Source organism: Terrapene carolina, unplaced genomic scaffold, assembly GCF_002925995.2.
Source record: "Terrapene carolina triunguis isolate 2854851 unplaced genomic scaffold, T_m_triunguis-2.0 Scaffold26, whole genome shotgun sequence".
NCBI lineage: Eukaryota > Metazoa > Chordata > Testudines > Emydidae > Terrapene > Terrapene triunguis.
The window spans coordinates 4,664,673-4,732,634 of NW_020664377.1; the positions used below are offsets into that span (position 1 = coordinate 4,664,673).

General features: G+C 43.9%; 1 protein-coding gene across 1 annotated transcript; it reads left to right on the plus strand.

Moving 5' to 3' along the window:
- Positions 1 to 25,503: 25,503 nt before the first annotated feature.
- On the plus strand, positions 25,504 to 45,688 carry LOC113406361 (DNA (cytosine-5)-methyltransferase 3-like). The gene is made up of 11 exons (XM_029911299.1): positions 25,504 to 25,634; positions 26,467 to 26,565; positions 26,965 to 27,009; positions 28,171 to 28,250; positions 29,765 to 29,877; positions 32,592 to 32,763; positions 37,808 to 37,892; positions 38,763 to 38,851; positions 41,925 to 42,000; positions 43,483 to 43,622; positions 45,599 to 45,688. The coding sequence occupies exons 1-11, from the start codon at positions 25,547 to 25,549 to the stop codon at positions 45,686 to 45,688; spliced, it is 1,077 nt and encodes a 358-aa protein (XP_029767159.1). The 5' UTR covers positions 25,504 to 25,546.
- The last annotated feature ends 22,274 nt before the right edge of the window (positions 45,689 to 67,962 follow it).

Here is a 67,962-nt window from a genome sequence, read left to right on the forward strand (position 1 = left end):
AAAATAGAAATGTCAAACATTAAACTAGGAAATACCCCAACAAGTACTTGCGTCTGGTTTACCCGGTCAGTTAACTGGGCTCTGTCTCCCCTGATCTGCTAGTAACCATAAAGGCCTTTTCCTAAACTGCTTGTCTGGCACTGCAATGGATGAATCCTGTTGGAAGCATCATATCCTGCCTTTGATCTATCGATTCAGGTGACCCAGAGAAAATCTTGAAAGCATAAAAAAAAATAAAAAAGCATCCTGTGAGTCTCTTTTAAAACACAGTCTGATCAGGAAGGCAAGACTAGAGAAGATATCATCCAGAATCATTCAGCAGATGTCATCTGGAAGGAAAGCCGTTCAATCCAGGCCAAAGACTCCTGACTGAAATTAGTTTGACACCCAATTCTAAAGGGTAAAACAAATGGCAAAGTCTTCTCATCCTTTGGTGCCTGGGTGTGAGACGTGTGATGTGTCTAGTCAGTCAACAGAAGTATTCCGCCTCTCAGTTATGAAAAAACAGTCCTGGACATAGATGAGAAAGAGAATAAGTAGCGGCGCCTTTAAACATTAATTTTGTGGTTCCAACAAGCACCAAGCAGCAGGAAAGGAGGATTAGTATCAACTCCTCAAAGGCAGAGTGTAGTGACTCACTATTTCAGGACCTTGTGAGTCACTTTTACAATATTACCAACAAGTCTGACAAAACATTGCCTTTGTATTAGATATTATGGGCAAACCCCAAAGCCAGACACCATTGAGTTCAGAGGCTGTTTGAAGTCCAGATCCAAGTTTTTCAGCATATGCTCCTCTCTACTTCCTATCATGATAATAATCAAGCTGGTTACCTATTTTTGTAGGCTTGGTCCTAGACCCGTTGAAGGGGCCCTATGGAATTAGTTCTGAGTTTTCACCTATGTTACTGAGTTCAGTTGCTACTTTCCAAAATGTCTCATGCCATTTACCAAAGCTCCTTACCTGCACTAGTGTCCGAGTAGAGAATTTTTGTTAGCCACAGTTCCACTGTACACAACGCTGCCCCCTTTTCCAAGGCTTTATAATTTGACCATGAGTGAATTCTGAGGCTAAAAACAGACATAACAGCTCAGCCCCCCTCTCCAAGTTTAAAACAGAATTTTAACTTGTAACAAGTTATATAGATATAAAAAAGTAAAAAGAAACTGTTTCCACTAACAAAGTGAAAGGGGACATGCAATTAGGAAAAAGTTCACCTCACATAAAACCTAATTTACCGAAGAAACTAAGCATGAGAGGTGGAAAATGAAATTCATTTCACCAGCTCATGGTCAGACAGCTGGGATCTGGAATGGTGGCCACAACCCTTCCCAATCCAGTACGATTTTACTTATGTTAATAGTCCCACTGGGCCTGTTCCTGCAGCCTTACACAAGCAGTCATTCATACAGTCACACTGAAGTCATCAGAACGACTTGCATGAGTAAGGATTTGCAATGTTGGGCTCCTACTCCTCCTTCACGAGAGATGTGTGTGCCTGTATAAATACATTTTCCTTCACTCTCTCTCTCCACCCTCCTAACAAAATAATAGTTCAGTGATGCCCTGGCTTTTCACTCATTTTCTATGACTCAATGTGAAGAACAGGCAGTCTCAATTTCATAGACTGGCCGAATTCCAAAGGGCATAAACATCACCTGAAACAGAGTGGAGTTTTCCCACACACAACCCCCGGTACCCTCCCCAGAATAATCCTTACTTTCACAAAACACTAGTAAATACTTGTTCTTGCATAATCCAAGTTTTAAAATACAAAATGGCCGGGCAGGAGCTGCTGCCTTCTATCTACCCATATTTACATATCCCGGATAAACAGTTAGGATCTCACCCAGCGCCAAGCTGATTGGAGAGTCAAAAATTCACCCCTCCTCGGCTTTAGCGACTAAAAGGTAAATCCGAAGTAACACAACATAAATCCTACTCTAAACCAGCACCCTGGGCAGTGCTGCTCCTAGGGTTCCCTCCCTCAGAACCAACCAATGTGGGTATCCCAGACCCTAGCTCCCACTCCTCCTTATTCAGAGTGGAGGCTAGTGAGCCACACCTGCCCAGGAAAATCAGCCACAGGTAGCCTGCAGCTCTCTGCAGGTTTCCAAAATCTACTACATGGGTGAGGCAACCACTGACTCCTGCCTCTCCCTTAAATCCCCCAGCCCTGTAATGTCTGAGACCTTCTGCCACAGGAGTGTACACCTTTCTGAGGCATTTGTGTGTCTTGACAAGGAAACAGCTCTTGGATTAAAATAAATCACGGCACATGTTGCGGCACATCATTCAGTACCTAGCATAATAGAACTCAGCATAACCTGTTGCAGTTAGATGGAAACTGGAACACTTCCTCACTGTACCATACCATCTGATTACAAACACTGCACATAATGGTGCAAAATCTTAGTTTATATTTTTAGAGCCTATGAAAAACTGTGAGGGCAATGAACTCCTCCTCCTAATGGCAAATTTTCCTGGACGAGGCTATCCGGATATTTAGAGATGCTTCGATTTCTACACTCTGTTGGCCACATCTCTTAAAGTCATACTCTCCAGGGAAGCAGAAGGAAATGCTTGCATGCAAGAAAAATATAACTCAGTACCAACAACTACAAAACAAAGGTTTGAATTCAGAGTGTCCACATGAGCTGGATTTTCCAGCTGTGCCTTTCAGTTTATTGCTGCCAGACAGTCACAATCCTTTGACTCCACTTCTGAAATTATTTTTAAATATGGAGTTTAAGGAGATAACAAAGCAAAGAGCAGGATGGTAAAAGCATTCTTCTTTCCAATATGGAACATAATAGTTCACAGAAAGTGGTATCCAAGCAACAGGTGTGAAAGGGGCAAGATATTAAAAGACTTGTTCAGTCAATTATCTCAGCCTGAACATGCTGCTAACTAATGTAATTGCACCCGCTGCAGAACACAGCTTTTTCTTACAGTTAAAAATAATCACAGTATGTCAAAAAGCCATGTTAAGAACACAACCTCTAATGAAGCCTGAAATCTTCTAGATTCTCTTCCTCATCTCCAACACACATGCGCGCTCTCGCTCTCTCTCTCTCTCACACACACACACACACACACACACACACACACACACTGTACAAGGGTTTGCCGGGGCTCGACCCTATCCGGGGCGGTGGGGAGCCACACCGGCTCACTACACACCGTTGGGTTGGGGGGGTTCGTCCGGCCATGGGGGTCTCCCTCGGCAGCCCTTGCTGTAACCAGAAGAAACACGGTAAGCCCGGCCCTGGCTCAGGGCGGGGCAACAATGCTAAGTCAGGGCTCTGGCCCTCAGTCAGGGCTGAGCAAATAGCGGTACAAACCGTAGCTAGCCCAGGCCCTAGGTCAGGGCGGGGCAACAAACGCTGAGTCAGGAGCTCGGGCCCTCAGTCAAGGCTGAGCAATACCAATAGGTCCCAGCCTCCTCAGGCCAGGGAGAGGGGGAGACTGCCACCCACGAGTTGGGTGGCAGAGGGGACGCAGGCCCTCCCACTCTACTGCGTCCCAGCCCGGGGCCCTAGCAGCGGCAGAAGACCCGCTGCGGTCAGTGGGGATCCTGGCTGCAACACACCGACATAGGCTCTGGCAGTGCTGCAGCCAGACTGGGGTCGGCTGCCCCCGGGCTACTTCCACACTCCCCCTCGGGGCCTACCTGGGTCCTGGTGTTGGCCTCTGGGGGATCCAGGACCATGGGTTCTCCGGGGCAGGGGTTGATCGGCTGGCCCGGCAACTCCTCCAGATAGCGGGCGCAGGGCAGGCCCGGCAACTCCTCCGGATAGCGGGCACAGGGCAGGCCCGGCAAGTCTGGGCGGCCGCCTTGGGCCGCGGGGGTTTCCCAGTCGCGGGCTAGGCTAGAGACGTCTGGTCTCTCCGGCGGCTGGGCCTCTACTGAGCTCTGAGGCAAGCCTTTATACTTTCGGGTCGCCGCCTGACCCTCTGAGGGGAGGGCTCAGAGCTCCCTAGCTCCGCCCACTCCGGCCTCCGGACGGACTCTTTCCCCTCCGGGGCGGCGGGGAGCCACACCGCCTCACTACACACACACACACACACACACACACACAGAGGAATAACTGAATGCTGTCACCTTCAGGTAGTACATCATTTTGCTCTTCAGTTCTCATAACCAGAGAAGTGGCTATGTAAAAATGGCACCATCTTACTCAACAAATCTGCTTTCTGTACACCATATACTCCACATCACATCCACCTGCTTCTAATGACAAAAATAAGTATTTGTTACTCTCGCAAGCCATTTTTACAAAGTTGGGCCTGGATCCTTCAAAGACTCAGGCATGTACTTGACTTACTCGCATGTCTAAAGTTATGTAGGCACAAAAGTCTTTGCAGAATTGGGCTTTTGGTTTAAGAGTCTAACTGCACCTTACAATATTATGATTAATGGTCTCCAGAGCAGAAGCACTGTGTTTTTCTCCATCAAAACAAGTAATGACAAAGGTGTGAAATCATAGTCTTGACCATACAACATTAAATGCCATACAGGCTTCCACCAGACTTCATTATGACATGGTGAGAATTATTATTTCCCTGCATGACATCTGCATTCTAACTCAAGCGTAGAGGCGATCTGCTGGAATATCGGGTGTGGGGAGAGAAGCGTCAGAAAAAAGATATGCCTCGCCCTCATCCAATCAGCAATCATTCCCTACTGCAAAGTGAGTCAGGCAGTGGCTGAGCCTTAACCTCAATAGGCTCAATTGCTGTTCAGACAGAACGTATGGAAGTAGCAAAATAACTGACAAATGGAACCCATGGAAATAATTTACTAGGATTATAAATTGACTTTTGATATGGTATCGAAAGACTAAGTAAATGCTTTAGAACATGAACAAGCGCAACTGTCAGATACGTGTGTCTTTATTATTATTTTTTTAGCTATACAAAGGGCCACATTGTCAAATAGGAACGTATAAGTTGCACCCACAAAACATGTGCATACATCCATTGAAGGCGTAAAATGAGTGACCACACGCAAATAGGAATGCCAGGGTAATTACATGTCACATGCACACAATGGGTATGTACACATAATGTATAGGCACAACCTCAGTGCCCATGTTTGAAAATGCATCCTGAAAAGTTAATTTAATTCTTCATATTACTCTCTTTATATATGGGGCACGCTTCCATTGTTACTTTGCTTTACTGTGCGCTTTAACATATAATTTTGCAGTGGGGTAGCTGGTTTACTAAGTGCTCTTAGGTGCAATTCTGCTGTGTCGAAGCACTAGCTTATTTGAAATCCTCAGGAGTCAAATCTTTCACTTTAATGCTGTGTACTTCGTTGAGCCTTAAACTTCCATGCCTCTTGATATAGTGCTGGAAACAAATTTAGCATAAGCAGCACTGCAGCTTCAGTGCTCAAGATTGGCTCTGTAAATAAAGCACTGGACTAATAGGTCTCTCTTAGGCCACGAATGCGGTTGGCAGGGACTATTTAAGCTTCCCACACACACAATTTAAGAGTGCATTATAGGTATCTGATTTGCATCTAAGCTGATTTGCATCAAAGCTCTAAACTTACCCTGGGCTTTGAGGTTTAGGGCCAGATTTTCAAAAGCACTCAGCTCCCATTTGGCTGCTTGTTTTGGTGTCCAAGCAGGGGTTAATCTCTTTTAGAAAACCTGACCTTAATGTACTCACAAACCCCAGCTTTTGTTCACAAAAGCTCAGCAAATATGGGCTGAGCTTATTCGCCCAGCTGGGGAGGCAGCCCAAGCTTTCCACCCTAAAGAGAAGAATGATGCTCTGGTGATTTGGGCTGCAGCCTGGGAGTTAGGAAATGTGGGTACAATTCCCTGCTCTGCTACAGACTGCCTGTGTGACCTTGAACAAGTCGCTTAGTCTCTCTGTGCCTCAGTTCTCCATCTCTAAAATAGGGATAATAGCACTGCTCTCCCTCACAGGGGTGTCGTGAGGCTAAATGAATACCTTAAAAATTGTGAGGTGTTCAGATACTATGCTAATGGGGGTGATATACGTACCAGAGATGAATAAACTGACCTTCTGTAAAGCACCTCTCCCCCACAGCTTCCTCATTTCAACATAGAACACTCTCCTTCTTTCTTACTTTAGATTAGGGCTGTCAAGCAATTAAAAAAATTAATCGCGATTAATCACGCTGTTAAACAATAATAGAATACCACTGATTTAAATATTTTTGGAGGTTTTCTACATTTTCAAATATATTGATTTCAATTACAACACAGAATACAAAGTGCACAGTGCTCACTTTATATTTATTTTTGATTACAAGTATTTGCATTGTAAAAAAACAACCAAAATGGTATTTTTCAATTCACCTAATACAAGTACTGTAGTGCAATCTCTTTATCATGAAAGTTGTACTTATAAATGTAGAATTATGTACAAAAAACTGCATTCAAAAATAAAACAATGTAAAATTTTAGAGCCTGCAAGTCCACTCAGTCTTACTTCTTGTTCAGCCAATCGCTCAGACAAACAAGTTTGTTTACATTTGCAGGAGATAATACTGCCCACCTCTTGTTTACAATGTCACCTGAAAGCGAGAACAGGCATGTTTAGCTGATGGACTCCTTTCAACAAAACCCCCAGACCACCCCTTGACACTAATGGAAGCAGGATTGGGCCCCAAATTATGAACAACAAAAATCTTATATAACTTTGCTTAGTTACCAACTATTTCCTTCAAATTTAGCCAATGCACAAGTTTTCAAAGAGATTTAACGGTCATGAACAAGTCATCTTTGAGCTAGAGGGAATTGTGGAATGTCCTGTAACTTGGAATCTATTTGACAATTTTGTTTGTACTTTACAGAAAATGTTCCCCTTTTGCGGCAGAGAAAAACAGGAAATTTCAATGCAAAGTTATAGGCTTGCTTAAATAAAACACTAGGAGCCAATCCTTCAGCTCTTTACTCTCATGGGTAGTCTTTTTCCTCATGCAGACATTCCCATTTCCTTGAATAGGAATTACTCTCTGAGTAAAGGTTACTTATGAGAAGTAGCTTTGACAGGAATGAGCACTTAGAATGGAAGCTGATGGCAAATGTAACTAAAAAGGGGCTACTGCCTCTCCATAATACAAACTGATATATTGTGCATATCATTTAAGCTCTCAATAGTGTTTTATATATATGGATTATAAAATACAGTGGAACCCCGCTATAACGCGATCATTGGGGTCCAAAAAATTCAATCGCGGTAAATGCGGGGTCGCATTATTGCGGGGTTCCCCTGTATGAATGAATTCTGTATGTATAATTTTGGACTGGCAGCTCATAGGACCCTTGTACTATCAAGAGAAGTTAAAAAAAATTTATTGATCTAAATTCATGGAGCACCAAGAAGAAACTACCTTTACTAAAGAAATCACATTATTATAGTAATGTATTCCTGCCTTCAGGGAAGAATATCTACCATTAAAATGTCAATAATTTCTTCCCTAATTGAATCTCCTTTCAGGTGAAATTCTCCTCATTATAACGATATTGCTTTGCTTCCAGGGTACAACTGTCTGTAATCAAATGATGATCTCCTCATTACACCAACCTAAACCAGGGTAACATTCTTAGTAAATATTTTACAGATTTGCCTTAAAGGCAAGAATAGTTCATTGCATTTTACTACAAACCACTGAAATCTTGAATATTGTAATAGAAATATTGTGAAAGATCTGGGAGCTTGGATCTAACTGTGCATTTCTCACTGTCACTAGATGGTGCAAAAGAGAGGCCTCATTTTTGTTCATAACTAAACCCTTTGATAATAGTTTATTAATTATATTATCTGCCAGTGTTAGATTATCTATTACAATAGATTTCATTTGTCATATGACAATTTTATATGGCTATATCATTCTAATTTGGTGGGGTTCTTTACCTCCAACAGTTTCTCAGTGATCATGTCTGTTACAGAGGTGCTTCTTCACCTAAAAATAGGTTTCTGTGAATTCCAGACACATCTCTTTCAAAGTGAAAGGCAGAACCTTGGACCTGGTCAATAATAAGCATTTGTGTTTGCTTCTTTGCCCTCTCATGTCCTGTCTGTTCCTAACTTATGTAGTAAAAATGTCTAAGTAAAAACAAAAACAAAACAGGGTGGTTGAGATATTAAATACATTAAAGATTGTGCTGCACTTTGAGATCTGTTGATGAAAAATGCTAGCTAAGAGCTAGGTATTACTATTGTTAATTCTTCTCACTTTGATGCAGAAAATATCAGCTAATCTACACTACATAAACTAAAATGTATAGTTTATTGTTAAATTATTTAATACATGGAATATGGAGCACTTCATTTCTAGGTCATTGGTTTGGATTCAAGGTCAACTTTAACTAGGGATGTCAAACAATTAACAGAATTAATCACGATTAATTGTGAGATTTTAAAAGTTAACCACAATTAATCGCAATTTTAATCACACTGTTAAACAATAATAGAATACCAATTTAAATGTATTATAAATATTTTTGGATGTTTTTCTACATTTCCAAATATATTGATTTCAATTACAATGCAGAATACAAAGTGTAGAGTGCTACTTTATATTCTTTTTTATTACAAACATTTGCACTGTAAAAAAAAGATAAAGAAAAGTGCAATCTACAAGTCGAAACATGAAGGGGCATACGAATGTTTAGCACATCTGGCACATACCTTGCAACACTGACTACAACAGTGCCATGAGAATGCCTGTTCTCACTTTTAGGTGACATTGTAAATAAGAAGCGGGTAACATTCTCTCCCGAAAATGTAAACAAACTCATTTGTCTTAGCATTTGGCTGCACAAGAAGTAGGACTGAGTGAACTTGTAGTAGGCTCTAAAGTTTCACATTGTTTTGTTTTTAAGTGCAGTCATGTAAAAAAAAATTGTTTGTAAATTGCACTTTCATGATCAAGATATTGCACTACAGTATTTGAATGAGGTGAATTGAAAAATACTATTTCTTTTGTTTACCTTTTTACAGTGCAAATATTTGTAATAAAAAATAATATGAAGTGAGCATTGTGCACTTTGTATTCTATGTTGTAATTGAAATCAATATATTTGAAAATGCAGAAAAACATCCTAAACTGCAATTAATCACGATTAATTTTTTAATCAAGTTAATTTATTTTGAGTTAATCGCTTGAGTTAACTGCGATTAATTGACAGCACTAATTTTAAGTAAAATATTTTATCATCAGATGTCTGTCTGTGGATCATGTGAATCGAGTTATTGATCTCAGTCCAGTTCATTGTGTCCACAGCACAATATCCATTACCCCAGTTGGTACGGAGCTCAAAGACATATAAGACCATCAGAGCCCATGCTTGAATACATGATTTCTGTCTCTCAGTTTGCCCATCCAGCATATTTAATCAGCACTAGATTGTCTAAAAACATCTTGTGTGTGTGATTTTTCTCTTCTGTGTAATCAAATGGAGCGTTCTTTTCCTGTCCATTTTATGACACATATTTGGCCAATTTTGTGGAGCATGAATGAATTTGTGTGAATGGATTTTCCCCTGCACATTCTAATATCAAAGTCATTCTCCGGCTATTATACATTTCCTAGAGCAGCGGTTCTCAAACTTTAGCAACTCCAGGACCCCCATTTTGATTTTAAATTTTTCAGGGACCCCTAAGCTACACAATAGAATGGGAATTTAGAAGCAAATTAGCAAGGTCTTGCTCAGACAGTGCACAAAAATGTGTCATTGATTTGCTGTCTAGCTGCCTTTGAACCCTGCTAAAGTGAGTGAGAATTTTATGCCCTTGAGCTCCTATATCCCCATCAAACCAATGAGACAGCTGATCCACCTTTCCTTATGTAATCCTTATTTAAAAAGACCAGCCATGGGCTAAAAATGTAAGAAACCATTTTCCTGTAACAACAACTATATAAATGGGGATACCAGGCCAAGACACTTATTTCAGTGATCCAGTACTCTGGTCTATTTCAGAGATTTGGGGTTAATTCTCCACTGTGCCCAAGTGGAAAGATCCCCCAAGGACCTTAAGCCAGTTGAGAACTGGGTATATCAGAGCCTAGCTCTGCCTCCTCCCCTTCCCTCACATGCTCTGTCTCCGAGAAGCCTTTGCTTTCCCTTATGCCACACAGTGGGTTCTGGCACAGTAGATGGCAGATGCAGAAGGCAGCAGAAGAACCATCACTGCCACTGGGGAGATTCCTTTGGCTCAAGTTCACTCTGTGCTGCAGAGAGCTGTCCCTTAAGTCTGTAATACCAGGGATGGATACTGGTGTGATCATCTTACACCAAGTTTATCTCCCGTCACCACTGACCTACTTCTTTCTGTTTGGCTTTGGGAGCAGAGCAGATCTATTGCATCTCTCCACCAGACACCAGGTTCTCCTTAGCAGCCCAGCTTTTGGTAACTACAGTACAATCTCGCTAATCCACACTTTGCTCACTGCCATAAAAAAAAAAAAAAAAAAGATTTCTCCCCGCTTTTAGCAGACATCTCACTGTTGCATGCTCTCATCTCACTGCTTTTAAAGCCTTTTACTATGCACACTACAAAACACTACTGTACTAGGAACTTATTATTATAATTAAAATTACACTTGGCAAATAAATGAATAAAGTAAATTTTGTCAGGCGCTACTCATGCTTGTTTATTATGATTATTGTGTTGGTTCACTAATTTGCTAAACGAAGTGATTCAGTGATTTGTCCCACTCCATGTCTGTTACCACAGCTCGTTCTGCTGCCTGTTGCACTCCTATGAACAAGCTGCTATCTGGCTAAAGGGCCATGTTATTTATTATGAGGATTATTTATTAGGGTTTTTTGCATTGTTTTTTCATAACACTCATCAATGATAGATTGCTCAATCGCTGACTATCTGCCAGGGTACCATTTGGTGCAATTAAATGACACCCACTATATATATTTTTAATATATACCTTTGTATTTTACCTTCTCAAGAGACACATTCGAAATGTGCTTTGCGAAGGTTAGGACAGCATGTGCTCAGTTCCAATAGGACACCTATTGCGTTGCTCAGTCACTTCAGTTATACATTTGACCTGCTGGCTTTATGGCTTAAGCCTTAAATTTCTTTTTTCATTTTAGATTTTGGTTACACTAAAGTGCAGGGAACAAACAATAACTAACTAAGGCCTGGTCTACACTACGACTTTAATTCGGATTTAGCGGCGTTAATCCGAATTAACCCTTCACCCGTCCACACTACAGAGCCAGTTAATTCGAATTAAAGGGCACTTAAAATCGATTTCTGTACTCCACCTCGACGAGCGGAGTAGCGCCTAAATCGATTTTGTTAATTCGAATTAGGGTTAGTGTGGCCGCACACCACCGAATTACTGTGGTTAAATTAATGGGGTAGTGTGGCCGCACACCACCGAATTAATGTGGTTAAAAACCGAATTAATGTGCTTAGTGTGGCCACGCACAATCGAATTTATACAACCTGTTTCCCAAATTTGAATTATCTAAATTCGGATTAATCCCGTAGTGTAGACATACCCTAAGTTTGCTGAGGATTTCTGGAACAGTGCAAGGCATAAGATATTTTTGCAGCAGTACAGAAAATGAATTAAATCTACTAGGCCAATTTTACCCCTGGTAAACAGATTAATTATACCCCTAGCTTTCAAAGTGCAACAATGTGCCATATCTTTCAATACCTCACTGTATACAATACAGTATAGCATACCTTCCAATACCCCACTGTACACAATATACCATACCTTCCAACCCACCACCGTATACATTACAGCATCCTTTCTAACACCTCACTCTGTATACAGTATTTTCAGAGCTTGTAACTTATAAACTGAGGTATCCACGTATTGTAATAGAAATAATCTTGAAGTATGTATCCATATAACACTCAGCCACTGCAGGGATGGGTGCAGTAAGGTGACACTCAGGATCACTGCACACCTGTTGTGTACTTTGCACCTGGTGGGAGAGAGCAGCTAACAACACTTTGTCCTTATCCTTTCTTGGCAAACGCTTTGCAGTGACAACATTGCCATCAATGCTACTTTCTGTATTTCCAATGTGAGCTGGAAGTGGCTCTCTTGTTACATAGCACGACCACCAAAATGCTACTATGGGAATAGGGCGCATACGCTGTAGACCTACAGTAAACCAATCTAATGAGGTGCCACCTCAGAATGTGCTGCTAAAGGCATAGCGTGAAAGGAGTCCATCAGCTAAACATGCTGTACAGCTCTTCCAGCGTTAGATACAAATCACACTCCCAGAAAAACAGGAGAGGGGTTTGTGGCTCTCTGAGGAGCCTACAGTCCGCAACTGCTTCTGTCTCAAGGCTATGAGAGAGGGTGAATAATGAAAACCAAAAGACACATTACTGGAAAACACACCCTCAGCCCTGCTTACTATACAATAGAGCAATTTCCCTCTTTAAAGCCTATATCTGAGGGAAGAATGGAATGTGGGGATATGACATTGACCCACACTGTCTAGACTAGGAAATAGCTTGTATTGAAATAGATTGTAGTTCAAGCATGTTTGCAAACACGTTTTTAAACACTGCCTATTTTCCCAGTTTAGACCCGCCCATTCAGAAAAGGGGCAAGGAAACAAGGGGCACTGGGCATGTTAGGAAGTCCCAATTCAAACCACATGAGCATCCAACTAGAGAGCTCAAGCAGTTACACCCCAGCCCAGAGAACTCAGCTGGCCTTGAACTGCTCTTGTCAACCCCAATAGTAGGGGCCTTAGCAAGGTGAAGTTCACTTGTCTGCAGACACAATGGCATGAACAGAAAATCCCTGGGAATTGTGGTCCTAGGGGATTCATCATGTGAGGAAAGAAATCCAGGGTATTTTAATTCTGACCTGGGATTCTGGGAGGGCAATGGAGTGAGTGAGCATTCACCCCTGGGCTACCACTACATACACAGACTCTGCCCCACTCTTCTCCTACAAGCCAGAGAGGTGCTCAGTGCTTCTCTTTGTTTCAATCTTTTAAAAAAACAACAACAGTGAATTTAGTGCAGGCAAGAAGTGCCAGACTCACTGACCTAGAGGCCAAATCGTGTACAGCCCTGAAGGGCTTGGAAATCCTCACCCCTGTGCCTTGATGATGCCTCCCCCAGTCTCCCACAGAAATCCCCCATTCCCCATGGGTTGATTTCTCCCCCAAACATCCCCACCATCACTAGCCCCTGGCTCTGCTGCTCCCCCCATGCTCCCCCCCAGACGCCCATTCAGGCCACATGGCTCTTCTCTTTCTTGCTGCAGCCACCCCCCAAACAGACTACCAGCCCTGGCCTATGCTGCCTCCCCCCATGATCCCCATGATGATCATCCCCGGTGTCCCTGGCAGCCCCCCTTCCTTCCTGCTCCCTCCCTTCCTCCCTCCCCTGAGCCTTCCCATTTTGCCCTGTAACTGCAAGAAATAAGTGCCCCTTTTTGCTCACTGGGCAGGCAGTGGCAAGCAGAGTGACTCCAGTGAGCTCCTCTCCTTGGCAGATACCTGAGCACAGCTGTAACTGGGTGGGTGGGTGGGACAGGAGAGGGACAGCTTCCCCTCTCCCCCTCTGGAATGTGCCCCCTTCAGGGTGTCTGGAGAGGGGCATGTGACTATTCCTGCCCCTCCCTAGCATCGCGCCAGGGGGGAGGAGTTGATCAGTGGGGTCCGCGGAACCCCTGGAGCTCCCTCGGGGACCCCCAGGGTCCGCAGACCCCAGTTTGAGAAACGCCATCCTAGAGCTTTCTTATATTATCTGGGTAGCTTTTAGGTAGGAGTGATTCCCAGCTCACATAGATGCCCTGAACTAGCTAAAAATAGCAGGGTAGCCAGGGTAACATGGGCAGCGGCTTGGGCTAGCTGACAGAGTACCTCAGGGGTCCAGGCAGGTATGTACTCCAGTACCTAGCCAAGCTGCGGCCCATGCTACCCTCTCTACACTCCCATTTTGAGCACAGAAGCTCGAGCAGAACTAGCACAGGTATGTCTACATCAGGTGGGAATCACATGTCCCAGCTCAAATGTAGATGGAGCCAGAAAAAGGAGAAGGACCCCTGCTGCTTCAAACAGAAGGGGAGGCTGTGTCAGGGTATGTCTAAACCTTATAACCTCAAATTACTTTAATCTGGTCCCAGCCTCAACTCTTTGAACCACCCTCAGGAAGCTGATACTAGACCATCAGGCAACTAAAATAAAGTATCAACCTTGGATACCATATTTATTATGTGTGTTACAGCTGCGTAAGGCCCCACCCTGATCTCGAGGTGATTAAAATATAAAACCAACAGATAGGGAGTAAAGAGCTTACAGCTCTGCACACATTCTGTGTTTACCCCACTGCTCTTTGTCAGACGTCCCAAAATATAATAAAGCTAACACGTTGATACTCAACTCTAAATAGGCTGAGATCCTGGCCCCCTGGCACGGTCATTATTTTGATGTAATTCTGGCACGTTACAGTGATCCATGCATGACAAATACATTAGAGAGTTTATTCAGATGATGGTGCCATAAACTTCTACTCACAGTGTATTCTTGTCACACATGTTAAGCGTGGTCAGCTCTTTTTATGTCATTTCTAAAAAACTTCCAGGCAGGAAGTTATCCAAAGCTTTCCCTCTGCTTATTATTAGATAGTTTATTACATTCCCTTTTATATTTACTGTAGTAGAACTCCTTAGCTTAGGCAAACAACTTTTAATGATATTAAATACACAGGGTCCTATCATGCCATCTGTTTTTAAGCAGGACTCCTTTTTGAAGTCAATGTGGGGGCATTTTAAAAGGCTGAGGGCAGGATATGGCCCCTGGGTATTTGGGTATTCACATGCAGTAGCTGAAGTAGAGCAGAATGGGAGGGGGAGCTCACCACTTTTGCTGGTGGTTGTATTGAGTGTATGGTGATATGAAGTGGGAAGAGAATGCGGACAAGAGAAAAAGTGTGTTTGAAATGAACTCTTGTCCCCAAGGACACTACTAGCCAACTAAGTACAGTGTGTGTGCAGGTGTGAAAGCAACGTGTGGGGCTGTGGAAGAGCAAACCCCTGATGCTCCGATCCCTGTAAATGCTGTCATTGAAATTTGGTCAGGCTGGAGAAGCTGAATGGACATAGTAGTGTAATAAAAAGAAATAAATAAAAGACAGTGTTTTATGTGAAAATTGAAGCTTGTGAGCCCCTTGGAGTAGGGCCTGTCTTTTTGTTCTGTGTTTTTTATAATGCCTAGCACAGAAGGGTCTGGGCCCATAATTGATGCTACAGTAATACAAATAATAAATAAGAACCATACATATACTGAGCTGGGTGAAACCACGCTCTGGGTTGAGTTAACATCCGATTGAGAGGTGTGAACTCGCCCTTCAGTTAATATAACTGTAAGCATAAGCCCCCCCCAAGACAAAACATGTATGGGAACCCAGGTCGAGTATCATTTTGGGAAGAAGGAAGTGTGTATGGGGGGTGGGAGGAAGAGAGAACATATAGAAACTAAGAACAAAGAGAGCAAAAGAGGCAAGAAAGCCAAGTAGGAGCCTGTACGCAGAGTATGACCCTGGAAAAAGCCAGAGGGCTTTTGGGTCTGGTATTGCTAAAGAGGTTTGGGGGCTGTAAGCTAAGAAACTGCTCCTTTTGTTCTTGGTTCCTTCTGCATTCAGAGAAGCAGGGCTTTGTACATTCTTTGTAAATAAACAAGATTGCATCAAAGAGAAGACCAGTCTTCATCCATTTCTAATTCCAACCGGAACACGCCCAGGGCCCTGGGTCAAAAAGATGCAACGCTTTGTGGCAGGGACGATCTTTCTGTTCTATGTTTGTACAGCAGCTAGCACAGTGGAGTCCTGGCCTATGATTAGCTCCTAGGTGCTACAGTAATACAAATAATAAATGATCATATATTTTGATTGTGTTCCTTTCCCCCACCTTTCAGGTGTCGTTTGTTGTCTTAGACTGTGAGCTCTTTGGGTAATGGAGGTATTTGGTGTGGACGCATTCATTTTTAAAATCGACCTAACGTGGCTAAATTCGACCTAACTCGTAGTGTAGACCAGGCCTAATTCTTAAGTTTCAGAGTGGTAGCTGTGTTAGTCTGTATAAGCAAAAACAATGAGGAGTCCTTTTGGCACCTTAGAGATTAACACATTTATCTGGGCATAAGCTTTCGTGGGCTAAAACCCACTTCATCAGATGCATGAAGTGAAAAATACAGGAGCAGGTACAAATACATGAAAGATGGAGGTTGCTTTACCAAGTGTGAGGTCAGTCTAACGAGAAATCAATTAACAGCAGGATACCAAGGGAGGAAAAATAACTTTTGAAGTGGCAAGAGAGTGGCCCATTACAAACAGTTGACAAGGTGTGAGTAACAGTAGCCAAACCAGACAGTCTCTATGCAAAAGAATAAATGGACACAAATCTGACATCAGGAATCATAACATTCAAAAACCAGTAGGAGAACACTTCAATCTCTCTGGTCATTCAGTAACAGACCTAAAAGTGGCAATTCTTCAACAACAAAACTTTTAAAACAGACCCCAATGTGAAGCTACAGAACTGGAATTAATTTGCAGACTGGATACCATCAGATTAGGCCTGAATAAAGACTGGGAGTGGTTGGATCATTACAAAACCTAAACTTAATTTCCCCAATACTAATTTCTCCTTACTGTTACTCACACCTTCTTGTCAATTGTCTGTAATGGGCCACTCTCTTACCACTTCAAAAGAGATTTTTCCTTGGTAAAGCAACCCCCATCCTTTCATGTATTTATACCTACTCCTGTATTTTTCACTGCATGCATCTGATGAAGTGGGTTCTAGCCCACGAAAGCTTATGCCCAGATAAATGTGTTAATCTCTAAGGTGCCACAGGGACTCATTGTTGTTTTTGCTGATACAGACTAACACAGCTACCACTCTGAAACTTAAGAATTAGGCCTGGTCTACACTATGGGGTTAGGTCGAATTTAGCCACGTTAGGTTGATTTAAAAATGAATGCGTCCACACAACCAACCCCGTTCTGTTGACCTAAAGGGCTCTTAAAATCGACTTCTGTACTCCTCCCCCGCAAGGGGAGTAGCGCTAAAATTGACTTTGCTGGGTCAAAATTGGGGTAGGGTGGACGCAAATCGACGGTATTGGCCTCCGGGAGCTATCCCAGAGTGCTCCATTGTGACCACTCTGGATAGCACTTTGAACTCTGATGCACTAGCCAGGTACATAGGAAAAGCCCCAGGAACTTTTGAATTTCATTTCCTATTTGGTCAGCGTGGTGAACTCAGCAGCACAGGTGACCATGCAGTCCCCCCAGAATCATAGAGCATAGAATGTTTCTACGCTCCCCCTATCATCTCCGTCCCTGAGGTTATCGCAGATTAGAAGGCAAAAAAACCACACTCACGATGACATGTTTTCCGAGCTCATGCAGTCCTCCCACACTGATAATGCCTCCATGCATTAAGCTGTACCCTCAGTGGCAGAGGCCAGGAAAGAATTAAGTGGGCGTGAAGTGCGGAGGCAGGACGTGATGCTGAGGCTAATGAGGGAGCAAATGAACATGATGAAGCGTCTGTTGGGGCTGCAGGAAAGCCAACAAAAGCACAGACCCCCACTGCATCCACTGTATAACCGCCTGCCCTCCTCCCCATGTTCCATAGCCTCCTCACCCAGACACCCAAGAATGTGGTGGGGAGGCTCCGGGCGCCCAGCCACTCCAGAGGATGGCCCAAGCAACAGAAGGCTATCATTCAAACAGTTTGATTTTTAGTGTGGCTACAATAAGCAATGTGGCCTAGTCCTTCCCTCCTCCCCCACCCCATCCAGGCTACCTTGTCCGTTATCTCTTTTTTTTTAATTAATAAAGAAAGAATGCATGGTTTCAAAACAATAGTTACTTTATTTCAAAGGGGGGAGGGTGGTTGGCTTACAGTGAATTAATCAACAAAGGGGGCGGGTTTGCATCAAGGAGAAACACACACAACTGTCACTCTGAAGCCTGAGCTCATCGCTGGGGAGCAGGAGAGCAGTTTCAGCGGAAGCGGTGGATGATGACGGTTAGCAGTCCTACTGCAATGTCTGCTGCCAACAGCACCCAGGAGGACCAGTATGGATGACTGTTAGCAGTCCTACTGCACCGTCTGCTGCAAAGGCAAGGAGCTGCTGCTGTGTAGCAATGCCAGCTGCTGCAGGTGCTTCTGTGTCGAATGCTTGGAGGTCCAGGTAGGGCAAGGTACCTTGGCCAAGGCAAAAGAGCAAGAGCCCTGGAGCTGTTACATGTGTCAACCACAGAAGTGCTATGGGGTGTTATAGCGCCAACCGGACTGGAATGTATGACTGCAAGACTTCTTCACCAGCGACAAAGGACAGGAATATGATGCACCTAAAATCTAAAAAGGCCTGTACATTTCCCAGAGTAACTATCCTTGATAACAGAATGTCAATGATTGTATTGGCTACTTGGATCACAGCAGCTCCCACAGTAGACTTGCCCACAACAGCAGTGGTGACGGTGAGCTGAGCGGGCTCCATGCTTGCTGTGGTATGGTGTCTGCACGGGTAATCCAGGAAAAAAGGTGCGAAACCATTGTCTGCCGTTGCTTTCACAGAGGGAGGGGCGACTGACGACATGTACCCAAAACCACCCACAACAATGTTTTTGCCTCATCAGGCATTGGGAGCGTAACCCAGAATTCCAATGGGAGGTGGAGACTGTGGGAACTGTGGGACAGCTACCCACTGTGCATCGCTACGTAAGTCGATGCTAGCCACAATAGTGAGGACGCACTCCGCCGACTTAATGAGCTTAGTGTGGACATACGCAATCGACTGTATAAAATTGATTTCTAAAAATCGACTTCTATAAAATCAACCTAATTTTGTAGTGAATCAAAATACTTGATTGGCTAAACCTTCTAATTAGAGATGGGGCTTCTAAAGCCTTAGGCCTGGTCTACACTAGGCGTTTGTCCAATTTAGCGCCGTTACATCGAATAAACCCTGCACCCGTCCACACCACGAAGCTATTTAGTTCGACATAGAGGTCTCTTAAATTCGACTTCTGTACTCCTCCCTAACGAGGGGAGTAGCGCTAAATTCGACATGGCCATATCGAATTAGGCTAGGTGTGGATGGAAATCGACGGTAATAGCTCCGGGAGCTATCCCACAGTGCACCACTCTGTTGACGCTCTGGACAGCAGTCCGAGCTCGGATGCTCTGACCAGCCACACAGGAAAAGCCCTGGGAAAATTTGAATTCCTTTTCCTGTCTGGGCAGTTTGAATCTCATTTCCTGTTTGGACATCGTGGCGAGCTCAGCAGCACTGGCAACGATGCAGAGCTCTCCAGCAGAGATGGCCGTGCAATCTCAGACTAGAAAGAGGGCCCCAGCATGGACTGATCGGGAAGTCTTGGATCTCATCGCTGTGTGGGAAGATGAGTCCGTGCTTTCCGAGCTGCGCTCCAAAAGACGGAATGCAAAGATCTATGAGAAGATCTCTAAAGCCATGGCAGAGAGAGGATACAGCCGAGATGCAACGCAGTGCCGCGTGAAAATCAAGGAGCTGAGACAAGGCTACCAGAAGACCAAAGAGGCAAACGGACGCTCCGGAGCCCAGCCCCACACATCCCGTTTCTACGAGGCACTGCATTCCATCCTAGGTGCTGCCGCCACCACTACCCCACCAGTGACCGTGGACTCTGAGGATGGGATATTGTCCACTGCCGGTTCCTCGGACATGTTAGCGGACGGGGAAGATGAGGAAGGAGATGAGGAGGACGAGGCAGTCGACAGCACTTGCAACGCTGATTTCCCCGACAGCCAGGATCTCTTCATCACCCTCACAGAGATCCCCCTACCAACCGTCCCCAGCCGTTAACCCGGACAGAGAATCAGGGGAAGGATCATCCAGTAAGTGTTTTAAACATCTAAACATTTATTTAACAGAACAGGAATGTTAACAATACCAACAATGGGTTTCTCATGATTAGTTTGCCCTAGGCGCTTAACGTTTCAGTCCCGGGCAGTGCAACTATTAAAAAAAAAAAAATCTAACAATGTCCGGTTTTGCATGATTGTTCTGCCCAAGCCGCTCTACTGTTTAGTCCCTGCCAGTGCAGCTACAGTAAAATGCGGTCTACGTGTCCGGGGATAGAGCAGAAATCCTCCTGGGACATCTCGACGAAGCTCTCCTGGAGGTAATGGGAAAGCCTTTGCATCAGGTTCCTGGGGAGAGCGGCCTTATTGGGTCCTCCGTGGTATGAAACGTTTCCGCGCCAGGAGACAATCAAGTACTCTGGGATCATTGCCCTACAGAGCATGGCGGCATACGGCCCTGGTCTTTGCAGGCTTTCCCGAAGCATTCTCTCTTTATCACTGTCAGAGATCCTCATCAGGGTGATGTCGCTCATGGTGACCTGCTTTGAATTAGGTAGGGGAATGTTAGTATTGGGACTGCTTGCCCGTTCCTTTACAGAACTGTAACCGCCGGTTTACAGCCAGGCGGTTGAGGCGGGAGAGGGGCGGCATACAGGGATCTTTCCCTGGGACAGCGGCGAGGGGGTGGGACAGGGGCAGAGTTGATGCTTGCCGGATTGCTGGCGGCAGGGACTGGCATTGCTTTCAATGTGAAAGGAGACCAGTGCTACTATTAAAGTTTTAAGCAGCCACAAGTCTACGGCTTACCATGTCTGCCTGCTACACAAATTCCGGTGTCCTGCCCCGCTTCTCAGATTGGCAGTGCAAGACCCCAGGCACTGAATGCGAGGGCCGAAAATTCGACCTTGTCCTGAGTGCGCATGTGATAGGTGCTGTGCATGGTCTTGTTCACAGAGAAAGACTATGTTCTTTGTTCACAACTACATTTATCTTTCTGAAGAATTCACTCCCTTTTTCCCATTCCCACAGCCACATCTGCGACTGTCTCCCAACCCAGCCTGGCATCACACTCCCAGAGGCTAGCGCAGATTAGGCGGAGGAAGAAGAGGACGCGGGAGGACATGTTCTCGGAACTAATGGGCTGCTCCCGAGCCCAGGCAGCACAGCAGACCCAGTGGAGGGAGAACTTGTCCCAAATGCACCGGTCACACATGGAACGGGAGGAGAGGTGGCAGCAGGAAGACCAGCAGGCGACTCAAACCCTGCTTGGACTAATGAGGGAGCAAACGGACACGCTCCGGCGCCTTGTGGATGTTCTGCAGGAACGGAGGCAGGAGGACAGAGCCCCGCTGCAGTCTATCTGTAACCGCCCTCCCCCGCCACCAAGTCCCATACCCCCCTCACCCAAAGTCCAAAGAAGGAGGGGCGGCAGAGTCCGTGAAACCTCTCACTCCACCTCTGCAGACTGCTCTACTACTAGAAGGCTCTCATTCCCCAAAATTTGCGAAGTCCTTTCCTTCCCGCCTCACCCAAGCCCCCGTCCAAGTTTCACCCCCCAGTTTCATGTGTAGTTGATAATAAAATATACGTTTCTGTTAATTACTGTTTCCATCATGTTCTTTTGGAGGAGAGTCTGTCTGAAGGGGCAGAAGGGGGTTGGTAATTGGACAGGACAGTCACCTTTAGCAGGGTACAGAGGCGGGGGCAGGTCCAGCAGCAGGGCACATACACAGTGCAGTGACTAGTTAACCTGGTCAGTCTGGGAGGTGGTTTTCATGTTCTGGGGGGGGGGGGGCGGGGGTTGCTCTGTGACTTTGTGGCGGGGGAGGGCAGTTACAGATCTTATGCAGCGGTCCTTATCCTGGATCACAGAGCCACGCAGCAGGGGATCTGTAACCCTCCTCCCCCTGCCACAAAGTCACATAGCCCCCATATACACGCAGTCCCGATCAGGACGGCTGGCAGGCTCCGTTGAAACAACCAGTCCACCACTGCGGAGCCTGTCGTTCCTGCAGTTTTGAAGCATCATTTGCATCAGTACACTACACCCGCTCCCTCCACAGTCTGCGTCCCCGGTTTAAAACATTCCTGCGAAAACAGTAATAAAGAAAACGGTGTCCATTAACAAAATAGAAGTCATTTTATTTTTAAACGTGTGTTGGAAGGGGGTATGTAACTGGAGATGATAGTCAGCATTAACTGGGTAAAGAAATGGGGTCAGGTTCAGCTTCTCTGTACACAAACTGAAAAGTCACAGGTTACCTGCTCACTCAGGAAACTAGCTTTCAGAGCCTCCCGGATGCACAGCGCGTCCCGCTGGGCTCTTCTAATCGCCCGGCTGTCTGGCTGTGCGTAATCAGAAGCCAGGCTATTTGCCTCAACCTCCCACCCCGCCATAAAGGTCTCCCCCTTGCTCTCAGAGATTGTGGAGCACACAGCAAGCTGCAATAACAATGGGGATATTGGTTTCGCTGAGATCACAGCGAGTCAGTAAGCTTCTCCATCTCCCCTTGAGACGGCCAAAAGCACACTCCACCACCATTCTGCACTTGCTCAGCCAGTAGGTGAAGAGTTCTTTTTCTGTGTCCAGGGCGCCAGTATAGGGCTTCATGAGCCAGGGCAGTAGCGGGTAGGCTGGGTCCCCGAGGATCACTGTAGGCATCTCCACATCCCCAAGAGTTATTTTGTGGTCCGGGAAGTAAATACCTTCCTGCAGCCGTCTAAACAGACCAGAGTTCCTGAAAACGCGAGCGTCATGAACCTTGCCCGGCCATCCAACGTTGATGTTTGTAAAATGTCCCCGATGGTCCACCAGTGCTTGCAGCACCATTGAAAAGTAGCCCTTTCTGTTAATGTACTGGCTGGCCTGGTGGTCCGGTCCCAGGATAGGGATGTGAGTTCCATCCATAGCCCCACCGCAGTTTGGGAATCCCATCGCGGCGAAGCCATCTATGATGGCCTGCACGTTTCCCAGGGTCACTACCTTTGACAGCAGTACCTCAACGATTGCGTTGGCTACTTGCATGACAACAACCCCCACGGTAGATTTGCCCACACCAAAGTGGTTCGTGACTGACCACTGTCAGTCTGGCGTTGCAAGCTTCCAGAGGGCTATGGCCACTCACTTCTGGACAGTCAGGGCTGCTCACATCCGGGTGTCATTGCGCTTCAGGGCAGGGGACAGCAACTCACAAAGTTCCATGAAAGTCCCCTTCCGCATGCGAAAGTTTCGCAGCCACTGGGATTCATCCCAGACCTGCAGCACTATGCCGTCCCACCAGTCCGTGCTTGTTTCCCGGGCCCAGAATTGCCGTTCCACAACATCCACATGACCCATTGTCACCGTGATGTCCTCGGCACTTTGGTGGGTGGGGAAAGATACCGCTTCTGCTTCAGATTCCTCCTGCAAATTATTTAGTTCCTGGGGGCATTAAACTAGCAGGTATTTTTCTCTTTATTGTTTTATAATTGAAATTACGTAAAGTAAACCAATGCAACAAAACTCAAGCCCATTGATAACTAAAGGTTATTGATATTGTATTTCAACTGAACCAACAGGAATATAAATTAATTCACATTAACAGTAAAACAATACATTTTGATAGTTCAGCACAAATTAATGTTTTGATTCTTCCAGTGCCTAATTTGGATGGAAAAGTGGGAGAGGAGGCTGAGATATTTTAAATGAAAATAAAAGTAAGATCTCATTTATTTTAAGTGTGTGACCTTACTTACAGATTGGGCCAAGTTCTGCCATCATCAAGCAAGACTCCCACTGACATCAGCGGGAGCTTTGATCAATTAAAAAACAATAAAATCCAGGTCTTGTATGTCTTCAATAGAGTGTTCTGTGCTTCTTGTCTGTACCCAGGGCCGGTGCTACTATTAAGGCGAACTAGGCGGTTGCCTAGGGCGCCAAGATTTGGGGGTGCCAAAAAGCAGTGCCCCCAATTTGTTTTTTACAGCGTTCCTCCCCGAGTGCGCGGTCGCCACTCCACTTCTCCCGCCTCCCAGGCTTGCAGCGGCAATCAGCTGTTTGGCACTGCAAGCCTGGGAGGAGAATTAGAGAGAGGGCGGCGTGATCGGGGACGTGCAGAGGTGAGCTGGGGTGGGGAGCTGCTGCACGGCTCCCCGGGGGGGAGCTGCCGTGGGGGAGGCACCTCGGAGGGGGGGCAGGGAGCAGCCACAGGGCTTGGTGGGGGGGGGGGGGGCAAGGGGGGAGGTTCGGCCTAGGGGGGGAACCTTCCTTGCACTGGCCCTGTCTGTACCACGTATCTGTCTAATTCGTCCTTAAATTTTTTGCTTCAAGAAAATACAGAATCCTCCTACATTAATAAATTAAACATGTTAAACCATTTCCACCATCCCCATCATTAAGCATCTTCACGTTTTTCTATTATGATAGCAGCTAATGAAAAGAAAAACTAACAATAACAAAACCAGAACATTCACTATCCCAGCATAAGTTAAATCAGTTAGCTGGCAATTAATTTAGACAGAGTTGCTGAGTAAGGATGGTGATGTGGATTTTAGATGCATCTATTTGCAGCTTTAGTGTTACAGGATATGTTTTATCCTCATGCACAATCCTTAGTTTTTACCTATAGCAGGGATGTGTCTGCCCTTTCTACTGAAATTTTTTATCTTTATCTTTTTTCTAGTTCTGTGAAGAAAGGGCATTCAGTATCCAGTATCACTACTGGTGGTTTACTAAGGCAAAACTTACACTAAAACCTTTCATCAAAAAAAACCTCACTTAGCAATAACTTAATTCAATTAGAAAAAGGGTATAGTTATGTACACAAATGCAACAAGGTTTCTTTTCATCAGCTAAGACCCTTGTACTGTTATCTTTAAAAAAAGTTGTGCCTCCATAAGCAAAAATCTCCCAATATATTTATTTATGTGGAATAATCATAATACCAGACTAACAGCAAAGTTCATTTGGTTGTCAGTATTTTATAAACTATATATATATAAAACTTTTGAAAATACCTGTTTTGTGGAGTTTTGAAAATAAATTATTTAATTTTATAACAGGTTTGTAACACTGATAGATACATACATGAGATATACAAACACAACGTTGGATATATACTTCTGTGTTATATATATGCATGCAGACAGTACTGTGCACCAGCTATAGTACTGTGTGTATATAAAGCAAGATATGATAGACCGCAGCCTGTGCATAGCACATGTGATACAGTACAGGATAATTATAATACAGACATTTCTTTTAAAAGCTGCTTCTTTTGTTTTCAGTCTGTAAATGAAATTGACAACAGGTTGGAAAACTAAAGACCGTTGCTGCTCTTCTGGCATGAACTTAACTCTAAAACGGGGAGGCTGGGCTTGATGCAGCCAGCATTGCAAAACACACACACACACACACCCCTTAGGTGCTGGATAGTTCATATAATCTCTACGAACTCTCAGGGCTGGAATTTCCTTGGCAGATTAATTTCAAAAACGCTTCCCCCCGCGCCCAAAACCTCTCCCTGGAGCGTCCACCAGAGACCCCTGCAGGAGACACACTCACCACGCCCCCTGTGCGGCGAGCCCCGCCCAGCACACCGCCTGGTAGCGCTGGACAAGCTTGTCCTTCGCCGGCCCGGACGGCACACCCACGTGCGATTACTGCTGCCGGGCGGTCCTGCGTATGGTCCATATAGACACAGCATGGCCCAGGGAGAGCCGGTGCTGGTCCTGTCGGACACAGACAGCGCAGAGGACGTGGAGGAGGTGGAGCCCAGCTTCTCTGGAATAAGTGAGCAAAGGAAATGACTGGATCCAGTCTGGGGCTGCAATGCCTTTGTAACCAGAGGGTTGTCAATGACACGGTTCAGGCGATGGTAGGGGTTGGATTGGAAGCAGCGGGGGCTGCCCAGTCCCTGAATGCCTGATGCTCTCATGACTTCTGGAGAGTTAAACGATGAACTTTAAACTTCCTCCCCTCTTGGGAAAATTGGAAGGGACGCTCAGTACCAGCCTGTGGGCATAGGAGAGAATGTGTCTGATTTAAAGTTAGTTCAGCCCTGGGAAACGTGAGCGTGCTGCCATGGGTTACAACAGACACGTCAATCCATAGGAGGGAGGGTTGGGCCACTCTGCATATTAGAATAATAAATAATCTTTCCCCCACTTCAGCTAACTGTGCATGGATCAGCTATATACATACATGACTTCTCAGCTGTTTGAAGAATCCAGTGAATGTGGGTGGGCTAGACTGGTGTTTCCAAAAGTATGGAAATAGAAATCGCAAAAGTTCAGTGATGTAACCTGGCTATAGTGACAGGTTTCAGAGTAGCAGCCATGTTAGTCTGTATCTGCAAAAAGAACAGGAGTACTTGTGGCACCTTAAAGACTAACAAATTTATTTGAGCATAAGCTTTCGTGGGCTACATCTTGCATCCGAAGAAGTGGGCTGTAGCCCACGAAAGCTTATGCTCAAATAAATTTGCTAGTCTCTAAGGTGCCACAAGTACTCCTGTCCTTTTTGCTGGCTATAGTGGTGTTTCTTGCTTAGAAAATCTCAGTACTGCTAAAAGTGGAGTTACTGTCCAAGAAACTGATGGTCGCTTGATTTTTTTCCCCTCAAGCGATAGAGCTGCAAGATGAAGAAAGCACTTCTTCTGATGTGATATCTCTTGACTCTCTTGAAGAAATAATGCCTGCTACACACTCAAACCCCAACAGAGGTATCAGTGTTTTCAGAAGGAATTCACAGTATGTTGACACGTTTACTCTAGACTTTCTTTAAAACATTGCAGCAACTTGACCTGCAGAGTGTGTGTCTACTAAAGCAGCATACAATTTTACACTTGTGTGCACGAGTCAGTGAAGTTATTTGATCTACAAAAAGGAAACACTAGAGCAAAACTATAGGACTGATCCTCAAAGCCAGCTGTAGGCAGAACTCACATGGATTCGAATGGGAGTTCTTCATGGGGAGGGCTTGAAGGATTGGCTCATAAATTTCTCAGGGAACTCTTTTGTTTGTCTAGCAGAAAATACAGGGTGTGCCAACTCTTAAGGATTGTTGCTCTTCAAGTTTTTGAAGAAATAAACAATTAGTATTATATTTTGTTTTCCCCCAGATCTTATTGCACATGAAGTAAATGAAAACCAAAGGAGTATTGAAGGTGAGTAATCAAATTAAATTACTGAAAACCAATAGGCCATTTAGCCATGTGGCTAAATTTCCATGTCACACTGCATATTAACCAATATGACCAAAAAAATCAAGTGTCCAACTTAAAAGCAATATCCAAAAATATCGGGTAATCAAACAAACATACATTAAGAAGAATTTGGCATACAATGGCTGCCCTAAAGGATTGGGATTACAGCCACCCTCACGTCTGTTTCACTAATTTAAATCTGCCCCAGGTTGGTAGTTCCTGAAAGACATTAACATTTGGTGGTTTGCTGGCCTATAGGAAATGATTTGGTGGACTTACACCAGCATCTAATGGACTCATCACAAGAACTATCAGCAAAATTGACATGAACTGGCAGTTTTGAAAAAGAAAATGAAAGCTGAACGGGCACAGAGACTGCACTGCCTTGTCGCTGCTAGTGGTGGCCCTTCAAGGATCATTTGTGGGTGTGTTAGGCCAGCCCTCAGATAGAACAGAGGCTGGCATGATGCTGAATAGATCGGAAGCAAGACGAAATTGTCTGGCTTCGTCTGCATCCGACGAAGTGGGTATTCACCCACGAAAGCTCATGCTCCAATACGTCTGTTAGTCTATAAGGTGCCACAGGACTCTTTGCTGGCTAAAAGAGATGCACGTGTTTTTCTTTAGATCAGAAAGCCTCATTGAAAAATCTAGCCCTTAAGAACAAATCCTGTGATTTGGAAGTGTTGGCAGGTCTCTAGCAGGCGACCTTGACAGAAATGGCTCACAGGCAATGTCCACAGGAGCGGTGTGAAAATTATCTCAGGTGGAAGTGGATCCTTGCATTGACAGTGTTTTAAATAGTCTGTATTAAAAACACAATGTCCCTTTGGCTTTATTAGTAACATTGAACTTTTTCCTATCCTTTCTGCTGTGCAGATGAGGACCATAGTCTTAAAACTCTTCTTTAGAAAGCATTAAAGAATATTTGTCACTGTTTTTCATTTCTAACTGGTGTGCTGAACATGTAATAATAAGAGTTACTAATCTGGGAATGTCTAGCCTCTCAGTTTTCAGAATAATGTCTAGAGAATTCTGCATCTTGTCCAGAAGAAATAAGTGAGAGAGGCTGAAATTAAACAATACTAGATTTTGAGAGAGGACATTCTTTGTGTTTTATAGAAATCTGCATCTGCTGTGGCAGTTTCCAGATTCATACCCAGCATCCCTTGTTTCACGGAGGAATTTGTACTCCATGTACGGTTAGTAGTCCATATGGCTCAATAAGGCAGCCCCCCTGCCTATTATCTCAGCTGGAAGTGGATCCCCTGAAGCAGGGGCGGCTCTGGCTTTTTTGCCGCCCCAGGCAAAAAAGCCTCCGGCCACCCCCCCACCCCGCAAGGGGGGGGGAGGCGGCCGGAGCCCTGGGAGGAGGGCGGCAAGCCCCGGCCGGGGCTCGGCTCTCCCCCCCGGCGGCCAGAGCGCAGGGCGGCGAGCCCCGGCTGGGGGGGAGGGCAGCTAGAGCACCGGGGGGAGGGCGGCGAGCCCGGCCGTGGCCCCGCTCTCCCCGGCGGCCGGAGCGCCACGCCGCCCCCCCTCCAGGTGCCGCCCCAAGCATAAGCTTGGTGGGCTGGTGCCTGGAGCCGGCCCTGCCCTGAAGTCAATGAGACACTTCAGAAACATCGTCTATTTAATTTATCCAAGAGACGGTCAGAGGTGACTTGATCATAGTCTGTAAGTACCTACATGGCAAAAGATTTCTGATTGTAGATGACTCTTTAATCTAGCAGAAAAAGGGATAATGACATCCAATGGTTCAGAGGTGCTGGAACAATTTGTATAGTGGGGGTGCTGAGAGACATTGAACCAAACTGTAAACCCTTATATAATGGAAACCACTTCAAGCCAGGGGGTGTGGCAGTACCACCACACACATCCCAGCCCAACACCCCTAGTTCCAGCACCCATCCACTGGTTGGAAGCTGAAGATAGACAAATTCAAACTAGAAATACGGTGGACATTTTGAACAGTGAAGGTAATTAACCATTGGAACAACTTACCTAAGGATGTGGTGGGTTCTCCATCATGTGAAGGCTTTAAATCTAGATGGCACAACTTTTAAAAAGATGTTCTGTAGCTCACACAGAAGCTATGGGCTTGATGCAGAAATGATTGGGTGAGCTTCTAAATCCTAGGGGATCAGAATGGTCCCATTCTGGCCTAAATATATAAGAAAGTATCACTAACCAGCAACACACATGCCTCAACTCAGTGTCCTCTAATGGGAGCCAAATTAAAGTTTACACGCACCAAGAATACTACTTTATAAAAATTAGAACTGATATATTATTGTGTTGCCCATTGGGTGACCTTAGGAAAGAGACTTCCCTTTCTGTGCCTCAGTTTCCCCATCTGTAAAATGAGGATAATGATATTTGCGTCCCTTTGAGATCTACTGATGAGGAGCACCATGTAAGACTTAGGTATTATAATTATATGGCTAAAATTATATAATATATCAGGTTGCTTTCATGTTACCTCCTATTCACCACCTTTGTCAGTATTGAGTCTACATTCAATTGTACATTCAGCTTCCTGGGGCAGGAAACTTATGATCTGTTTGCAAAGCACCATGCACGTTAATGGTGCTACATAAAAAAAATTATTAACACAAGAGGGAAGCTCACGTGCAAAGCAAACACAGCTCAGGATGATTGTTACATTTTATCAACTAAATCTATTTTTGCAACTAACTACAGTTTGCTGTTTTATAAGGAGAACTTTCTGGAAACATTTTTCCTGTATGATGACGATGGCCTTCAGGCCTACTGCACAATATGCTGCTCAGGGAAGACTCTGCTTATGTGCGATGATCCAACTTGTAATAGGTAAAGACTACGGGTAGGCCTGAGGGTCCGGTTAGATTGCAATGACAGCATGTGATTGCAGCTCGAGCGGACATACTCCAGCTAGCTTTAATCTAGCTAATTTGGGTACCAGAACGGTGCAGCTGCACGTGTCAGCATAGGCAGTAAAAACTGGCCTCGAACCCTGGGTAATTACTTGTGGGACTGGCCCATGCTGAAGTGCATGCTGTCACAGCTTCACTGCTCTGGGGCCTCAGCTAGATAAATTAAAGCTAGCTCAGTATGGCTACACCCAATGACTGCAGCATAGACATGCCCTAAGCTAAAAGGATCAAATCCAGTTCCAAACGTCCGCAAAGTTTGAAGGGGCAGGTTTGCATGCAGGGTTCTGGTTCAGCTCATTGAGGTTGGAGCTAGCTACAAGGTTCCAATAAGCTTGGGGTGCTGGGATGTCAGATTTAAATCAGGACCTGCACTGTGCTCACCTCCTATCATTGTTCTACCTTATATTTTTGGGTTGTGCAGGTTTTGACATGCCCAGCACTCTCATACACATTTAAATCACCTGTAGTTCCCCAAGTAATTCAACACAAATTATCCACAGAATAGCAGCAGGATAGGGATTAAAGAAAAACTCATCACTTAAAACTCTCAGTTATAAATGTGAATAAAGAAATGGAATTCTACAAACAAACATGTCAAGGAAACAAGATTATTCAAGATACTTGGCCATAATATTTGTCTGCACATGTATGTATTACATTCCAGTCCAGAAAGAAAACACCTTGTTTGAACATGGCTGTAGAGGGTCCGGACTCACCCCTGCGGCACCTCCTGCTGGTCATCCAGGGAATTAGCTCACCAGCCTCTGGAGCACCCTCTGCAGGCCAGTGATCCGCCTTTCCTCTTCTCTGGCCCCAGTGTCCCTCCCAGGACCCCAGTGCCCCTTGCTCTGGGTGCTGCCCCCTGGCAATACCCACACATGCTAGGTCTCCCCTCCCAGGGGAACCCCCACCCACTAACCCCACCTCACCTCAGGATAAGGCCACTGCCAGTCACCAGCTAGCCCCCACTCTCTGGGGCAGACTGCAGTATAGGCCACTCATCATCGGCAAGGTTGGGTTTGGACCTGCTGCCTTGGCCTAGCCCTGGGCTGCCCTCTGCAACCCCCAGTACCCCCTTGGCCTATTACCAGGCCGCAGCCTGGGGCTATCCAGGCTGGAGCTCCCCAGCTCCTCAGCCTTTCCCCAGCCCTGCTCCACTACACGTACCCTGTCTAGCTCCCTGCAGCCAGGCCCTTCTCTCTCTGAAGGCAGAGAGAGACTCTTGTGCTCCTGGCTCCCAGCCTCTTATATAGGCCAGCTGAAGCCTGATTAGGGTGTGGCCCAGCTGCAGCCACTTCCCCCAATCAGCCAGGGTTTTACCTTGCCCTGCCCAAACCCTCTGCTGCGCTTTTCCAAAGCCTCAGGGCAGGAGCGGGTGTCCACCCCACTACAATGGCTAACTGGGGAAGGGAGGGAGAAGAGGGACAACAGTAGCACCTTACAAATCACCAGCTATACACACGGGTGAATCCTGCCCACAGTGGGTACCTCTACACTAAAAAAAGCGAGTCTCAGAACCCAGGTCTACAGACCCAGGCTCATGCTACAGTACTAAAAATAGCAACCTAGACATTCCTGCTCGGGCTGGAGTTTGGGCTCTGAGACTCAGCAAAGGGGGGGGGGGGGGCTGTTTTTAGCACCATAGCTCAAGCCTGAGTCTGTAGACCTGAGCTCTGAGACTTGCTGCCGCAGGGGTTTTATTGCACTCTAGATGTACCCGGTGAAATCAGTGGCAAAACTCCTATTACTTCCCTCGGGCTAAGATTTTACCCTATAACATTTTTGCCAAGCTCATCAGCACCCAAAGTTAAGGTTACCCTCTGGCACGTCCATCGCCACCCGAAGATGGAGGTTGTACTTCTACAAGTGATGATTCAGCAGAGTGAAGAACAGCTCAATGCTCTGTGCACAGCTAGCAGGGGAAATAGCCAAATACTTGCCCTTCTCACTAACTGACAGCTGACCCGTTTTGAGATTACTTTAATCTTCAAGGTTCTCCTGGCTTGGATGTCCCCTTTTTCCCCACCCTGCAAAAACACCCCTTATCTCATTCCTAAAGCTGATTCCCTAGTTGTCGTGCCCCACATAAACAGGAGCTTCCTTGTAATGCATTCAGGCCCCAACGAATTCCCATATTAGTCAAGCGGGGGAGGGAGGTAGGGGGGTTGTCTTTCCATTGAGTTCAATGGGAGCTTGATTTGCTCTTTAGACTTGGTATAAAAATAAAAAGCATGTGGGTTTTTACTGGACATATCTAGTATGGGTGGTCATTTGATTGAAAACAAACTACGGTACATTCCCAGTGCTTCCAGTCTCACCGTACCCTGAGTTTTGCATAAAAACTGGGATTGTTCCTTTGAATCTACCTCAACGTTGACTGTTTTAAAGGTGTGGCCAGGAACACAGAAGGGGATCATTCATGGACATTACACTGCTAAAGTGCTTTATCATATAGCTGACAATGTACCAGCATCTTCAGTGAAACATTTCTGAGGAAAAAAATAATTATCTTGAATATGATTTTAAACATCAGAAAAGAACCAAACCAGTTAAACTGATCCTCTGGCTAGCATAGAATGTGTGGAAAGACCTGTTTAAACACTGAATTGACTTATTATTTAATTTGTGTAGATGCTATTGCCTGGAGTGTCTGGATGTCCTTGTAAGTCCTGGTACTGCAGAGAAATGTAAAGCAATGAATACATGGCTGTGTTTCATGTGCCTCCCCTTGAGTTCAAATGGTTTGCTGAAGAGGAAGAAGAGATGGCGTGCGAAACTGAAGTGCTTCTACGATCAGGAATCTGTAAGGAGCATCTCCATTAACTTTTAATATAAAATTAAAGGGATGGAGGAGTCAAGGCTGACACAGACCCAATCATTGACCTATCTTTCTTCCAGTATCTCTTAATAATGAGCTCCAACATGTGCTTATGTTTTCAGAACAAATGCTTGAATCCTCTTTCTTATAAAAAAGTAAATCAATACCCAGCAGCCCTGCATTTTAAATTAACATTGGACTCTGATTCTGCAAATATGTATATGTGTGTGACTTTACGTACATCAGCAAAATTACACAGATTGCTACATGTTTGCAGGATCTGGGCCTTAGTGTGTATGTGGGACTGAAGAAGAAACACTTTCGTAAGGAAGCAGCTTCCAAAAAGGTTATGGAGAAAAATTACGTAAAATACCTTGACAATCCTTTCTTTTTTTTAGGTTTTAAAAGTTAGAGAGGAAAAAATAAGATATGTTCATGGTGATCCATCATATATATTTTCCTTCTTGACCATTAAATGTATGTGGCTTTTTTTTTTCAGGACACAGGTGCTATCAAAATAGGCCAAAAGAATGATCATTTTAGTTCAGATAGAACCATTAAAGATCAATTCGATTTCTGATATAGAATTCATGCAAAGTATTCAGAGCTAGGTTCACGTATGATAGCGGGACTCTTTTTCTTTGTACTAAAACAAATAAAATATATTAACTGCATCAGGCTCCTGTCACAACCAAAATACAGATTAGAATTTAACAGCTTTGGAATTTTTAAAGTGTATTATTTATTCTTCTGTGCCAGTTGAGAGTGGTGGCTGGAATTCTCTTCTTGCAGCCAGCTGGAGACACAAAAAACTGACCTTAGATATCTATCGCCTCTGCAAGAGGAAACAGTCAGCATACCCGTCAGATATGTTCTGCCTCCAGCAGGTGGAAGCAGAGCCCCATCAGCTGTACTGTTAGAAGGGATGTGAGGCTGTCATTTGCAAAAATAAAAATATTTGGGAACAAATACTGACGAAAATCTGAAATCTTCCTACCATAGGTTTTAATAAGGTGTCGATCACCATGGTATCTAATTACCACCTTAAATACTGAAAGAACTGAGTTCTGCAGCAGTCGACAATCACCACAGACATCTTAGACCAGAGGTTCTCAAACAGTGGTCCGTGAGCTCCATTCAGGTGGTCCGCGGATAGTTCCATCTAAGGTGCGCGCCTGGGCGGCCACACACGAGAGAATGAAGGGCCACCCACCTAATTAATGGAGCCACGCAGACATGGCTCCACTAATTAGGTGCCTGGACCCTGGAGAAGACACACATGTAAGGTGAGGTGGTGGCCTTGAAGGGGAATACGGGGTAGGTGGGAGGGGCAGTGGGGTGAGACGAGGGGGTGGGGGGAATTTGGGATGTGCAGGGCTGTGGCGGCCAGAGAAAGGCGACTTTCCCCAGCTCAGAGCTGCAGCTGCAGCTGCCAGGGAGAGACCCCCCTCCTTCCCAGCCCCAGCTCGGGGGCTGCTGCAGTGGGGGAGAGAGGGCACATCCATCGCATTAGAAAGGTAAGGCTACTGATATTAAAATATGAGTTGTGCGCTTTTATAGTAGAACAAAAAAAATGTTAATTACACTGGTCTACAATTTTTGAGAAGTCGTCTGCTTCAGAGATAAAATGTGCTATTTATTATGTATTTTGATGTGCTGAATTCAAATATGACAATTAAAACAACTGATTGGCTACTGTTTCTAAGATATTTAAGTTTTTACATTTTAGGTCTATGTATATTGTGTAGATAGTAGAGTTTTAATCATAAATTGTAAACCTAGGTCTTTTCATGTGTTTATGGTTGCTTTACGTGATAATATTTCACCTGTCCTGTTTATGTAACACTTTAAAAATCAGCAAAAAGGTTATATAAATAAAATTTATTATGAAACAAAAGGCAAAAAACTATTATGTACGTAGTTTAGTCCTATTCAGTGTCTACTCGGCGCTTCTTGGCTTGTCTCTTGTATTCATTAAAAGGAGCATCTCTTGTCACTGTCCAGCAATAGTCTGCAAGCATTGATGGGCTCCATTTGCCCTGATAGCGTTTCTCCATTGTTGCAATGTCCTGGTGAAATTGCTCGCCGTGCTCGTCGCTCACTGCTCCGCAGTTTGGTGGAAAAAAATCTAGATGAGAGTGCAAAAAAAGTATCTTTAGTGACATGTTGCAACCAAGGCTTTTGTATGCCTTGAGGAGGTTTTCCACCAACAACCTGTAGTTGTCTGCCTTGTTGTTTCCGAGAAAATTTATTGCCACTAACTGGAAGGCTTTCCATGCCGTCTTTTCCTTGCCACGCAGTGCATGGTCAAATGCATCATCTCGAAGAAGTTCACGAATCTGAGGACCAACAAAGACACCTTCCTTTCTCTTAGCTTCACTTAACCTTGGAAATTTTCCACGGAGGTACTTGAAAGCTGCTTGTGTTTTGTCAATGGCCTTGACAAAGTTCTTCATCAGACCCAGCTTGATGTGTAAGGGTGGTAACAAAATCTTCCTTCATTCAACAAGTGGTGGATGCTGAACACTTTTCCTCCCAGGCTCCAATGACTGTTGGAGTGGCCAATCTTTCTTGATGTAGTGGGAATCTCTTGCACGACTGTCCCATTCGCAGAGAAAACAGCAGTACTTTGTGTATCCAGTCTGCAGACCAAGCAAGAGAGCAACAACCTTCAAATCGCCACAAAGCTGCCACTGATGTTGGTCATAGTTTATGCACCTCAAAAGTTGTTTCATGTTGTCATAGGTTTCCTTCATACGGACTGCATGACCAACTGGAATTGATGGCAAAACATTGCCATTATGCAGTAAAACAGCTTTAAGACTCGTCTTTGATGAATCAATGAACAGTCTCCACTCATCTGGATCGTGAACGATGTTGAGGGCTGCCATCACACCATCGATGTTGTTGCAGGCTACAAGATCACCTTCCATGAAGAAGAATGGGACAAGATCCTTTTGACGGTCACGGAACATGGAAACCCTAACATCACCTGCCAGGAGATTCCACTGCTGTAGTCTGGAGCCCAACAGCTCTGCCTTACTCTTGGGTAGTTCCAAATCCCTGACAAGGTCATTCAGTTCACCTTGTGTTATGAGGTGTGGTTCAGAGGAGGAGGATGGGAGAAAATGTGGGTCCTGTGACATTGATGGTTCAGGACCAGAAGTTTCATCCTCTTCCTCTTCCTCGTCTGACTCAAGTGAGAATGATTCTGGTGCATCAGGAACCGGCAGTCCTTCTCCGTGGGGTACTGGGCGTATAGCTGATGGAATGTTTGGATAATGCACAGTCCACTTTCTCTTCTTTGACACACCTTTCCCAACTGGAGGCACCATGCAGAAGTAACAATTGCTGGTATGATCTGTTGGCTCTCTCCAAATCATTGGCACTGCAAAAGGCATAGATTTCCTTTTCCTGTTCAACCACTGGCGAAGATTTGTTGCACAAGTGTTGCAGCATATGTGTGGGGCCCACCTCTTGTCCTGATCTCCAATTTTGCAGCCAAAATAAAAGTGATAGGCTTTCTTAACCATAGTGGTTATACTGCGCTTTTGTGATGCAAAAGTCACTTCACCACAAACATAGCAGAAGTTACCTGCACTGTTCACACAAGTACGAGGCATCTCTGCTCACTTTGGCTAAACAGAAATGTGTCCCTTTGCAAAATCAAACACTGACAAATAAGAGAGCACGACACTGTATGATTTCTAGAGCTGATATAGGGCAATTTGTTCAGCAGAGTGATGTAAGCTTCGTTATGATTGCATCATCCATGACTTCTAGGAATAACATGATGCAATTAATATCATGTCTGATGCAATACCAGCTTCAGATTGCATCATTCATTGTTTTGCCTAAAAAGCAAGTACTGTCCAAACCCAGTCATAGATTTATTCATAGATCCAGTCAAAGATGTATTTTAGTCATTTCTGGTTTAAATTGAGATCCCTTCCCTTTATAACTCACTTATCCTCCGCCATTCCCAAGTCAAGGGTCGTATATACTGACCCAATAGCATATCTTGAAAACTAGAGCCAATCAACAATTTTAAGCATCATTTTCGTTCTCAGTGACCCAGAATTAGTAAAGTTTGACTACATTTATTTCAGAAGCATTTTGGCTGTAGAGCAGTGTTATTATTAAGGGTTTTTTTATATAGTGCTTTTATCCAAAGCACTTTACAATAGTTAGCTAACAGTACAAACAACATTTGGAAAAATCATTAAGTGGTCCACCGAGACCCTCAGCAATTTTCAAGTCGTCTGCAGAAAAAAAAGTTTGAGAACCACTGTCTTAGACTATACTCATATTTTTCTACACTGCACATCAATTTAGGATTTGATAAGAAATTTGTACTGGGTATATTGGGTGCTGCCCGTTTAAATTTTATCTGCCACATGGCAGATTATCACAACATACTTCAGATCGCATCCTGCTTTAAATTTTCCAGCAAATGATTCAGTACCAGACAATTTGTTAGAAAATGAAGTGGAACCCATTTTATGTGACAGAATAATTACAATATACTGTGAAGAGATATTTATTTGCAATGTATAAATCAGTACTTCCTAATATACTAATCAGAATCCAGGAGTCTCCAAGGTTCTGAAATGCTTTTAATTGCAATTAGTTGCCTTATGCCCTTCTGTGGACTTTGGGATCCTGACTGGATACTGAAGAGAGGAGTGTTTGCTGACAATGCTGGGTGGGTCATTTAATTAAAAAAGAGACAGTGTCACAGTTCAGGGCAATTACATCTGTATTCCCCCTCCGTGGCCCACCAACGGTTCCCACTCTAGGCTCCGGGCTCCTCAAATGTCAACTCTCTTAGGCAAAGATCCCCGTCTCTCTCCCTCCTGACCCGGGGTTTTCCAGGCTGCACAGTACCCTGCCTACACTGTGATAGTTCCAATAAGCCAGACTCCCTAAACAGGCCAGCGTCTGTGCTTTATTATTATTAATGGACAGCTTTGAATATTCACACAAATGAATGGGTTGTGCAAACAAGGGTCTTTTTTATTTATGACAGAACCATCTTGCGATTTATCAGCCTTTATCCGCATGGGAACGAAAGCCAATCAATGTTCTCTCCCTTTTTGATAATATTACCAGAGGTAAGTGTACATAGTTGGCTTAGGACTGCAAACAAATATATTAAAAATCTATTAATATATCAGGCCAAATTCATCCCTGATGTGACTCCATTGTCCAGTGGGACAAATGAGGCCCACACTTGGGCTAAATTTTACCCATCATGATTCATTATGACCCACACAAAGGTATCATCATCCTGTTCGATAGAGCTGGTCAAAATTTGTTTAATGCAGAGCTCTTTTGTAAAAAAAATGGCTTTTTTTTTTAAATTACCATTGAGCAAAAAAACTATTAATGTTTTGCTAAAAAAAAATTTTATCCAAAACATTATAAAAAATCTTATTTCAATAACCATTTTGATCACTTTGTTTACCAAATACCAATGGTTTTTGATAAATATTTGTATATGAAAATGTCATGAAAACTTTTAGGAAAAAAAATCAGTTTTGAAACCTGTAAACTAGGGAAAAAAAGTTGAAATGTTCACATTTGTCATTAAAAGAAATAGTGTCATTTTCAGAACAATCTAATACCCGTGTTGTGTATCTAAAATGCTGCTATTTGTAGCCCATGTGGGGACATTCAGTGCAGCATTACATAACTTGATCTCATGTTTACAATCCTGGTTTTTAGACGTCTCCAACTTTGTCAGTTTATGAAGCTGTAAATATCCAACACTGTTCTATACTCCAAGGGCTATCTGATTATTCAGTTATTACACTGCTTGCTGGGACCCTGACTGAGCAAGGTACTTAAGTATGTGCTAAACTTGAAACACTGGTCCCACCAGTCACCTGCTTAAAACTAGGTATGTGCTGAAGTGAGGTGCTGTATGAGGGAACTAGTTCTTAGTACTAACACTGTTTGTATTTCTAATATCCACTCTTCAGAGATGAAAAATCTTGGATTTTTGGGCAGCAGCATGGGGGATGGCAGGCTGATATACTTAGATGATGTCACCAATGTTCTGAGGACAGATGTAAGTACAACGTAGAAAACGTCACTGAATTAACTGTGCACAGCTCTGAATTTACATTACTGATTGCTGTGACAATTCTAGGGGAATGCTGCCACCCCGGGAGCAGCCACGCAAGACCTAAACTGAGGCAGAATCTTCATCATTCCAGGGGAGGGAGGCAGGCAGGTCAAAGTGATGCTGAGCAGGGGATCCCTCTCTTCTCAACTGGGACTGTGCTGAACAGCAGTTCTCATTACACCAGTGCTTCTACAGGAGGGGGCTCATAGCGGGGCAGGAGAGAAGCTGGGATGTGGACAGTGTGTCTACAAACAAAGATAATCCAACTGCCAAAAGCTGCGTCTCGAAGGGAGCACATAATGGTCTTCAGGCACTACCACAGGCCTCAGTAGCGATGGCAGAGCTGCTCTGGATCCAGGTTGGGGAGTGTGAGTGGAGGATTCTTAGATTACAGACTCTTTTCTTAGGGTCTGATCTAACGCCCACTGAAGACAATGGGTGTTTTTACATTGTCTTCAATGGGCACTGGATCAGGCCCTTCAACTGTAAGCTCCTTCAGGTGGGTATCATATCTTCGCATGTACTTGTATGTACAGCACCTAGCACACTGGGTCTGGGCCTGGGCCTGATTGGTTCCTGTGGGCAGTACCACAATGCAAAGAATAAATAATAATAATTCTATCGCCCCAATAGAAGCATATGTCTAGGGCCCTACCAAATTCACGGCCATGAAAAATGTGTGTCAGACCATGAAATCTGGTCTCCCACCGTGAAATCTGGTCTTTTGTGTGCTTTTACCCTATAATATACAAATTTCACGGGGGAGACCAGCGTTTCTCAAATTGGGGGTGCTGACCCAAAAGGGAGTTTCAGGGGGGTCACAAGTTTATTTTAAGGGGGGTCACGGTATTGCCAACCTTTATTTCTGTGCTGCCTTCAGAACTGGGCAGCCAGAGAGTGGGAGCTGTTGGCCAGGCGCTCAGCTCTGAAGGCAGCACCTCGCCAGCAGCAGCACAGAAGTAAGGGTGGCAATACCATACCATGCCACCCTTACTTCTGCATTGCTGCCTTCAGGGCTGGGTGACCGCAGAGTGGCGGCTACTGACTGAGGGCCCAGCTCTGCAGGCAGCAGCGCAGAAGTAAGGGTGGCAATACCATACCATACTCTGCCTTCAGAGTTGGGCTCCTGGCCAGCAGCCGCCACTCTCCGGCTGCCCAGCTCTGAAGGCAGCGCCACCGCTAGCAGCAGCGCAGAAGTAAGGGTAGCAGTACTGTAACCCCCTCCTACAATAACCTTGTGACCCCCCCCAACTCCTTTTTGGGTCAGGACCCCTACAATTCCAACACTGTAAAATTTCAGATATAAATAGCTGAAATCATGAAATTTGTGATTTTTAAAATCCTATGACCTTGAAATTGACCAAAATGGACCACAAATTTGGTAAGGCCCTACATATGTCCCCACTGGAAAATCTCCTTACTCGGCCGGGGGGGGGGGGAGTGGAAATTTGGCTCTGTTTACCACATTTTGTATAATGTGAAAAAAGCTTGGCAATGGAATAGCAGAGTCTCCAAGTATATACATGGTTTAATCAAGTACATGCTACAAGGATTCAGTAAACTGACAAAAAACCTCCCTTGCTCCAAGAATTGAGATATGCCACCTGAGATTGTAGCAGTATTTTCTTTTGCAACAACTGAATTTCAGAATGAAATCTTTCAGAAATCCAAGCCACTCTGTAATTAATTCTGTTCAAACCATCCTAATTTGCCCACTGAAAGCTCACTGCCGTTATGCAATTTCAGCAGCGCCGGCTCCAGGCACCAGCGAAGGAAGCAGGTGCTTGGGGCAGCCAATGGAAAGGGGCGGCACGTCCGGGTCTTCGGCGGCAATTCGGCGGCGGGTCCCTCAGTCCCTCTCTTCCTCTTTGAGCTGCCGTCGAAGTGCCGCTGAAGAGGAAGAGAGGGAGCGAGGGACCCTCCGCCGAATTACCGCCGAATAAGGAAGTGGTGCGATTAAGCTGCCGCCAATCGGCTTTAGCTTTTTTTTTTTTTCACTTCGCCGCTTGGGGCGGCAAAAAAGCTGGAGCCGGCCCTGAATTTCAGTAATGGATAAATAGCCTAACCCAAACCATATTTAGTATTTCAAAACCTGATCACCCATTACACTACCAGTTGCTTTTCTAAACTCCTAGTTCCTTTTTTTTGTTTTAGTTTTATTTTCATATTGTGGTCTTGTACTGCAAAGTCTGGTGGTCTGCACAACTTACCAATCTTTGACCGATTCTGCCAACTCCATGCCCACTTTAAAAGAAGGGTGGAGATTTTTATGCAGCTGATGACATTCATCCTTTGTATGTGCAATTTCCTCACCAGTATGTCTGTTGACATATTGTCTTTGGAACCATGTGCATGTATTTTCTATTAGCTGCATGCACAAGTGATGACCCCACATGCAAGCGACCTGAGTGCAAAATTTCCTGTGCACAAATACAGGTTACATTTTGAAAATTTGGCCTTCCATAATCAGGTTTCACAGCCTTCCTGACTGGTTGGTAATGATCAATTATAATTCCTTTTTCCGTCTTTAGTACAAGGATGAATCTGTATGGAAAAACTGCTATTGTTATGTAAGAGTGCTGGGTGTGGCCGCGGAGACCAAAGGTCAGACTCCATCTTGGAAGTTGGGGTTCTGGACTGCAGATTGCACTCAACACCAAGTTCCAGTTTTATGTTGTGTTTGAGCTATGTAATGACTAAATGCTAACTTAAGCATTAAATACAAGCTCTCCAGGCCTTAATAAGAGAACAACGCCGAATTCTCTGTGATTGGGAATGACTCCTTATGATGTCCTCAGAGAGGCCTGCCTTGGGCTATCTAGGTGGGAAAGAACTCTTCAGATGAGCCACAGCTCATCTCAGGTCCTGTTCTATTCAGGTTCTTATACCACACCCATCACTGTAGTGTCTGAGTGCCTGTAGACAAATGCTTACATTTTAATAGCCATCATAATAAGAATATGAATAAATGTTTCTAAAAGAAACAAGAAGTTCTGAAACTTGTACATCTTATTAGGTAAAAGGATGGGGTCCTTTTGATTTCATATTTGGTTCCACTCCTCCGGTTGGAAATTCCTACGAACACCCTCCCGGTAAGTGGTGCAGTGAAGTATAAAATGATATATAAATTATCAGTCTGACAGAGTTAGATCTTTACCTGTACTAGAGCTCCTCATGGTACTGAGGAGACGGGGGGCGAGGCAAAAGGTGGCTGTAAAGCATTTGTCTATTCCCCTGATTCCCAGGAATGCTGAGATCCAGTTTGGCACCCTGTGTAATTTACAGCAGTCTCAAGATTGCTTTGAATTACACAGGCTTGTACCAGCCATCAAGCCACTGCTATGGCAGTGTGGGATTTCACCAACATCGTGCAATCTGACCTCAGCCCTCCATCCTCTGACACGTGCCCTATCCAGCAGGCCTTGGGAGGAGCAGGTTAAAGTGAACTTTGCTGGCTATCTGTCAGCTGGAGATTACAGCCCCTTTGTTCTGCTACAGCAGAAAGGATCATTGTGATCATCTAGTCTGACCTCCGGGATAACACAGGCCATAGAACTCTCCCGACATTTGAGAGTTTCATTAAACTGTATTAAATCTGCTGTATCTCATCACCTATGAAAGGAGAGACATTTCCTTGGAGACTCCCCTCCTGTGACCATACAATCTCAACTGTAGGGGTCACATTCAGTCTGGTCCTTATGCAGGCATGTCGTGGTAGAGGGTGCAGTGAGGAGCCTCCCCCTCTGTAAGGGCCCGTGCAGCCCACGCAAGGGCTGGGCAGAAATTCCAGAAAGCACAGGGCTGGGCCATCTCTACCCCCCCAGAGAGCTCCTGGTGCTCCAAACAGAGCGAGGAGCAGCTCTGTCCCCCTACACATTGTCCAGTTGTGGTTACTGGCTTCATAGGAAGGGAATTAGATGATCACAATGGTCCCTTCTGACCTTGAGTCTATCATTATGTGGCACCCCATGAAGGAGGTGCATTAGTGTCCACAATCCTCCTGCACCCTATGGAGCTTCAGGAGGCATGCTCCTTTCCTGGGGCTAAATGCCCCGCAGTGCTCCCTCTCAGGCTGGGCAGCTCTGCACTGCCCCTTACTAGGGCCTCCATGCAATGTGCAGAGCCTGGCCCTTGGTGACTACAAGGCACATCACTCATTTCCAACTCAAATTTGCCTCTGACCCATGAGGATCCAGGGTCCAATTCAGACCTAGGAGAAGCAAGTGCTTATTCAAGCCAATGGAGTTGCACCTGGTCTGAAGCGGACCTCTAGTGTTGTTATCTGTCCCTTGCTTACATGCTGCACATTATGAAGAGGAGAAATGGTGACTCCTCAAACTGAAGTTATGGAAAACTTTATCCATGTTAAAAAGTAACCTCGCTGGTCTCATTTCAAATTTCCTCCACTGCTCTTTTTGCTATAGTGATAGAGAGGCTCTTAGCCTCTCTTTTTGAAAGCTGCACTGTCCCACAGTCAGAGCAGGACAGGATGAGAGCCATGTCTCTGCTATTTAGTCCTTTCATTTTTGATGTCACTCTTCCCTTTCCTTTCTCCTCATCCCTTTCGCCCCTAGCTTGGTACTTCTATCAGTATCACCGCATCCTACAATACGGGAAACCCCCAGAGAGCAGTCAGAGGCCATTCTTCTGGATGTTTGTGGATAATCTGGTGCTGGAAAAAGAAGACAGAGACACAGCTTCGCGATTCTTTAAGGTACACAGAAAATCCAGTCCCTCCCCAGCTTGTTTTTTCTTCACACCCTGTCTCCTTAGTGTTTAGTGACTGGGTCCTTTTATAGTGATGTTTATTGTGTCTTTTGGGAATGGTGTTCTCTGCAGTGCCATACAACAGAACCAGAACTGATTCCTGCTTCTTTAAGCTCTCGCTTCCTGAGCTGTTGGTGTACAACAGGGGCAGCTTGTGGAGGAAGCAGAGTTCCTCTGGTCAAAATGAACCTCACTCCTTTTGATTAAGGAATAGTGAAAACTCACATCATAACGTTTGGATCTGGATCTGGATCTGAATCTCCCCAAAGTTTGAGGTGGGGGAAGAGAGATGGGGAGGGAATGAAGAGACTGGGTTCTGATTTAGATCCATCTCTAGAGATTAAGCCTACATCATTCAATTTGGATCCAGAGCTGAACTTCCCAAAAGTTTGCAGGAAGTTTGATGTGGAGTTCTCTGTTAAGGACCAGTGCTAATGGACTTCCAAGGGAGTATACACACAGTATTTGTGCATTAATCCAGTCATTCTCTCTGGTTTTGCTGCATTATAACTCACATGTGGACCAGGAAATCACCAGTAAAGCCATTAGTCAGATGTTAATCAAAATGCTTTACCCTTGTCAGGATACAACACTTGTCATCCGAGGATCTCAGAGCTTTTACAAACAATAACTGATCCTGACAACAGTCCTTGAAAACTAGTAACAGCTCTAATATCCAATATTAAGGGGGCATGGATCAGTGTTCACGTCATGCTCCCCGTCAGTACCCAGCCCAGAACGGAGAAGCTAATAACCCAACCAGCGGCCCAAATTCGGTGATGAACCCTGGTCACATGACACCTGAGGCACATTGTGCATACACCAAAAAGAAGTAGCACTGCCACCTGTCCAGGACAAGAAGCATGACCAATGTCTGATGAGAGAGACATTACTATTACAGTGTTATTTACTGACTAGCAACAATGTGCTTAGCATAATATGTACCTAATAGTAAGGCATTGTCCCATCCCCAATGAGTTTAGGTCTTGATTTGCTGAGTGGATGAACACCCTGAGTTCCCGTTGACTTCAGTGGAAGTTGCAGGTGCTCAGGTCCTTTGCAAAATCAGGAAGCAGAACATACAGTACACTTGTCGCACATGGGGAAGGTGCAAGTCCAAAGTGGCAGCAATGCCCAATAAAATGATAAATGAAAGGGTTCGTGCAATAGGTGTATTTTCTGGAGAGAACTGAAAGATTAGTTTTGAAGGAAACTACTATTAGCATTAATTGCTAGATCAACATTAAACATCAAGCAGCTTCCAACTGATTTCACACCATACATTTTGAGGAATTAATCCTTTTAAAGTATGCGTTCTTGAAGATACACAATTCTGTCCCCTTTCTCTGTGCTGTAATGACCAACATTTAGATCAGTTGGTTTCCATCTAGAGGTACTAGTAATGCTCTTCATACAGTAAGCAATTGTTTGTGCAACCCTTACCTGGTGAAGTCAATGGGGCTGCTCGTAGGAGTAAGTGCTCACTAAAGCAGGTTAAAAAAAAATGTAAATTTACAAAAAAAACCCCTCTCTTTTATAATTCAAAAGGAGTTGATCTGCTCTATAGTGTTAGAAATATGGAAGCAAGTGTTGACCTGTTCATAATAAAATAGGGAACATTTTTAACAAAAGATTTAGCAAAAAATTCCATTTTTTATTTTTGAATTTTCAAAATTTGAAATGATGTTTAAATTTCAAAATCTGGAAAATTCTGATCAGCTATTGTGCTCTCAAACATGAGGGAGGCTTGCCCAATTTACCCCAAAGGAGGGCTACAATCATAAGAGAAAACCAGCTAAGCATGTCATGAATCAGTAGAAGCTGTTCTTAAACGTTCTTGGTGACCACCATGCAATATAGTATTAACAGTTGGCAGAAGTTGTCTGTCTACTAAGACACTTGCATATTTTTCCCTTTTAAAAGATGGAGGCAGTGACTATCCACAGGGAACATGCAGAAACTGTCCAGAATGCTGTGGTCTTGTGGAGCAACATACCATCTGTTAAGAGGTGATACAACAGTTTACTTTCAGGGTTTCTTCTAAGTAATGGCCTGTCTCTGATCCAAAGAAGTTGAAAACTAGTTTAGTCAGCAAAGTGGTTTCTAACGTTCAGTGTCCTCAGACACGACAATGTTTCTGTGTCCCCCAACTATCTCTGGTCCTTTTACTCTGTTTCTGTAGTTCTCACACACTCAAGTGATCTCAACTTGACCGGCCAAACTCGCATTCTGAGTTTGGAACCTGCTGGGAGAAGTTAAAATAGGCTATTTAAGTGTGAATGGAACCTGAGTAGAAGCCACCCTTTAAGACAGCCACTCCTGAAGCCTTACTCAGCCATCTGGGAATGTGGATGTGGCAAAAGAAGACTGGAGAATTCCATCTCTTACCCTCCAGTTTATCCTCTGGTTTCTATTATCCTCTCAGCCTCTCCCTTTAAGAACAATGTACATTACCATTGGAGTTAAGAACTTGTATGCCATGTTTCAGTCTTGCATTAAGATCCAATCCTGAAATGCACTGAGTACCCATGGAGTACTGGTTTGGGGCTTTAGGGTTTTTTACATCCCAGGTATGAAACTTCTCATCATGGGCTTTATGATGGATACACCAAAGGAACCTCAATTATATCCATTCAGGTGTAAGATGCTGAAAATCAGCTATGCATACACTAGAAAATGCTTACAGGAGGAACACAGATTTCTCACAATCTCTGGACAAGACTTGCCTCACTTTCTGGTTTCCCAGAACATTTCTCTGCAAAATTGGCTTCCAAGAATTTATCATACAATGAATGCATTCCATGATGCAGATACTCACAGGCAGCGTCGTCACAACCGCTGGTTTTGCACACCAAGAAATTTCTGTTAGACAATTTCAAACTCTGAACTCTGTGAACAAGACATAATTTAAAAAAAAACAAAAACCCTTTACTGAAAGACATGAGCTTAAGGCTAAATTTTTTTGCAGTTGAATTATCGGCATATGGCACTAGTTCAATCAGAGAAAGCTCTCGGTTATACTGCCAGTTATTACAACAACTGCAAAGAATCCACTGCTGTAGAATATCCTTAAACTTTTTACAACGTCTCAAAATACACTTTTTTCACACCATTAAACGGAGTGATCTCCTATTGATAAAGCTATCTACTAGTATGTTTGAAATTTAGAGCCCAATCCTGCAAACTCTTTCATGGATAAGTAGTCCTTACTCACGTAAATAATCTCATTGACACTGATGGGACTACTCGAGTGAGTAATATTTGCTGGGTAAGTTCCCTTGCTGGGGAAAATGAAAGACTCGGTGACTGCCTCCTTCATAAAGACCAGGGGTTCTCAAACTGGGGGTCGGGATCCCTCGGGGGGGTCACGAGGTTATTACATGGGGGGTCGCAAGCTGTCAGCCTACACCCCAAACTCCACTTTACATCCAGCATTTATAATGGTGTTAAATATATAAAAAGTATTTTTAATTTATAAGGGGGGGGGTCACACTCAGAGGCTTGCTATGTGAAAGGGGTCACCAGTACAAAAGTCACTGATAAAGACCAATCAGCAGGTAGTGCCTGACCCTGCAAGGTGCTAATCACGCTGGCCCTGATTCAGCAAAACACTGGAGCACATGCTCGACATTAAGCAGGGTGGAAGGGTCACTGAAACCACGGGGACTCGTAACATGCTTAAAGTTAAGCATGTACTTGAGTGCTTTACTGGATCAGGGCCAGAGTGCTCAGCACTTAGCAGGACTAAGCCCATACAGAAGAGATATTTTGAAGCACAATTTATGGAAGGAACTTTGTGAGCTTTTACTTTTTGTTTATTTGTTTGTTTGTTTGTTTGTTTTTGCAGCAAGTATTCTCTCTCAGACTTGGATCTGGATTTAGACCTCCTGGCAAAGCACATCCTCAAAACAAGACTCTTCTCTCAACGACCAGCCACTCTAGTGAGGAAGTTTTTTCTTCCCTTGAGAGAATATTTTAAATGTTTTTCATAAGAAGTTCTTCCCACTCCAGATCAATGATCTGGATTATCCCATAATACTGAAAAGAAATTCTGTCACTTAAGGCCTGATCCAAAGCCCATTGAAATCAATGGGATTCTTTCCATTGACTTCAGTAGTCTTTGGATCAAGCCCATACTGCGGGATTGCTCTGTCACGTTTATTTCTTGATGTTGTATAACTAGCGCTCTTGTTTTGCCCAAGCATGTTATTTGCTTTCCTTTTGCTCTTGGATGGTTGCTGCACTTTCTTTCATAGATGTTACTTTAGGCTACATAGAGCCAGTGTGTACATGCTATCTTTGATTTGATATTTAACAACTCATTGAGGCCTTGATCATACAAATTTTGGGGGATGTGAGTAACTTTACTCATGTGAGTAATCTCATTGAATTCATTGAGATGACTCATTTGCAGAAAGTTACTAATATACCGAATCATTTGGAGGATCAGGATTTAAGGTTGAATTTTATTTAAAGACACCTGATTTTATATACTTTTTACCTTAATACTAGAACTAGCAGGAAATGTTTTAATATATCTTTTACCTAAATACTATAATAATAATAATAACATGAGAGAAAATCTTTTAATATTTTATTTTTGCACACTTTTACCTAAATGCTATTTATAATTAAAAACTGATTTGTGTGTTTAAACTTAAAAATAGTCTGAACAACATAACGAATGTGAGAGATGAGCAAAACTCCTTCATCTAAAAATGTAGCACATTATTTTGTGTCTGAATGGACTGAAGCAAAAAAAAAAAAAGATTCAGCATATTGTAAGCATACTTGATAATGCTTTATCTTGTTTTAACAGATGTATATTTAAAATAAAGATTGTTTTATTAACATTTTACTAAAAACGGGATACAAATAAGAATCAGAAAATCAATCCAGTTCAGGGTTTACAAGAAATAGAAAATAAAGCAAATATAATAAAGAGCTCCGAGTACAATACTGTTACATGATGAGTGAACTCAACTCACCTTAGCTTCACTGGGAGTTCAGGAATCTCCCAGAAAGCGCACATCACCTTACATTGCAGAATTGGGTTCTAAATGAGCAAAAGGAAAACCGAATCTGGCACAGCCAATAGCATGTTAGCTACACTGTCATGTGATCACATGGGGAAAGGTATCCTATCCCACTTACAAAATTAACCTGGGGACCAAAGACCCTCAGCACAGGGAGATATACCGCCCATCCAACTTACTGAAGTTCATAGGCAGACATGCTAAGTTGTTACTGATAGAGATAATGGAAGATTCTGAAACTTCAGGTTTAGAAACAAAAAGAGCAATATCCTCCATCTAGGCCCTGACCGTGTAAAGGTTACACACATGCTTAGCTTTACAACCATGACTTATCCCAATGAGTAGTAAAGTTAGGCACATGCGTAAGTGTTTGCAGGAAATTGCGGCCTAATAGCATAATTTTCAGGGAGACTATGAAATCACAAAGAACACTGAATAATGACCTTCTTTGCCACTAAAAGTAAAGGCAGAACTACGTTAAGGTCAGAAGGGACGATCGTGATCATCTAATCTAGTCTGACCTCCTTCACATTTCAAGCCACAGAACCTCACCCACCCACTCCTGTAATAGACCCCCCAGACTCTGAGTTTCTGAACTCCTCAAATCATGGTTCAAAGTCTTTAAGTTAGAGATAATTCTCCATTTACACTAGTTTAAACCTGCAAGTGACCCGTGCCCCATGCTGCAGAAGAAGGCAAAAAAACCCTCAGAGTCTCTGCAGATCTGACTCCAGTGAAAATTCCTTCCCGCCCCCAAATATGGTAATCTGTTGGACCCTGAGCATGTGGGCAAGACCCACCAGCCAGACACCTGGGAAAGAATTCTCTGTAGTAACTCAGAGCCCTCCCCATCTAGTGTCCCATCACCAGCCATTGGAGATATTTGCTACTAGCAGCCGCATATGGGCCTCATGCCATTATAGGCAGTCTCATGATACCATCCGCTCCATAAACTTATCAGGCTCAGTCTTGAAGCCAGTTAGGCTTTTTGCTCCCCTTGGAAGGCTGTTCCAGAACTTCACCCCTCTGATGGTTAGAAACCTTCGCTTAATTTTGAGCCTACATTTGTTGATGGCCAGTTTATATCCATTTGTTTTTGTGTCCACATTGGCGCTTAACTTAAATAATTCCTCTTCCTCCCTGGTATTTATCCCTCTGATGTATTTATGGAGAGCGATCATATATCCCCCCAGCCTTCATTTGGTTTAGCTAAACAAGCCACGTTGTTTGAGTCTCCTCTAGTAAGGTAGGTTTTCCATTCCTCAGATCACCATAGTAGGTCTTCTCTTCACCTGTTCCAGTCTGAATGAATCAGATGTGAATTTTGGAGATTCAGCAGATACTTGTACCCAGTGGTTCTAACACCACTATTTTGTAACTTCTTAATAGCTGACGTATTTGCCTAATAATTTCCATTTTGGTATACAAGTCACTGCTACCCTATTGTTATGTGCGTACGTCTGTTGCAGCTGTTTCTGCTTTTGTGGTTGTGTGGGTGGGTAGTCATGGATGGTGCACATGAGTAAGTAAAAGGAAAGTGTGCAAGACAGAGAGAGAGCGCACAAGCACAGAGGAAGTGAGTATGGAAGCATGCTCCAGTGAGGCCTTCCCGAGTGTGTTTCCAGGAAAATCTTCCATGGTCCCAAAGTTGCAGGACAGATGTTCGACTGATAAACAATAATAGAGCAAGTGGACAATCTTATTGTATACTGTCTCAGACTTCTCAGACATCAAACTAGGGTCTGGCTGAGACTTGCATAGCACATGCAGAGAATAAAGCAAGAGAAAAAAGTCTCTTGAATTTGGCACTGCTACAGTGATGTGCTGGCGGTAGGTTTCTGCTGTTTCCTCTCTCTGCTTCTCTGCCAACCCCCTGTGTTCCAGGGGTGTGAGTGTTTGCAGAGAGAAGGACTAAGGAATAGATTCATTCACTAATGTTATGTAAACTTGCTGGGCGTATGTACACATTTTCCCCCAATAATATACTGGATGTATGGACAGCAGAGCACAGCACCCAACCTGTGAAATTTGCTCTGGAGTATATGCATGTTAGTATCTTGTAGGAGACCAGGGGGCGGGGGAAAATTTGTTCCCTTGGGAAATTTGTTTAACAATATTTGTCATTTGGTGCAATCTGGTGCATTCTAAAGGCAAAAAAATAACTGTTCTCCAGAGTAGTTTTGTGAGCCCTAAAGAGAACTTGCATTCCTGGCAAGGATGATTTAGCAGTACCCAGAGAAGGAAGTCCATTAGAACCATGAAAATAATCCCAACCCTCCCTTTAGTTTAGTGCAGGGGTGGGCAAACTACAGCTGACCAGCTGCAACCAGCCCACCAGCTGTTTTAAACCAGCCCTTGAGCTCCCACTGGGGAGCGGGGTCTGCGGCTTGCCCCGCTCCAGTGCTCCAGCCGGGGAGCAGGATCGAGGGCTGCTCGGCGCAGCTCCCGGAAGCAGTGGCATGTCCCCCCTCCGGCTCCTACACATAGGGGCAGCCAGGGGGCTCTGCTCTGCATGCTGCCCCTGCCCCAAGCACTGCCCCCACCCCAAGCACTGCCCCCGCAGCTCCCATTGGCCGGGAACCGTGGCCAATGGGAGCTGCAGGGGTGGCACCTGCGGACAGGGCTGCGTGCATCAGAGCCGTCTGGCCACGCCTCCGTGTAGGAGTTTGAGGGGGAACATGCCGCTGCTTCTGGGAGCTGCTTGAGGTAAGCACCGCCCAGAGCCTGCACCCCTGAGCCACCCCCTGTGCCCCAACCCCTCGGTTTCCAGCTTCGGTTCCCAGCCCAGAGCACCCTCCCACACCCTGAACTCCTCATGTCTGGCCCCACCCCAGAGCCCACACCCCCAGCCAAAGCCCTCACCCCTCCCACACCCCAACCCCAATTTCTTGAGCATTCATGGCCCGGCTGTACAATTTCTATACCCAGATGTGGCCCTCGGGCCAAAAAGTTTGCCCACCCCTGGTTTAGTGGCAGGGAGCCCTGGAGAGTCCTCTCCAGCACATCACTGGGCAGCTACAGGTTCAGTGTTCAGGTATTGTGTTCAGTGAACACAATAGGCTAGATTTAACCCTGGGTTATGGCAGCACAGCACCCATCCAGAGGAGATTTACAACAGCATAAAGTTCTAGAATCCTCTCCCCTCCTGAAAACTGAGCAGCACTGGCTGGGAACGGGGAAGAGGCCACTGCAGCTAAGGGATGTGCTGATCCCCTAGGCAACCTCATAACGCAAAGTTGCTTTTTTCCCAGCAAAACCGCAAAAGGGAGAACAGTGGCACAAACACCACTTGCCTTCCTTCAGGTGCACTGGCACTTCATTGTACCGGGGGTGGGTAGATGGGTGGGGGAAACCAGGATTAGATGTGATTAGATTCTCTTCTTAACCCTACTTAGTGTAACCCTTATAGAATAAAAGACTTTGGCAAACCGATAGAATACAACTGTAGAGGAGAAATAGAAAAAAAGCCATCTTTTATGAGTGTTTTTTAAATGGGATCATAACTCTTCCATTCACAACAATGAACAAGTCTATTTACAATAGGAGTAAAAAACTAGGACTAACTCTCTCAAATAGTAAGGTTGGGATTTTCTCTAGGGAAAATCAAATACTTTAGATGCAGCTTGCTTCTGTTAGGAACTGCAGCAATGAAAGTCCAGACAAATGTTTTGGCTCGGTGCCTGCTTAGTTCCTGGGTTGACAGCACAGAAACGTTTCCTTCTTTTTATTTAGATTTAACCTTAATGAACTGCCACATAAAAAAATATAGCCCCAGATTAACCAGAACCTACTTATTTAAGGCACTTCTACTCTCATTAATTATTGCCATTGTCATAACTATAAAGGACTAAGTCTTGGGACTAAGAGGGACCAGACATCAATCCATGCTCTCCAAATCTTTCTGAACAAGTCTCTCATATTTCAAACTTGTAAGTAACAGCCAGGCAAGGCGTGTTAGTTTTATCTTTGTTTTATCAACTTGTAAATGTTCCTTTTGCTAGAGGGTTTACCTCTGTTTGCTGTAACTTTGAACCTAAGGCTAGAGGGGGTTCCTCTGGGCTCTTTGAATCTGATTACCCTGTAAAGTTATTTTCCATCATGATTTTACAGAGATGATTTTTACCTTTCTTTCTTTAATTAAAAGCCTTCTTTTTAAGAACCTGATTGATTTTTCCTTGTTTTAAGATCCAAGGGGGTTGGATCTGGACTCACCAGGAATTGGTGGAGAAGTCTCTCAAGGCTACCCAGGGAAGGGTTATAGTACTTGGGAGGGAGATATTCTGAGGGGGAGGTAGACAGAGTTTCCCAAATGACTCATAAATAATTTGGGTGGTGACAGCAAAACCAGATCTAAGCTGGTAGTTAAGCTTAGAGGTTCTCATGCAGGTCCCCACATCTGTACCCTAGAGTTCAGAGTGGGGAAGGAACCTTGACATGGTGGCAGAGCGGTGGGATAATTTTAAACCAAAAGCCAGTAAGATTTTTTCCCCCTCCTTTTTAGCTGCTTAGAAAGCAGAGCTGAAGGTAGATGCATATCTTATCTCTTTGCCTGAAGGCAGAGGTGTTAAGTTTTTTTTAACAAGGGTCTTTGTTAAGAGAAGGTTTCAAGCTGTGAGCAAGCAGCTAGCAAAAGGAACATGATGGCAAAAGTTTAACATTCTATAATGACAAAACACAGAAGCAGGAAATACAGAAGGACATTGGGATTGTTGCAGTCATAATACAAACACACACATGATTTGAGCGTGGTGTGAACTTAAAACCTTCTCTCGTCTCTTTCTAATGTGTCGTCTCTTATGAGCAAACAGCAAGGAATTCCATTTATTTGAGTCCATCTAGTCTAAGAGCTGGTATTTTAAGATTGTTGCAGACTTATTTTACCCACCTCCCTTCCCCTTCCCCAACCATTAGGGACATATTTTGAAGCACAAATGTAATTTTTGGAGAAAGGATGATTAAATTTGGGGCTTGTGAGCCTTCACAATCCCCCTTTAGGAGATGTAGTTTGATAGTCACATTTGGCTCATTCTTTATGTTTTTATAAAAAATAGTTTTTTATTGATTCAATTTGTAATAGAAAACCGATTAGTGTGGTACAAGAACCACCAAGAAAGAAAAAAAATACCCAAGTGGCTGTCAAATATATATATCAATATTCAAATAATTTCCAACAGAATAATTTCATAGTGCTGCATATATAGAATAAATATATCACTATATGTATGGTCATCAATATCAGACTCCTTGTTAACAGTAATCTACCCCAGAATAAACTCCTAGGAGTAGAGATTACCATCTTTTTGTTATTTTAGAGACAACCATTTAAATCAAAAACATGGTATAAACCAAAATAACAAATTCAAGCTTGGGGCGGGGGCAGCATGCGGAGCAGACCCCCTGGCTGCCCCTATGTGTAGGAGCCAGAGGGGAGACATGCCGCTGCTTCCAGGAGCCGCACGGAGCAGCCCCCAATCCTGCTCCCCGGCTTGAGCGCCGGAGCAGGGCAAGCCCCAGACCCCACTCCCCAGCAGGAGCTTGAGGGCCGGATTAAAACGGCTGGTGGGCCAGATGTGGCCCATAGTTTGCCCACCCCTGGTGTAGAAGTATCTTAATGGGGAGAAAACACTGTGTATTAAAGGGCTCTTTAATCTAGCAGAGAAAGGCAGAAGAAGAACCAATGGTGGGAAACTGAGGCCAGACACATTCAAATTAGAAATTAGAAACAATTTTTCAACACTGAGGATGATTAACCACTGGAATAAACTGCTAAGGGAATTCTCCATGTCTGGATGTCTTCGAATCAAGACTGGATGTCTTTTGGAAGTTATGCTTTTGTCAGACACAAGGTACTGGGCTCAACACAGGGGCAGCTGAGTGCAATTTAATGGCCTGTGCTAACAGGAGGTCAGATTACAAGATCTCGGGGTCCCTTCTAGCCTTACACTCTATGAAAGGAAAGATGGGGCAGCATACAATGCATCCACAAAGCTCACTCGGTTTCTGTTCTCAATGCAGAGAGACTCTTGTGGCCAAAAGAGATTACTCTAGCAGCTGTGGTTAGCTCCAGTTTTGGAAATGCTGAGGATTATGAAACCCAAGGAACTGAAGGCCAGTCATAAAGTGAAGATGAATGGTCAAAAAGAACAGGAGTACTTGTGGCACCTTAGAGACTAACAAATTTATTAGAGCATAAGCTTTCGTGGGCTACAACCCACTTCTTCGGATGCATATAGAGTGAAACATATATTGAGGAGATATATATACACACATAGAGAGAGCATGAACAGGTGGGAGTTGTCTTACCAACTCTGAGAGGCCAATTAAGTAAGAGAAAAAACACTTTTGAAGTGATAATCAAGATAGCTCAGTACAGACAGTTTGATAAGAAGCAAGTGTGAAAATACTTACAAGGGGAGATAGATTCAATGTTTGTAATGGCTCAGCCATTCCCAGTCTTTATTTAATCCTGAGTTGATTGTGTCTAGTTTGCATATCAATTCCAGCTCAGCAGTCTCTCGTTGGAGTCTGTTTTTGAAGTTTTTCTGTTTTAAGATAGCCACCCGCAGGTCTGTCATAGAATGGCCAGACAGGTTAAAGTGTTCTCCCACTAGTTTTTGAGTATTATGATTCCTGATGTCAGATTTGTGTCCATTAATTCTTTTGCGTAGAGACTGATGAATGGTCAGAATTTAGCTGCATGGAATATCCTTGGATATTGTCAGACATATTCCTAAAAGAAATATTTTGTTATAAAGTCAGGGTAAAATACTTGTTTTGAGCTGTCAGCTGTATTTTATAATTAACCAGGTATTTGTGTGCATAAAGTACATACTTAGAGTATCAGCTCTTTGGGGCAGATAGTAGATAATGCTTCTCGGCTCTCTGTGAGCTGAGGGGTGAAAACATTATCTACTATCTGTTCTTATCAGCTCTTTGGGGCAGCACAGTGTCTCTGTGTTCTTACACTGCCTAGCACAATGGGGCCCCAATCTCAGTTGGGGCCATGGAGACTCCTATAATTCAAATAGTAATTTTAGAGATAAGGGGCCCCCAAGCACAAGGCTGCCAGACTAGGCCCTGGGGGCCTCTCCCTGGCTCCAAGAATCCTTGGATGAACTACTGATGGTGGAGCAGCAGCGCTACACCACGTTCTTCCAGGCTCCCAAGCAGCATAGTGCACGCGGCATATCGGAGCATCCTGGCACCCAGGTGATCCCTTAGAAATCCAGTTTTAACAGCAATCACACTTTTTATAAAATAGCCTGCCTGCACTGCTGGAAAGATCATGGCTTACTTCCTTTAGCAAAGAGAAGCAGGAACTCTCCTCAGTACTCATTGAGATTTCCTCTTCAGAAACAACAACCTGATGAAATTTTTTATTCATAGGGGCTTCTATAACTATATCTTATCTATAGACTTCACCTTACAAGGAGGAAGCTATACCAACTCTCTCCCCAGACGCGTATGTTTCTTGTGCTTGAGTTTTTCTTGTCTACCTTTCTTTCTTTCCTGATTACTACCCTATTATGTAACGTTCAGTGCCAAAAGGTTAGCTTTATGTAATTAGAAATAAATAAAATAAGTAGCAAAATAAGTTTAAAAAGTAAATAATAAGGGCTGGTCCAAAAAAACCCTAGGAAAAAATGTCAATTATTTTTCAAATATTTTACTGTTTTTTTCAGCATATTGAAAAATGTCAACCAGCTCTAAAGCTTGCCCAAAAAGAAAAAAAAAATCCCGTCAAAAATTTTCAGTTTTTTCCTAGCAAAATTAATTTTTAACAGAAAATTAGTTGAAAAATAGAAATTAAGAAAATGTTGACCTAGCTTTTGTTTTGTACAGGGTAGGTAACAAAACTGGTCTGTTCCAACTGTAAGTTCAATGATTAATCTAATAGCTAGGAGGAGAAAGAACTAATGAAGCAATCTGAGTCTAAAATGACATAAGGGAAAGTCTGTGTCAAGGGAGAGTGGCAGGCCAGCAAAGTCCAAGTTTCCAAAGCTGACTGTTGAATTCACAAAACCAATAAAAACACGTGGCTGCCATACACAGAAAGGGCAAGTTCTGATCACAATTCTGGCAAACACAAATGCTGATTTGTGTAAACAAAGGCTTGTACTTGCAGGTGTATCAGATCTGTGAACATTTGCGGACATGCCCATTGTATCCAGGTTTGAACATTTGACTCCAAGACAGTAGGGGGAAGTTAATTGGGGGGAGGGGAGGAATTAGGTGGGGACATACAGAGGATAAGCCACACGTGTTTTCTTTAAAAGATGTCAATCAATTATTTCCTCACTAGTCATAGGTAGGAACAATGTACAATGCTAAAGATGTCAGAAGTCTGGAAGATTTTGTACATTGATACACAGAAGCTTGTACACAGTCTGCCACACCAGATTCAGTGATGGAAAAGAGGGAGCATATTTGAGGGGGCTGTGTTGAAACATCTGTTAGAGGGAAGTGTCTAAAATAAAGAACCAGACAAGTCAAAAGGCTGACGCTCTCAAAACTATAGAGCTGGTACTATTTCCATTACCATTAGTAATATCTTCAGGAATTAAAGTGTTGCAAAACCCCAACATGTATATAACATAAAAATGAAAACACATTCAGCAGATGGATCTGAAAGACATTACAGAGCTGATCAGTCAACCGATGTTGCCATTCAATATGGTTCCTGTTTATTCTTTGTAAAATTAATGGCTAATGTTACATGCCTAATAATATTTTTCATTGTACTACACCTGTAGCTGCCAGACAAATCAGCTATTTTAATACGGTAGCTAGTGTAGCTTCCAGGACAATGGACTTTTAGGGGAATTCAACAAAACTAGGAATGTGTTTTATAAATATCATATTTCTAAAAAGATTATGGGCCACATCATAAATTGATCTACACATCACAGTGTCATTGATATCCATGAGAATTGTGTGAATGGCTCAAGGGCGTACATGGCCTCTTACAATTAAAAAATTAGTTCTTGTTGAAATTACTCTTCCAGTAGCAAAAATTAGAACCAAATAATTTTATTGAACATCCCAAGACGCATAGAGTTCAGTTCCTGTTTCTCAGATCTTGGCACACATCTGACATCCTGGTTTCCTATTTCATTGTGCTTTTCATTCAACAATTGCATTAAAATGTTAATCTACCTTCTATTTTTTAGATGTGTGAATAGTATTGTTTTCATAGACTGGAAACGCACGTAGTCCTATAACCAGGAAAAATTTGACAGTTCCCTTAGCCCAGTGCAGATGTCTACAACATTCCAGCTGTATGTTATTTTCTATTATTATAGTATCATGATCTTTTCTACTGCTCTTGTTCTTAAAAAGAATTTTGTATGCAGTCCATTTAGACTGCTAGTTCCCCTAAAATCTCCAGATAACTGATTTTTGGGTCATTAGTAATGTCAATTTCCAAAACATTATTTAATCTATTTTATTAGCTCATCCCAGAACCAATTCACTCAGGGCCGGCTCTGGTTTTTTGCCGCCACAGGCAAAAAAGCCTCTGGCCGCCCCCCCGTCCCCCCCAGCGGGGGGGGGGGCGGCCGGAGCCCCAGGGGGGGGGGGGGCGAGCCCGGCTGGGGCCCCGCTCTCCCCGGCGGCCGGAGCTCCGCGCCGCGCCGCCCCCCTCCAGGTGCCGCCCCAAGCACCAGCTTGGTTGCCTGGTGCCTGGAGCCAGCCCTGAATTCACTCAAGATAACCAAAACATTCATAAGTTACAATTAGACCCTTAAGAATTCCAACAATGGCATTCTCTTTTAATCTCGCTTTAAAATCCTTGCAGATGTCCACTAAGTTCAAAAAAGAATCTTCTATGTAAGCAATATACTCGGTTCATAGCTCTGTTCCTTTATTTTAATCATTTTTACCATGAGCCCACACAGCCATTTATTTGTATTTAGATATAATCTTAATATATCATCTGTTGCTAGTGTGGTTCTCAAGGTCTTTGCTCTGCTCTGCTCCAAACATGCCACTGATCCTCCCTCTAGTATTTCAAGAATGTTAAAAACCGAGATGGACTTTGACTGCAACACCGGGTCAAAACCCCATTGAATTTTGGGGAAGTTCAGATCTGGACTCAAATGTGATGGGTTCTATACACCCCAACCAGCAGCTGATAAGAAAACAGTTGGTCGATTTTTGAATAATGAAAACACCACATCTGCATGCTTCTTGTGGAGGGTGTGCCTGGGATCCCATCCATGAGGGAAGTGTGTCTGGGCACACTTGTAGAGCATTCTCTTATTCCCCAAAGGTATTTAAAACACATATGCTGTGGGGAACCTGGCATTATGATGTAGTCTGCCTTAGAAGTCAGACCCTTTCTTTGGGAAAGCAGAAACTGTGATTGGATGAAAAAAACTCTTTCATTTGGAACTTGTTAATGTATGAGCAATAGAATGTATGGTTCCAACAGGCATTTTATTTTCCAAGCCAGAAGGAACTGGTCTCCCATCTGCTACATTTCACTTGATCTATCACATAGGGTGTTAGGGAGTGGGATTTTGCCACTTGCTCGACAGAGCAAAACTTACATGGGGTATTCGAAATGAAGATGGATAAAGCAGCTCAAAGAGCAACAGTAATAACAGAGACAGTTCTTTCAAGGAGTGGGAACAATCAGAAATAAAGCCTTCTTTGTGACATTTGAAAGATGGAGTCCCAACCTGACCACGGAAGATCAAGTTGCACATAGACCATTAAAACTTGCCATCATGAGAAAGATTATAACCAAATGAAGAACATCATTCTTGGTAGAGACTTGGTAGTTCTAGAACTAAGGATTCCAACCTAGAATTCAGCTCCTTGCCATTGGACAATAACAGTGTTACATAAAAGTTTGGAATGATCCTGCCCACCAGAGCATCAAGTCATATGCCTCTATTAAGAAATATACAGCTGGCAAATTGTTAAGAAATCAACTAGAAAAGGGCATCAGAATGGAAGACCACAAGAGACTAGGAAGGAACCACTCATTTCATGTTATCCCTGCCAACAGTAAACATAAAGAATCATTGAGAAGGAGTAAAAGGGCCCCAAGAAGCATTTCTATACATAAGGACAAGAGCCTAGCAGTTAAAGTTTTGGCTCTATCTTGTTTCTCCTTCCATGGGAAATTGGATCATTTTGCAAGGGGACATCCATATGAATACTGATTATTTTAGTGTTTAAACTGCAGAGGGAATCATGAAACCCAAAGCCCCATAATCTTCGTCGAGCGGATGGAGTGAGAAAACGTTACTCTAGTGCATAGAGGCTTAGTAATTGTGGCAGTCCCAGAACAATGTAGAGAGCTTATGTATCTATGAGATATTAAACTTTACAACATGGCCAAAATCCAACACACAGGAGTGGCTGCCTTTATAGCAGTGAGATTAGTGTCCATGACTGTGCTGGGCTGAGCACGGGCTTGGTCCAGTAGTTTATTAAAAGCAAGATGAACAGTGGAATCCACTTGCTCCCAGTGCTATGACTTAGAGGAGATGGCAGACCAAAATTTTGGGGAAGGATTTCTTGATTCTGGTTTACAGTCACCTAAAATTTGAAACCCAAGTGCTGAAAGGAATACTGACCAGCCAAGGAGAATGGTAACAGGGAAGCCACCTCTCCACGTATCCTGGAGCCCCATAAAAGAATAAATAGGGGCATAAATAAGCTTTCAGTGTCAACTAAGAAGCCCTGAGTCTGTGGCCCTAGAAGCAACCACAGAGGGAGTTCCCATGTTTTCCCCCGATGTACAAAGCCAGTTTGGCTATTGTGGTGGAGGTTAATATAAAACAGGTAACCCAGTAAACCCATTTTTCACTACAGAAGGATATTTCGTATCAGGTTAGCAGAGAAGTTTGGATGGCCTAGTAAGGTGACAATTGTTTGTCTGTTGGATACTCCACAGATAATTAGTTCATCTGGCACGTGCCCTACATAAGATAGGACACTGACTGCAAAACCAAGTTGGTTTGTTGTTGCCACCGTTTCTTCAGTGAAGGATACACTAGCAGGCCAAAGCATATTGTGAATCCTGTGCATAGTGCCAACTGGTAACCACTAAAGCGGCCCAGAAATCTCAGTGCCTTTCATATTGCTACCAACCATCAATCAGGTGGTAGCAATAGTGCCTTGCTCTCTTGCTGTTAAGGTACTGGTACCTTGCTAGGGGTCCCTTATTAGCAAGGTACCAGTACCTTAACAGCAAGAGAGCAAGGCACAGTACAGCTTAATGATCATGCTCTTCCAGCTCCACCAAGGTCATTTCAGCTAAAAGTAGTCACATTCCAATTAATTCTTCCATATTTATCAAATGTCAATACATTGTTATCCCTTAACCACTTTTTCCTACATTCAGTCTGAAATTAAAGCATAATGAAAAGGAAAAATGAGCCTGAGGAAATAGCCATTGTTTTATATCACTGATTTTATTTGAAATTATCATTCTTTGCGTAGCCTATGGGTTATTCAACTAAGGAAGGACAAAAGAAAATTGAAATGCGGATCTCTGCATTACTAAAACTGTACCACTGAAAGCAAAGGCAGAATTACTAGGTCAAAAATATTTACTATATCCCTAACCAATGACCAGAAGGGAATCTTGGCATTCAGTACTATTCAGTTAAATAGTACAATAACTTAACAACTAACAATTGTGGCCATGATGTTTTTTAAAATGAGTGTTTAAAGCTAAATTCCTAAAACCATATTTAGACAAATAGCCTGATTTTCAAAAGACCTCCCATGAAGCTCCCATGTCTTCAAATATGACCTAAATATGACCGTAGGAGCTTAACTATAGGCACTCATTTTTAAAAAAACCTTGATCCATATCTATATAGTAATCTCCCCAGTAATGTACAACATCCTTCTATTCAGTGTTTATCAAGCAAACTATGTCAGGCGCAGTGAGCTGTGGTTGTAGCTACTTCTCCTTTTGTGGTCGTACGTAGGTGTGTGTAAATGTGCGTAGGAGTGCTCCAGTGGGACTTGAACGTATCTGAGGGAGTACCTCGGGTAATGCTCCGACAGTGCAAAGGGGCCATAAAGACAACTTCTTAGGGATTGTTACCCCAGCCTTGGTTAGTGAATAGGTGACATAGGATTGGGGGAATAGCCAGCATGTCCTTGCACTCCAACAGTTCTCAATTGGCCGAATGCCCCCTTAGGGCCAGTGCAGATAGGTGCAAATAACAGTGGTCCTGAAGCTGTGGTCATGCCAGAACCAGCCCCCAGTCATCCCCAGGATAAAGGCTAGTAGGGACCAGGGCAGTTTCTCCCAGGAAGAGACCCCGCAGACTGCATACCACTACTATATCATGGATGTGTCTGTAGAGAGATGTCAGATAGATTAAAAAAGTAGAACACTGACATTTAAAAATAATAAATTAATTAAAGTCTAAAAATTCATGGTTAAGGTTCAATACCAAATACTTTCAGTCAGGAAACTCCCCTAGCTACACATAGCCTTAATCCTGGCCCTGTACAGTATCCCTTCCCACCATCTACCTCTTTTATGATATAGTATCTGAAACATATCAGGAGATTACAAAGACGCAGGTTGTTCAAATCAATAGGTATTTTGGTGGAAGATATAAATTCGGCTCTTTTATTTATAGTGGAATGGTTGCTATGAGATGGCGCTGGTTCCTGAGTGTATACAGAAGAGTCAAATGTTTCTGTTTCTTGCCGTCAATCGGCAATGTAAATAGTGTTTAAACTGGTGGCCCTTTTATAATGATGGTGGGAGTTATTATATAAATGTAGCATAGTAAATTATTGATATTTCCTAGATGAATTGGAGCCAAAATACTGTAACTCTATTACTGAGGTAATCTTATTAACTCTAGTTCTTTGTCTTTATTTACACTGTGGTGACCAAGGTCTTGCAATCCATATCAGAAACATGGATGTCATGAGAGGAATTGTATTTGGGACAAAGGGATTGTTGGTTGAGAGCTAGATGATGGCCACTGATATAGGGTCAGAATTAAAGTTGCTTGTGGATCTTTAACTATGACTTGCAAATGTTTGCTCTTTAGGTTAAACATGAATTTTCATGTACTCAAACATCCTTATAACAACATTCAAACCATGTTGTTTTAATATAATTGCTTTCTAAGTCTATCCTTAAATTGTACTGGAAACTTTGTGAATAAGAATTTATTTAGTTTTTAATAATGTATTTCAAACATTTATGTTTGAAAACTTAATGGCTTACAATATTCTGCTTCTTTCTGATGTTCATTAAATGGAAGCATTAGAATTAGTCCTTTTTTCACTTCCTCAAGTTAGCAGGTAGGCACTGCATTGACACACAGCTAATTTTATAAAAGATATTTTCCCATTTAAGAAGACAAAACCATAAATATTGTTGTTATCATTCTGACACACATACATACACATCATTTTAAAAAAATATTTATAAAACTGTATGTCATGAAAGTTAATTTCTGACTGAAAACAGGGCAGTAAAATCTCAGCATATAAACAATTATTTATTTTAAAATAAATGGAATACAAACAACAGAAGCTCATTGGATGACCTGGCTATTTTTATTAATGAACATGAAGAAGTACTATGCAGATTTAATAGCCTGGGAACATTGGTGCTGTAAAATTTTCTTTGGCGCTAAGTATCTCAAATATAATCTAAATTTTCTTTTAATGCAAGATAGGAGCCAGAAACAAGAGTATCTAGTACCATGTGACGACCCAGCTCTCTGTAGGCCGCCGTCTGGGGAACTTGTTCCTACAAACTATCAGTTATGCCAGGTCAACATGGTTTTGTAATATGGAGAAAAGTGGGGATTTTTACACAGATTTAAATAAATGTAAGAGCGTACAAATATTTGCAATTATAGAATCAAATAGTTGATAGCTGTTTAGAACAGTTTTATCATCTGTCATTTTTATGGACATTTTTATGAGAGTGACAGATAATAGCCATCATTATCATAACCAGCCTTATTTCAAGTGCATTTTTAATACACACATTTAGACTCAGACTCATAGACTTTAAGGGCAGAAGGGACCATCATGATCTTCTAGTCTGACCTCCGGCACATCGCAGACCAGAGAACCTCACCCACCCATTCCTGTAATAGACCCCTAACCTCTGGCTGAGTTACTGAAATCCTCAATGACTTCAAGTTACAGAGAATCCTCCATTTACTCTAGCTTAAACCTGCAAGTGACCCATGCCCCATGTTGCAGAAGAAGGCAAAAAACTCTTAGGGTTTCTGCCAATCTGAGCTGGAGGAAAATTCCTTCCCAACGCCAAATATGGTGATCAGTTAGATCCTGAGCATGTGGGCAAGACCCACCAGCCAGACACCTGGGAAAGAATTCTCTGTAGTAACTCAGAGCCCTCCCCATCTAGTGTCCCATCTCCAGTCATTGGAGATATTTGCTACTAGCAGTTGCAAACTGGCCGCATGCCATTGTAGGCAGTCTTATCATACCATCCCCTCCATAATCAAGCTCAGTCTTGAGGCCAGTTAGGATTTTTGCCCCCACTGCTCACTCCTCTGATGATTAGAAACCTTCATCTAATTTCAAGCCTAAACTTGTTAATGGCCACAGGAGTGATGCCAACTTCTTCCAGGTGTGTGGGGGGGGGGGCTGAGGTGGGCCAGACAGAAAATTGGGGGGCTGTGCCCCCTTCAGCATGAGACCCCACCCCCCTCACCAGCCCTGCTCCCACCATGACTCCACCCCATAGCCAGGTCAGAGGCTGGAAACCAGAGCCAGGCAGCGCAGGCTGCCTGCAGCCGGTAGGAGCTGCCTGGGCAGGGGGAGCTGGCTCTGGGGCTGAGAGAGCTCTCAGGGAGTAGAGACTGTGGGGGTGGGGCCCAGAAGCCTGGGCTGGAGCGGGTCAGTCTGGGCAGCTGTGGGGAGCCCTGACCCTCCACCTGCCCTGGATAGAATGCCCCGGTAGGTGGGGACATGGACCAAAGCTGCTCTTGCCCCCCCCCTCCGGGTCCCCCTCCCTGGCTTACTTCTCTGCTGCCACTGGATCTGGGCCCCCAGCCAGCAGCATCCATTCTCTCTGCTCAGCCTTCAGAGCTGGGTGGTTGGAAAGTGGCAGCTGCTACAGGGTGGCTAAGGCAAACCTTTGGGGTGGCTATAGCCAGGGCCGGCTCCAGGCACCAGCCCACCAAACATGTGCTTGGGATGGCACCTGGAGGGGGGTGGCGCGGCATGGCACGCCGGCCCGAGAGCGGGGCCGCGACTGGGCTTGCCGCCCTCCCCCGCGGCGCTCCGGCCGCCGGGGAGAGCGGAGCCGCAGCGGGCTCGCCGCCCTCCCCCGGCGCTCTGGCAGCCAGCGGAGCCGCGGCGGGCTTGCCGCCCTCCCCCCGGCGCTCTGGCCGCCAGCAGAGCCGCGGCGGGCTCGCCGCCCTCCCCCCGGCGCTCTGGCCGGTCAGGGAGAGCGGGCCCGTGGCCGGGCTCAGCGCCCTCCCCTGCCGCGCTGGGGAGGGGGGGAGGGGCGGCGGGAGGCTTTTTTGCCTGGGGCGGCAAAAAAGCCAGAGCCGGCCCTGGCTATAGCCCCCGCAAGCACACACACCCCCAGCGCTGCCCCTGGATGGCCAGTTGTGACATTGTCTAATTAAAATATAACCATGCAAATCATTATTGCTACCACTGCTGTATAATTGCAGCAAATCTTATACAAAATATAACTCACGGCCGGAAAGGGTTAAACAGCTTGCAGGCTAACTAACCCAAAGCTGACCTTTAAAGGCATGTTAGAAATGGTAATTAGGGCCATTCAAGCTAAATAGGCTAGAACTTTGAAATGCAAACCTATATTGTTAGAAGTGATAGGAATTGTGTATATCTTAGATGCTACCCATGTAAACAGACTGTTCCTGTCTGTCACTATAGATACTAATTCAGAGATCAAAAGGGAATATTAACATTTAGATGAATCTTGGGTGAAATAATGTCATTGTCTATATGTCCCTTTGAAGACTGTGATAGACTGCCTAATGAATAAATTGCCCTATGTTAATTTGTGTAACTAATTACTGGTGGTATTCAGAAAATAGAAGGTTACATCAAAAGCGTATTGTTTACCCAGGACTATATGGTCAAGTGGATGCTAGAACACTGTATAAAAAGATCCTTGGGACCTGATCCTGTTTATCTCAGATCTGCTTGATGTTTCAAATGCAGGGGAAGCTTAAGCCACAAGATTGGGATCCCAGTGTTGACTGGTCCGCCCTGCATATGATACTGGACATTGGACTATAACCTAAGAATTAAATTCTGAAAGAACTCTTTGCAACTACAAAGCTCACCATCTCTGCTATGTACCTGAATCTCAGGAATTGAACTCATATCTGCATGTATATTGATCTTTTACCCATACTCTCTTTTTTCTTTTTTAATAAATTTTTGTTTAGTTAATAAGAATTGGCTGTATTCCAGGTAAGATCTGGAATATTCAATAACCTGGGAGGTAATGTGTCCAATTCTTTGGGATTGGTAGAACCTTTTCTTTTATATGATGAAATAAGATTTTCAGAAATCTTCATCATATTTGACTTGGGTACCTGGATGGAGGCTTGAGGCTGGGTTGCTTTGAGGGAACTGTGTTGTTGGTTTCTGGACAACCAGTGAGGTAATGAAGCTGTTTTATGCTGGCTTGGTAAATCTAAGTATTGAATTATCCACCAGCTTTGGGGTTTGTCTGCCCCATTCTTTGCAGTTCACCCTCAGCTGGCCCGCACTGGGACCCCGGTCACACCAATTTATATCCATTTCAACTTTGTTCTCCTTTAAACATATTTCTTATGTTCTTGGAAATTCCAAATCAAGATACAGGATATTTCAGTCCATGAATCTATGTTCCATTAAGACTACAGACTATTCTCCTACATCCAGAAAAACATCACAGCATATTAACAAAAAGATGTTTTGTTATATCTTTTTAAAAGGAAGGAAATGGTAAGGGTCCTATCTGATAGTTCTGCATCATGCATGTACTTTGTGTTGTACATTCTGTGCTGTGCATAGGTGCTGGAACTAGGGGGGAGGGGTGTGCTCCCGCATCCCCTGGTTTGAAGTGGATTCCATTATATACAGGGTTTACAAAGTTTGGTTCAATGGCTCACAGCACCCCTGGTGCTGTGATCAATTTTTCAAACAAGTGCCTAAAATTAGGCACCTAAATCCATATTAGGGCACATAAATAAAAGTGAACTGATTTTCTATGGTGCTGAGCACTCAAAGTCAATGAGAATTGTTGGTGCTCAGCACCTCTGAAAATCAGGCCATTTCTGAGGGAGTAACTAGGGATTTAGGTGCCTAACTTTAAGCACTATGATGTTGACTATGGATCTATAGATCACTTGATGATTACCTGTTCTGTTCATTCCCTCTGAAGCACCTGGCATTGGCCACTGTTAGAAGATAGGATACTGGGCTGGATGGACGATTAGTCTGACCTAGTATGGCCGTTCTTATGTTCTTATGACTATTGACTTGCCAAATACAAGTTAGTTTAACATCTATCCAAAGGATATGATCTCTATTAGTGCAACTCCTTTCCCTGTAGTGTTAACCCTAGATGAGACTGACCTCTCAAAGATGGGGCAGATACTTCATTCCATCCATTCAATAGTTGTTGCTCTATATAAGTAACAATGTCACCTAATCTATTCAGTGAGCAATTTATAGTTGAGTTTAAAAAAAAATTAAGAAATGTTGAGAAACCAAAATAACTGATCTAGGACTTTCCAATCACAGCAACCTGCAGCCAATGGGGTGTCTATCTGTATCTAAAGCCTTGTCTACATGGCTTCGCAGGGTAAACTAGAGGGGTGTGAATTGTAGAACACTCCTGTGTTCTGCTCTAACTGCCCCTTGTAGGTCCTGCTGGCATGAACTAAAAAGTAACTAAAGCACATGAATGTAGTCCTTTTTGAAAAGAGCCTATATCAACATGAACTAGGTACCTGTCAGTTTGTGCCAACAGGGTCTACACAGGGCAGTTAGAGCATAGCACATAAGAGTGCTCTAGAAATCACATCTCTCTAGTTTGCACTACAGCACCATGCAGACAAGACCTATGTGAGAAAGAGGGATTATACTGATATTTCTCAAAAGATAATGCATCTTACGTGTTATTTTAGGACGCATCACCCTATGGTCCCCAGGTTAGAGCGGTAGCCTAGGACTTGGGAAACAGAGGCTCAATTCCCTGCTGTGCTACAGACTTTCTGTGTAACACTGAGCAAGCCACTT

Bases quoted from the DNA above. Each gene is read 5' to 3' on its own strand.
- LOC113406361 (XM_029911299.1), top strand. From the start codon at position 25,547: ATGGCCCAGGGAGAGCCGGTGCTGGTCCTGTCGGACACAGACAGCGCA. The intron at 32,764-37,807 runs GTAAGGAGCATC...TATTTATGACAG, and splicing joins GCTTCTACGATCAGGAATCT to AACCATCTTGCGATTTATCA. The intron at 37,893-38,762 runs GTAAGTGTACAT...TCCACTCTTCAG, and splicing joins TTTTGATAATATTACCAGAG to AGATGAAAAATCTTGGATTT.